Below are 62,009 nucleotides of genomic sequence, written 5' to 3' on the forward strand. Positions count from 1 at the left end.
TTCCCCCCATATTTTAAAATCCCTCAGTTCTGAGTCTGGCCATCTCCTCCCACGCAGAGCTCAAGAATGGTGGCTACAGCACCCGCAGCTTCAGCTCGACCTTGTTCTGAAATACCCCTATGGAATGGACAGAAAGTGGTCATTGCTGTGACCCCATCTGAATCCCAGATTTTGCTGAGGGGCAATTTTCAGCTGCCTGTTGGGCACAATGAACTTCAAATCTTGTGAGGAAGCAGGGGCTCAGCCCTGTCATGGGCTGTGACAACGCCTCGAGACATCTGCAGATCCAGAAACCCCGTGGCTCTTCTAATACTCTCGCCCTTTCCCATAGTCTTGGGAGTTCTCAACCCCCATCCACCAAATGTTCCTGTACAGGCTCCAGCTGGGTTTGCCGTATCCATCCTCCTAGCAGGTGTCCCGATTGTGCCTCTTGGGCTTCAGTCCTCTCGTCCTTCACAAGAGTTGAGGAAATCAGAACTCACAGGATCCTCCCCAGGCCAGCTGGTTGTCATCAGCTCCCCGGAAAGGATGTCTGGATTGCAAACCCAGCACCGGGCAGGGCCGGTGGGGACAGATTCTCTCTCTTGCTGTTTGATGGCTTTTTATCCTCCTCGGAGTCTGTGGGAGAACAGAGGGTATTAAACCCCGTCTTGTCATCACCCTCGGCACTCTCCAGGAGAGGATGCCATTTTACAAATCACAAAGAAATCTTACCCGCCCTACAGACGAGGAGGAATGCACGAGCCTTCTCTCGAGTGCACGATCCTGGGGAGGGATCGCGGAAAGCAAGCGGCTTGCTACTGCGGGGGTCAAGCCCCATACTGACCGTGGACTGTGCTAACTGGTATTTGGCGTCTTTGTTGTGTTTCTGGCTTTGGGTACTGTGGATCATGTCGCTCCTCTGCTTGAAACTCTTCCCACTTCCGATATCATTCAGAAGAAAGCCCAGGCTCTCCCAGTGGCCTGCAAGGCTCTGTGTGGGCCTCCTCCCCCACTTGCTGTCGTTGGAACACACCCGCAGCCACCCCTCCCAGCGCCTCCTATGCTTGCTTGGCCCTCAGCTCTTCCCCAGGTAGCTGTTCGGCTCCCTCCCTCCCTCCAGGTCACCGCTCAGAGGTCACCTCATCCCAGAGGTCTTCCTGGACCAACTTATATAAAATAGTGCCCCCCACCCCACATGCCTCTTTGCCACTCTTTGTTCCTCTATCCCACTCTGCTTCTTCATAGCCTGTAAAACCAGCAGATATATATTTATTTGTTGATTATCTGGCTCCTCCCACTAGAATGTAGGTTCCATGAGAGCAGGGACTTATTTTATTCATTCTTTATTCCCACTTTCCAGAACAGTAACACTCCGTAAATATTTGTCAAATGAACGGGCTAATAATGAACGAATGGCTCTACTGTTCAGCATCGATACCTTTTTTTTTTTATTGAAGCAGAATTGATTGTACACATCTGTGGGATACAGCGTTGATGTTAGGCATCGATGTCAATGCGCATACTGTTACTTGCCCTGAGCAAATAAGCAGGTGATGTGTGGCCACGAAACACAGCCCCTGCCCTCCTGGTCGCTGTCCGGGGAAATAGAGGGCTAAGAGTGGAACCTGAGATTCATGTACAGCAGCTACTCCAGGACTCCAGCCTTTGAAATGACGGGCTCAACTCCTTCAAATCAGAGTTCAACTCCTTCTCTGTCCATCAGCCCTTTTCTATTCTTTAGCTTAAAAAATAGACCTTAGACCTTCTTCCTAGTGTCAAAGATCTTCCCAGCTATCCAGTAAGCCAAATGAACTCAATCTCTGGCAGCTCAGTACCCTAACATTTAATTTAATTTAGTACTTTGTAGTGTTGAGCAGACCAAGCTCTTTCTTATCTGGGCAAAACAGCCCTTTCAGAGAATAGACAAAATATCTAGCACCTAATTTTTTTTTCTTTTAATTTCTTTCTTATCTATTTATTTATTTTTTTGACAGCTGGCCAGTATAGGGATCGAACCGTGGACCTTGATATTATCAACTCCTCCCTCTAACCAGCTGAGCTAACCAGCCAGCCCTGGCACCTAGCTGTTGAGCCAACAGGTTGAATTTTCTCTGGAAACCATTCTGATTTGTAAGAACTGGTAAATAACTCAGAAATCAAAGCATGCTACTTGTCTCACCAAAGAGAGAATCTTCCCCCTTTTCCAACACCAGAGGGGGGCAAAGTCTTTTCACAAAACGCAATACTGCAATAACACTGCGGCAAGCTGTCCAGGTTTGCTTTCCGTTCTATTGTCTTATGCTGTCAGCTCCCACATCTCCTGAAATCCAAGCTTAATAATGTACAGCGGAAAAGCATTTAATAAATAAGCGGCAAGATTGGAGCTGTCAGCTCCGACAATGGGTTTGCTTGTGTCTTCCTGCTCGGCATCCGCATCAGCTCTCCTGGCTTGCTTCACTTTGAAACAATCCCATTTGCTATTTTCATAAAATTAGTTTCTCTGCAGTTTCTATTAATCAGAACATTCTTTGGAGAGAATTATACTGGGATTTCATCACCAACTGAGTTCAACCGTTCTGACAATCTGATGAATTTTTATGAATTTTTACCTTGATGAGTGGCAGAGAAGGTAAACTTGGGTGGGCTGATGTAAGTGGGCAGAGGCTCTGCCCTCAAATCACTGAGCTCTGACAGTCCTGGAAACCCAGACCAGTCTCCACCACCACATATCTGAGCAGCTCTCTCCCCAAAACACACCTCCTGGTACACCTATAATTCAAATCTTCTTGGGGTTGTGGACTCTTTTACAAATCTTATGAAAGCTATGGATATTCTCCTCAGAAAAGCCCACATATGCTCATACACACTAAACCTTACAGTCTCAATGGCTTTGTGGACACTGCCTCTCCTCTCCACACATACACCCCTCCATGGACTCCAGAGTAAGAATTGTGTGTCCTTCACTTTTCTAATCATCTTCATCTTCTTTAAGAAACTTAGGCTGGAAAAGAAAATCAGTCACCTCTGGATTCCTTTGTGGAAGGAGAAAGAGAGGAGAAATTTTTTAAAAGAAAGTATAAAAGTGAGAAAGTTTTTCATGATGACCAAATATCTTTTGAGAAGTGAGAAAAACGAAAAATGGAAGGCAACTCAAATTAACCGAAAAAGATAATGAAAGTCCAATATCCATACATAGATGCATGCTGCACTGTATTTGTGTGGATGAGACATGAGATCAAAATTAGAGAAATTTTTGATGCATTCTTGTTGCCTCCAGACTATATAACATCTGTCCCATTTGAAGTAAAATAACCTTTCCATGAGGAAAGACACAGAATGGATGATAGAAACTTGGACCAGTGGAACCAAGGTTCTAGTACGAGCTCCATCTATTGACTATGTGATTTTAGGCAAGAAGAAACTTATCTCCATCAAGTGAGATTTTAAAATTAACACTATGTGATTTCCGAAGTCTGTCTCAGTTCCAGCAGCCGATCAGAGGTGACTCATTAGAGAGCTCAAAGGTAGTAAGGATTAAATATTTTTCTTAAAGGGCCCAATAGTAAATATTTTGGGCTACAGGTCATAGGTATCTGGTAACCATTGTGAAGTGCAAGCAGCCATAGACAACACATAAACCAACGAGTAGGCCTGTGTTCCAGTAAAATTTTACTTACAGACACCGAATTTGAATTTCATATAATTTTCATATCACAAAATATTTTTCTTCTTCTGATTTTCCCTAACTACTTAAAAATGTAAAAATCATTCTTAGGGGCTGAGCCCGTGGCGCACTCGGTATAGCGTGCTGCGCTAGCAGCGCGGCGACGCTCCCACCGCGGGTTCAGATCCTATATAGGAATGACCGGTGCACTCCCTGGCTGAGCGCCGGTCACGGAAAAAAAAAAAAAAAAAAAAAATCATTCTTAGTTTGCAGGTTGTATAAAAAATAGATGGCAGGCTAGATTAGACCCACAGAGCATAGTTTGCTGACCCTTGGCCTACAGCATCAAGTAAACATTGAGATCTAGAAAATCATGGTGGTAATTCAGGGTGGTCTTGGAATGTCAGTAACTTGGCTTCAACTACTAACAATAGTACTGGGGAACATTTTCTGTTTATTTGGTTTTCCAATTAGCTAAGTTTAAAATTAACAGAATTAGTAGTTTTTGAGCCTCAGCTAATAACCCACAATTCTTTCTGCTTTTGGTACATTTTAAGACCAGCAGAAATGCTAAAATAATCACACATGAGAAAATGTGTACAAAAAATTCAGGACTCTTTGGTAGAAAAAGTTTTGATAACTAAAAAATGAGCAAGAAAACTTTGTTTTCTCTTGAAACCATTCCATGCACTTCATAACCCTAATGACCTCTTTTTGCTCCCCTACCTCTGTCAGGCAGCATAACAAATGATGTCACGCATTTGAGAAGGAGAAAATGAAACACTGGTTTTGTTGTTGTTGCTTTGATTTTTTTGTTTGTTTAGGAGAGAAGAAAATTATAATTTAACAAAATGATATGCATACATGGAATTTATGTGCATTCTACAAGTACAATATGAGTGATACATATCCACAGAGATGTGCTTTGTATAACACTTGGAATACAGATGACAATTTTTAAAAAGAGAAATATTGTATGGTCAAGCAATCAATCCTCTCTAAAGGGACACAGTTTTGATCAGAGACAGTAAAAGATGAAGTACCATGGTGACAGAACTTCTCTCAGTTTCATTAAATCAGAAAACTAACACCCCCTCCCAGTTAAGGGGTGAGATGGGAGTGGGAGCTTGAGAGGGCCCCTTCTTATGAGTAAAGCTAAAAATGTTACATTCATTCAGATAGAGTGCCTCCTCATACACGCTCACTCTTAATTCATAATTTCACTACAGCCAATTTGATCATTACACATGTAAGAAAGGTAACTTTACCAATCTCAAAGTTTAGATCACTTTGCTCCAAAACATGAAGGGCTCAGAAGTGGTTCTGATCAGTCGGTTTACAAACATTATTTTCCACTATTTATCTCTGTATTATTCTGATACCCAACACTCATTCTTGTTTCAGCCTTTTTGTTCCAACTATTTTCTCTCCCCGGATTCATTTCCATCTTTGTTACACCTTTCCCATTCCTACTCTGATGCTAACACCCAGCGTTAGTTCTAGCTGTACAGTGAAGACATCCACATTAATTCCAGCCAAAACAAAACATCTCCCAAATATGCAAGTGAAGAAGTGCTCTGAAAACTACAAAATGCTTTGCAAATATGAAGTATTATTTTCTTCTGAGCAATTAATTGTAAATTAGGTTTGGCCCATTGTTATATATTGCTTTAAAGTGTCTCCTAGTTGTTCCATGTGTTGTTAACCTAACATTACAAAACCACAGGTTATTAAGACAGGACTCACATTGTATTTCTTGTATATCCTCACAGTCCCTAACAGTGCATAGCTACAGTTTACACTCAATTCCACTGAAACGAATTAATCAAAATAATGCTTTCTTAAACCACAGAGCTCCTCACTGGGCCAAGTAAGATTAAGTTGTTAAACACATAAGAAATCTCTGGTTAGTTTATGTGACTGCAAATGAAGCCTTGACAGTAGAATAAATTCGAAACGTGCAATCAGCAAAGTTCAACCATCTTCTCCCATTTTATTCATAAAGGTTATGATTCAGGAACTGAGTTCCCAAAATCAGATATTCAGTTTTCCAAGATTGAATAGTTTACTTCATGATGTTTCTGAATTTTGTCTAAGGTCTAAGGTTCAAATACTGCAGCTCTCAAATGTGGTATTGTTTGCTTTGATTGCTGGCTGTTTTCCCCTCCTGATTCAGTAGCAGAGCATGCAGCCTCGGTCCTACTTCCTTTGGTTGGCCTGATTGATGGATCTTTTGGCCATAGCCTCGGAGCAAAATCACGGCAAGTTTTAGTTAGCAGTTAGGTAAGTGCAGTCTGCTCAAAGCCTGGACCAGCTCCAGTTCCTGCTGCCTGGAGGTGTGGCTGCAGAGGATCTGGCTGGGCCTCTTACTCAGTCTGCTCGTGGGTAGAACGATCCTTACCTCAGTCTACTTCGTAAGGCTAAAGGAAAAATACTGCCAAATAAGATAAGGCGAGGTAAAGATCAATGAAACGTGATGCTATTACAATTGGTGCTTCGGACTCGGTTCCCTTCTCGGAACCGAGGGTTGTGAAGGATACTTAATGACTGGGCCTGAGCTGACTTGTTCCCAAATTCTGCTCCCCACCCTAGCCAGCGGGTCGGGGACTGAGGTATTTGTCATATCCCGGAACGGGCACTAATGTCTAGCCTACTGTACAGATCTCCGGACTTCGAGATGGGGGTCGCCTGGCGGGGTTGCTTCACCGTCGGGCTGTGCAATCTCCACGGTGACAGCAAGGCGGGCCGGGAAAAGCCGCTTTCTTCCGCCCGATAACCCGCCCTCAGGCTAGACTGACCAATGGTCCAGAGGAAATGATGTGATTGACAGTAGGGCGGGACGGGGGGGGGGGGGTAGCCGGGATCGCCGCTATCCAATCGAACTTGAGGCCAGTCCCGGGACCGACCGGCACCGACCAATCGAAGAGCGTAAGGGAGGGCAACGTGCCCACCTACCGCGCTCGGCGTTGCCCCGAGCCGCGGCAGGCGCAAGCTAATGAGGGCGAAGCTGGGCGTTGAAAAAGCGGCGCTGATTAGCGAGTCCGAAGTCGCCTGAATGAAAACTCACTTGTGATTCGCCCTAAGTAGACCAAAGCCCGTGGGGGCTGGAACATGCCCTACTGTGAAGTATGACTAGGGACCCTCGGTTAGAGGGAGGCAGGTGAGGGGGCGGAAATGAGGAAAGCGGGGTGGCTGCGGAAATGGGAGAAGGACGGGGGCTCCTGCTGAGGTGGCTGGAAGAAGGCGTGGGTGGCTGGCGGTGCGCGGACCTCGCAGACGTCCCTCACCGCCCATCTGGACCCAAGGCCCGGCGGCTCATATATTGAGGGCGGAGGAGGAAGAACTGTTTGACGTCGCATGCTCTTAAGAAAGTAACATGTCAGGGCCTGTTTCAGGGACTTAGGACCGCAACCTTAATCCCTCTCCAGCTACTGGGAGGTAGTGGTTGAGCGTTCTGAAGATGAGACGCGGGGGCAGTGTTTTCCCGTCGCAGTTTGGGTCAGCAACAGGGCTGGGTACAGAAGCGAGAGGCCGAGGTACGCCGGCTGCAGTGCTGTCAGCCGCAGTGCTGTCAGCCGCTGGGTGATGGAGCCAGCAGACAGGCCGGCCCACTGCAGCTTTTTCGAATCCCAGCACCGCCCAGGAAAAGGGTGCAAGGACGGGATAAGGATCCATGGAGTCCCCCTTTTCTACCAGCGTGTTAAGAGCGGATGCCACATCGGTGCTTTTTAAGTAGCTTGGCAATTGATTTTTCCCAGATTTGCCTTTTACTTAATTACAAGGGTAGAAGCGTTATCCTAATACTTTAAAATTCAAAGGATAGTGAAGTATTTAAAGCAGAAAGATAAAAGTCCCCCCAATTATTTTTGAAGGTTTGGAACATCTGGAAAGGAAAGTGAAAGGATTCGTCCAGAAGAACAATTCACTCCTGTAACCCACTGTTTTCTGTTGCTTTCAAGGGCTTGAGTCATTGTGGAAATCGGAAATGGGTGAGATGTCTCCCACCACCAGCAGCACTTAGGCCACATTGCCGTCCCCCGGAGTCCACATTTGTCCTAGTCAAGGAGTCATCTTATAATGGCTATTAGTATTCTCACTCATGATCATCAGCCTGGTGGTGAGCACCGTATTTTTAATACAACAGGCTACATGGGCAAGGGTCTTAGTCACTTGGATGTGGGTAGTCCTCTGTATCCAGTGTATTTTCTCTGAGAGCTGGGTGAAAGGGTGTGTAGACAGTTAAATGAATGAAGAATGCACTACACATGCATGTAGAAGGTTTTGAACAAACTTTTTCCAAAGAAAGACCTCACAGCATTGAGCACAAAGGGAGAAAAATTGGCCCTGTAGTCGTTTTTGTTGTCAGCTACTAAACAGCACGTTCAAATTTAGACAGATTATTTTTCTCAGCTCCAATCTACGGGCTTTAAATACCACAGATATTAAGTACGTGGGTTTATTTTTGAAATTAGGTTGGTTAAACCATCAATTCTCAAAGAAAATTTGAAGAAGCCATGAACATTAAAATAAAAACATCGTTGTTTTTATCTTTTATTATATTTTACTCAATTTAGCTATTCCAATATGGGAAATAATCACAAGTATTATTCTCACATTGAATTAAGAAGATAAAACAATCAGATGTTCATCCCTCCTCTACAACAGCACTCTATACTGTACCCAGAGCTTCCTCTCCACCCTTAGTAAGTAAATGTACGGTTTGTTTATAAAGTGATGAACCCCATTCTTAGAAAAGCATGGGGATATTTATCTCATTACTAAAAACCATACCATATAGGAGGGTACTTGAAAAAGTTCATGGAAAAGTAGAATTAAAAGATAATATGAGTCTTTCCATGAACTTTTTGAAGTACTCTCATATGGAATCCAATGTCCCATGAACTTTTAAGCTTCTATGGGGGATTGAAGGGCGATGTTTCTGTTGACACCAGCTTTAACTACCATTTTCCCTGTATTCTAGGTGTTAAGAGTTGGTCCAAGTCTTACAGTTTGTGTAATAATCCAAAACAGCATATATTTAACTAAATAGTTATTTTCTTTAAAGGCAGTACCATCAGCTCAGTCAGTCAAGCTAGAAACTTGAATCATTTCTAACACCTTCTCCCTTGATTCCTTTCAATTTCCACAACTAAGACTATATTTCAGACCCTCATCATCTCTTAACTGGAGAGTTGCAATAGTCTCCTGACTGGTCACCCATCTCTGGTCTCTGATGCCAAATCATGTGTACCCTGCCACCAGTTGCCTTTTTAAAAATTAAGAATTATCTCAAAAATTTTTAAAAAAATAGAGAATATTACATTGGGTAGTATAACAGCTATGCCCCACCAACCAGATTAATAAATATTAACATTTTGGCACATCTGCTTAAGTTTATTTTAAAGAAATGAAACATCACAGATTTAGTTTGATCCCTTTTGTTCGATTCTGGGCCCCAGGCCCCTTCCTTCCTCGCTCCCCAGAGGCAAACACTCTCCTGAAATTGTGCATCATTCATGCCCATGTTTTTATTCTTTTGCTATGTATATGTACATCATAAGCAATATATATTAGTATAGTTAGATTTTTTTAATTTAAAAAATACGAGTAGTATCTTACTATAGGTTTCATTTTACAAGTTGCTTTTATCACTCAACATTGTTTTTGAGATGTATCAATACATTCAGATCAAGTTCATTCATTTTATGTGTTTATTATGAGTATATAATTTTGTATCCATTCTCTTATTGATGGACATTAAGGTTTTTTCTTATGTTTGCTATTATGAATGAAGCTGCAGTGGATCTGTTTCTTTATGCAGGAGTTTTTCTAGAACAGTGGTTCTTCCAAGGAGGTGGTGCTGTCCTTTGGGGGTATTTTGGGATTTGTGAGGGCATATTTGGCTACTGATGTCTTCAGGAGGCACTGCTAGGATTTGCAAAGCAGGGCTGGGGATGCTAGGTGTTCTGTAATGCATGGGGAAGTTCTCACAATGAAGAATTGTCCTGCGTCCTGTATACCTTTTGAGTGTCCCACAGGATACTCATTTATAATTGATCTGAGCCTACAAGCTAACTCCATTTTTAGTATAAACATAATGTATTTTTTGGCACAGTTTATTGTAGTATAATTTCCAGGAATGTAACTCTAATGTAAATCAAGGGAAAATTATACTTATTTGTGGTTTGGAACTGTAACAAGAGTTGTTCATCACTCTAGAAAATCACATAACTGAAGGCAGCACAGCTCGTGGTATTTGAGTTGCCAATACAACACACCTGCATAGTCTGCATTTGTAGCTTTTGCGTTCGTGGTGTTTCTAAGTTTAGGTGCAAGCATCTGACTGCTGTACTTCATTACATATTCTAGTGTAGTCAGCCTGAACATTTGTATATTTAAACATATGCTGTTTCATTATGAATAACTTTCCATTTAAAATTGGCTTCTGTATATGATATAAAGTAGAGATCTAGTTTTATTATTTTCCGATTGGATAATCATTTGTCCCAATACCATCCATGAAATCCTTTACCCACTGAGACGTAAAGCCAATCCTCTCTCATATAAAGTGCTCACAAATGCATGGATCTGTTTCTGGGCTCTCTATTTCATGCTACCGGTCCATGTGTTTTTGGGCCACTATCACACTGTTTTAATTACCTTGGTTTTATAATGTGTCTGGCGGCAGTTGGTAACAAGAAAGGCAAGTTGCCATCCTAGTTCTCAAAATTGTTTTGGCTATTGTTGGGTTTTTGCTCTTCCATATGAATTTAGGATCCATTTTCAAGTTCCACAAAAAATCATTTTAGATTTTGGTTAGAATTGCATTGAATTTATAGATTAAGGAAAATTGAGATCTTTAAGTTGAATCATCTCACTCAAGAACATGGATTATTTCTCTATTCAGGTCTTCTTTATTTCTCTATACAGGTATTTTTTAAAATGTCTTTGAATGACGTTTTATAATTTTAGCTATGAAAATCTCACATATTTTGTTATATTTATTCATACTTATACATATATACATGTACATTACACATCTTTTGATTATGAAAATTTCAAGTATATTCAGAAGTACAGAAAATACAATAGCAAACATCCACATATCCATCGCCCAGCCTTAACAACTGCTCGTAACCAGTCTTGTTTCATGTACACCCTTCACCTCCTCTCCCCTGGATAGTATGACATTCCTAGACACTATTTTCTGTTATTTGTAATGAATTACATGTGTGTATGTATATATGTATATCATAAAGAATCTTTTAACAATATAGCCACAATACCATCATTTTGGGGGGGGGAGAAACAAAACTATTTTTAACTTATAAAAATAAATAGTAATTCCCTATTATCAGATATCCATATACTCTTCAGATTTCCCCAATCATCTCCTAAAAGATTTTTGCACTTGCTTTGTTTGAATCAGGACCCAAACCGGATCCATAAAGAGCATTTGGCTGATATGTCTCTTAAGATTCTTTCTTTAAAGTAAACTTTCTAGCGAAGTGTACCATACATACAGAAAACTATACCAATCCTAATTAACTGAAATGAACAAAGCCAGGTAACTAACACACAGATCAAGAAACAGAATTTTATCAGTACCCCAGAATCTCCTTCCTCCCCCTCCAGTCACTACATTCCACAAGGTAACCATACTCCTGACTTCTAGCCCCCAAAATAAGTTTGACCTGTTTTTGAGCATTGTGGAATCATACAGTATGAATTCCTTTGCCTTTAGCTTTTTTCACTCAATATTTGTGAAATTCATCCACATCATTGGATATAGGTATGATTTGTTCATTCTCGTTGCTTTAAACTATTCCATCGTATGAATGGACTGTATGTATAATACCATACTTTGTCTGTTCTGTTGGTGGATATTTGGGTTGTTTCCATTTTTAGCTATTTCAAATAGGGTTGCCATAAACTTGTACAAGTCTTTTGGTGTACTTATGTGTGCATTTCTGTTGGAAATACACTGAAGAATAGAAGAGCTGGATCTAGGGCACATGTATATTCAACTTTATTAGATACTGCCAATAGTCTGCAAAGCAGTTGTAACAATTTACACTCTCACCATATCTCAGCATATGAGGGTTCCAGTTACTCCACATCTTTGACAACACTTGGTGTGGTCTGTCATTTTCATTTTAGCCATTTTGGTGGGTGTATAGAAGTACTGAATTTTGGTTTTCTTTTTCTTTTGATACATTTTTGTGGAATACGTTTTGTGGGGTATTTTGTGTTGTTTCAGTACATGTGTACATTGTACAGTGATTCACTTAGGGTAGATAGCATATCCATCACCTAAACATTTATCTTTTCTTTGTGGTGATTATGTTCAAGATCATCTTTTCTAGCCATTTAGGAATATACAATATAATATTATCAGCTATAGTCAGTCTAGAACATCAGAACGTAGTCTTCCTATCTACCTGTAACTTTGTACCCATTAATAAAACTCTTTCCCACTACCCACCCTTGCTTCCTTTCCCTTCCTAGCCACTGATAACTATTATGCTACTCTCTACGTCTATGAGAACCACTTTTCTTTTTTAACCTTTTTTTTTATTGTGGTAAAATATATGTAACATAAGAATTGCCACTTTGAGCATTTTAAAACATACAGTTGCATGAATTACATTCACATTGACGTGTAACCACTAACACTAACTATTTCCAAAATTTTTTCGTCATCATAAACATAAACTCTGTACCATTAAGCAGTAATTTCCCATTTTTCCTTCCCAGTTTCCAGTACCTTCTAATCTACTTCTGTCTCTGAAAATTTTTTCTTTGTAATTTATTTTTTCTTAATTGACTCATGATAATTTTATATATTTATGGAGTACAATGTGATATTTGGGTATATTTATACAACATGCAACGATCATTTCAGGGTATTTAGCATATCCATCATCTCAAACATTTGTCACCTCTTTGTGTTGGGAACATTCAACAACCTCTCACCTAGCTACCTGAAATTATATAAATTCCTGGTGACTAATGAAGTTGTGTTCCTTTTCACATGTTTATTGGCCATTCAGATATCTTCTTTGTCAAGTGTTTATTATTTTTTATCTGCTTGATCTATCAGTTTCTGAGATAGATATATTAAAATTTCCCACTGAATTTGTGGATTTGTGCATTTATTGTAGTGCTTCTGTCAATTTTGGCTTTATAAATTTTGAGGCTTTGTTGTTAGGTTTGTACTTGTTTCAAGTTGTATCTTCTTGTTAAATTATTCCTTCATGACTGTTCTTATTAGTATTTTTCAAAACTTTACACCTATTTTCCTTAATGCTAGTATTATTTTACCAGCTTATATTTTCTTTCACTTGTTTTTTTACATTGTGGTAAAAAACATGTAAGATAAAATTTACATCTTAACCATTTTTAAGGGTATAGTGCAATAGTGTTGAGTATATTCCCATTGTTGTAAAACAGATCTCCAGAACTTTTTCATCTTGCAAAAATAAAGCTCATACCCGCTGAACTTCTCCCCATTCCCTCATTCCCCTCGGTTTTTTTTGTTAGTATTTGCTTTGTATGTCTTTTTCATCTCTTTCTTTTCAGCTTTTCTTTCATTATGCTTTTTGCATAGCTTTTATAAAGAGCTGTTTTTTGTTTTTTTAATCTAATTTGAAAATCTCTTTTAATAGTCAGGTATAATCTGTTTGCATTTATAATGATCACTGTTGTATATTTTTACAGTCTTACTCTCTATTTTCTATTTTCTTTGCTTTTTCTTTGTTTTATTTCCCCGCTCCTGCCTTCTATTTTCTTCCTTTCTTTTTTTCACTCTGCCGGTATGGAAGTTATTCATTCTATTTCTGTCATTTAGTGTTTGCCTATCTGTTTTTTAACATGTACACTTAGCTTAACAAAACCTACAGATAATCATTACCTCTCACCTCCTCCAGAGAAAAATAATAGCTGTGGAATGATTTAACTTTGAACTGTCCTTTCCCATCTTCCGTATAAGCGTTGAGTAATATTTTAGTTCTTCCTTATTTTAAACCCTCAAAAAGTTAGCCATCATTATCATTACAGAAATCTTTACTGGCAATGGTGCCCGGTATTTTTTCTCACCATTCTTCCTCACACCTCCCACCTCCTTTCCTGGCTCGTTTTCCTTCTTGCTGAAGTACATCTCTGAGTAGCTCTTTCACAGAGGATCTGTGAGAGGTGAACTCCATCTTATTGTATGTCTGAAAACATCTTAATTTTATACTCACTCTTGAGGAAGTCTTGGATGCTGACCTGTGCTAGCATCCCTACAGAGAGGTTTTAGTTTTTTCTCTGCTGGGATCCTATGGGTTTCTCACTTTTAGTCTAGTTTTCACGTAATCTTTCAACTTGGGGTTTGTATACCACATTGGTAATGTGACTTGAATCCCACACTTGCGTGTGTTGTGGGGTTGAGATTCAGATTTCTATTGGGTTATTCTTTTTTTACCTATGGCCTGAGGTACTTAGCAGCTTTCTTTCAACTAAGTTAGTAGCAGAGTTTGTAGACCCTATTTCAAAAATTGGACAGCCCTTTGAGGGCCCACCTTTATGCATTGTTCTCAGTTCCAGTTCTCTCCATCATGGGCCTGAGACCTCATCTGTCCAGGAGAGGACCACTCTGAAGGTCTCTATCTGGTGCCAGTACTGCTGCAGGCCTTTGGGCTCAGCTCCTGCTTACCCTCAGGCTTTGAGTCACATTTTGTTTATAGCACTTAAGGATTTTCCTTTATTGCTTTTGAGTTCACTGTGTATTCAATTATTTTTGCTCTGTTTTATTGAGCATTTCTATGTGTTTGCTGTTGTGTGAGGCACTCCCTCGTTAACCCTGTCCAGCATATTGACCTGAAGTGACAGTCATCTTTTTGAAACTTGATATGTTTTTTCTACTCCCTCACTTGATTTCTGTGGACTTGTTAGCACTGCTTCATTTATTCATCCAACAAATATTTGTTGTGCATAATCTTGTGCTAAGGAGACTGGGGATACCATGGTGAGAAAGATGTAATGTCTCTTCCCTCATGGAGTTTACTATTCTAGTTGGAGAGACAGAAAACTTGTAAACAAATAAATAAAAATGTTAACTACAATTCATGAAAGTGCTGTGAAGAAAATAGAGATGGAGAGTAACTGTTTTGGGGTTTACTTCAGATAGAGCATTCAGGAAAGGCCTCTCTGAAGAGGTGACATTTAAGCTGAGATCAAAAGGATGAGGAGAGGCTAGCTCTGCAAATAGTGGGGGGCTTGTTTGGGGTTGGGGTTAATTCCAGGCAGTGGAAACAGCAAGTACAAAGAACCAGAGACGTAGGAACACTTTTCATGTTAGCATTACTGAGATGACGCCACATGGCTCTGATGAGAAGAATGCCCCCAGTAAGGCTAGGAAGGCAAGGGTCATCCTCTGCCTCTTCCCTTACTCTGTCACCTTGCCACACTGATTCTTTCCTACATGTGCCTATGTAGAGCCAAGCTCACCGTCTCAGTTCCCATGCACTTTGCCTTTGCTACTTATCAGCGTGTGATATGGATCATTGCTTACATGACAGCGTTCTCCAGTAGACCTTAAACTTCTATGAGAACACACATCTTATTTACCTTTGTCATCCCCAGCTTGCTGAGCACAGTGCTTTACATGGTAGGCACATCATAAATGTTGATTGAATAAATGTATTTTTTTGTGTGTGTGTGCAGTAAATGCTTAGAGTCTTCTTTCCAATAACTCTGTAGCAGAACTTCTCACAGATAATATTTTCATGGTATTTAAACCGTCGGGGTAAAGAAAACCAGCAACCTAAGGAGGAATTTGCTTAAGACTCATCTGTGATATTGTAGAGGAAAATTAGGGGAGGTACTAGAGTATGTTTTTACCCTATAGTGGGTTGAATGGTGGCCCCAAAAAGATATGTTCACATCCTAATCCCTGGAATCTGTGAAGGTGACCTTATTTGGCAAAAGGGTCTTTGCAGATGTAATTAAGTTAAGGATCTAGAGATAAGATTATACTCGATTATTTGAGTGGACCCTAAATCTAATGACAAGTACACTTATAAGAGACAGAAAAGACAGAGACACAGAGGAGAATGCCATGTGAACATGGAGGCAGAGATTGGAGTTGTGAGTGACAAGCCAAGGAATGCCTGTAGACACCAGGAGCTGAAAGAGGCAAGGGAGGGTTCTCCCCTAGAGCCTTTAGAGGGGTACAGCCCTGCCGACACCTTTATTTTGAACTTCTGGCCTCCAGAACCAAGACAGAACACATTCCTGTTGTTGTAAGCCACTACTTAGGAAACTAAGTAGTTAATCCTCACATCTTCTGTAACACAGATATAATAATAGCTTCCTTAGAGGCTTACTGCCATGATTAAATGAGACATGTATGTAAATACTTAGCACATAGTAAATGTTCGAAAATAGTAATGGCTGTTCTTGTTCTTCTTGAAGGACTGGGAGTTTTCTTTCTTTTCTGAATAACATTGACAATAGAGTGGGAAATTGCTGTCCTGCGATTGCCTGGTGAGTCAAAACTCATACCGCGGATTTAACCCTAGAGCATCTGCATCTCCTTTGGCCCTGGAGCTCCCAGGCCCTGGTGCTTTCAGCAGTGTTTAGTCAGGGTTTTATATTGAGGAAGAGTTCAGCTTTCTACCATGGGTGGGGGAAGAAATTAAACTGGAACTCAGAAACCAAATCTGAAATGATACACACAGAGCAGAAAGCAGGCTCTCAGTCTCTGCCAAAAAGAAAGGTTTTGGGTTCTAAATTTCTAGTTCCCATTAAGGGACTCTGGGACTGGACATTTCTGAAAATTAATGACCTGTATTGAGTAGTCCTCCTCACACACCAATCATCAAAATTTTTCCCATAATGAGTTGGGCTTTCTGTATATGTCTGAATGCCTTCACAGAACCTAGGCGTGTGGCAGGAGGGCAGCAACCGGAGCTCAGAGGACACCAGATCACAGGGCAGTGGCCAACTCAAGGCACGGGCCACTGCTGCTCCCCCCGCAGGATGGCTGGCACTGTGCTTGGAGTGGGTGCTGGCGTGTTCGTCTTTGCCCTGCTCTGGGTGTTGGTGCTGCTGCTGTGTGTGCTCCTGTCCAGAGCCTCCGGGATAGCCAGGTAAGGCATTCTGTCCAGCTGGGAGTCCTGGGTAGGAACAATTAGAGGCAAAATTGCTGACGCTCATTAAACATTTAGAATTCAGAAGATCGTTTCTATAATTACTGACAGTTTGAGTGAGTTGCATTTTAACCTCTTATCATAAGCACTAACTGTGTTATTTGTGCTCTGAAGCAGAGGAGGGAGGAGAAGGGAAGTGGTATCTCTCAGGTCTCACTGTGCGGGAGATGGGGACACAAGAGGTGACAAATTCTGCTTTCCCACCTATTGAATTTCTTGGGGTTGTGTGTGAATGTTTCTTAATTGTTCGATTTATGGCAGATGCTCAGTCCAATCCCTAAGGTTCTAGATCTGGGCCCAGGGAAACTAAAGAAGTATTCAGTGAGTTGGGCTGGCTCTATCAGGCATTGACTTCAATCCTGGATTAGGCCATCCCCTGACTCTGAAAACACTATAGCATGGCACTCTAGTGGCAGTGTCAGTAGGGGGTAGCTACAGAACTTAATACCATATTCTGGTCTGAAAACAACAGAAATGAGGCTGGGGAGTGGCTGCTTTGGGTTTTCTTGATTATGACTTTGTGCAGAAGCAAAAATAAAAGTTACAAATTCTCATTCTTTGGCATTTGGAATTACCAGGAATAAATGGCAGTGCACCCGGCTGCTACCTGTCTAGAAAGAAGGACTTTGGGGAGAAGCGGGTTAATCGTCTTTAAATTCACTGGGCAGTGTAGACAGCAGGTCTCTGGCATTGTTAAGGGACTGAAACATAAAATATTGGCTTGAGGGAAGAGCCAGTCCAGGCCTAACTGATTAGAGAAGAAACCATAAACAGTGCTTTTAATACTTTGTCTTTTTGACCCAGGTTCTCTGTTGTTTTTGTATTCCTCGCTGCTGTGATCATCACATCAGTTCTGTTGCTTTTCCCCCGAGCCAGTGAATCTCCAGCCCCAGAGGTTGAAATTAAGGTAAAGCTACTGATTTCATTTTGCCTCCTGAGTTGTAGTTCTTGTGCCTCTTGGTCTAGACCTCTGTCCTGCCCTGTGGGATGTCAGGTTAACTGAGCTGTGTTAGAATTATAAAGTTCAAACAGCGATGGGGAAAGCTCAGAGTGAGGTTTAAGTTCCCTTGCCCTTCTGTCCGGGAAAAGACTCTTACTCTGAAGCCCACCTGCAGCACCACCAGGCAGCTATTTGCCTGATTTGGTCTCATCTCCAGTTTGAGTCAAGTTAAATGACAATGTATCAAAAAGGCAACTCATACTATAGGCACAGAGAAAAAGAAAGAGTTAGGACTAGGAGTAGGCTTGCTCCTGAAATGGAAGTGTTTCCTGGGAGCCTTGGCTCAGAACCTCAGATCCTGGGCTGGAATTTATGCTGTGCCCTCAGGGTGCTGAGTGACGTACATTTCCATTTCCATGTGGTGGAATTTTTCCACTTTTGATGTGGAGGAAATAATCTCCATTGAGAAGAGCAATGAGGAAAGAGGAACATTTCTATGGAAAGCAGAAGTTGTAGATAGAAATGAATTCAGTAATAACAATCTCCTGGCAGTTCCTTTGGTCCTTCATTCCTAGGACCACATCTGCCAGAACCCATCTCTTTAATTGGACTTTTATCATCTCTCTTATGTCCATTTCTGGAGACCTCACCTGTTCTGATTCATTCCTGATTTGGGGCTCTGGCTTTACCACACCTGGCTGTAGGATCTTGGAAATGGTGTGGTGTCTTCTGTTCCATTACTTCCTCATAGCTTCTTTCCTTTCAACTCCATTTTAATTTTTTAAGTATTAGCGATGATAATAGCTATCGTTTTTTAGGGGAGTTTACTGTATGCTGGGTCCTACGCTGAGCACGTTGTTTGCATTATCTCGTTTAAAGCTCAGGACAAGCCTAGGTGGTATGAGGTAGGTGCTGTTCTTATCCGCATTGTGTAGGTAAGGACACTGAGGCTGTTAGAGGTTAAGGTAACTCGCTAAAGGTCATACATATACAGGAAGAGGCAGAGCAAGGATTCAAGCTGAGGTCTTCAAAATCTTTATCCCAGAGAGCTCATGGGTTACCATTTTGACACTAGACAATAGTACACAAAATTATATAACTTTTGAACTAAAATTGACACTTCCAATTCTGTATAGGACCAACCATGGCAAAAGGGAAGAAATTAGTTCTGAAAGCTCCAAGGAAAATATCACACAAATTTAGGGAACTATTTTCATAGATACCACATTTTTTTGTGAGCATTTAGAAACCACTCAGGTGTGAGTACCACACGTGTGAGCTAGGGGTAAATTCTTGTCTCAGTTTCCTTGTCTTAAGGGGGCAGAGTGATGTAGGCTGCTGTTTTTCTGGATTGCTGTAGATGTGAATATTAGAAGAAGGGCACAGAGCAAACATTGTTTTGAAATCAATCCCTCTGTTCTCTGTCATATGAGTTTCAGACCCAGGAGAGAAAAATGGGGTTTGAGCAAAGTGCATTGGTCAGCATGGCCAGTAGAATAGGAGTTCTCATTGTCAGATTTTGAGAGCTCGTCCCTGAAGCAGCCTGGATCAATGCCGTATCAATAATACATGGTCTGGGCCTTCTGTACCCAAAGCCTGCTAATTGCCTAATTAAAAAGTGAAACATGTTGAAGGAGCAAACATGTAGCCCACAAGAGACTTGTTCAGTACCAGAGCCAAGGTCAAAGTTATGTTAAAGCTGTTGTATCAAACTGACCTTTGTCGTGAGTTGACTGTTGGAGTAATCTCTGGAGCAGCTGGGGGTCCTGCAGCCTTTTTCTTCTTGGTGTCTTTGGATCTCAGTGATCAGACCAGTGCTTGGCTTAGATAAGTGCTTTATGTATCACCACTGTGTTTTCTATTTTTGCTGTAACAAACTATTGCAAACTTAGTGGCTCACAACACAAATTTATTTTCTTACAGTTCTGTAGGTTAGAAGTCCAAAATCAGTCTCACTAGGCTAAAATCAAGGGTTTGAAAGGGATGTCTTCCTGTCTGGATGTTCTAGAGGAGAATCTATTTTTTATTTTTTATTTTTTTACCTTTCTCAGCTACTAGAGGCCACCCTTATTCCTTGGCTCACAGCCCCCTTCTGCCAGCAACATGGCATCTCTCCAACTCTGCTTCCATCCTCATACCTCATACCTCTTCTGTCTCCCCCTTTAACTTTTAAGGATGCTTGTGATTACACTGGGCCCACCTGGATTGGATAATCCAGGCTAATCTCCCTATCTTAAGGTCAGCTGATTAGCAACCTCAATTTCATCTGTAACTATGATTCCCCTTTGCCATATAATGTAACATACCCACAATTTCTGGGTATGAAGATATGGACATGTTTGGGCCATTATTCTGTCTGTCATCGCCTTTCAGGTATTTTGGATTCTTTTCTAGATACTGGGTTTTCAAAACTTCTGTGAAGTCAGTCAGCCTCTTTGTGTTGCTGCTTCATTAGGTCTGTAGATTAAATTGCTTTTGCCTGCCCATATTTAAGCATCACCATTAGGATCTGGGGAGAGTGCAGCTCTGGCAGTGGACAGCAGACAAGTGGGCAGAGCCAACACCAATAATAGGTTTTTGTCAACAAAGACCAACAGCTCTGGGTCCTCAAGTATGCCTGGTTTCTGGGCAGCCAACGGTATGATCTGGGGCAAGTTACCTATCCTCTCACCATTTTAGTATCTCAGGTGAATGGCCATTTTTCCTATCCCTTGGAATGCTGGGTAACCAATGTTAGGGTTCAAAACTCTTCTGATGAAAGCTTTAAAGAATCACCTTTTCATTTTGAAAATGAACTCTTCTGAATTGGAAATGGGTTGATAATTTGGGGGTTTGGGTCTTATGTACCTGGGGCTTATTATACTATTGTGTTTTTATGTATGTTTAAAATTCTCCATGATAAAAAGTGTTTTAACAACAACAAAAATGAGCCTTTCCAGAACCAAGCAAGCAAGGAAGCAAGTGTCTCATTAACTCTTTTGGTAACTGATTTCAGAACATAAAAGAACTCATCCAAGGACTTCAAAATGTTTATGAACCTCCTAAATGGAGTTATTTTTTCCCCGTAGCTCATTAATCCTTCATTTTCCTTATATCTCCTGCTCAGCAAGTTGAGAAAAAGACTCTTCTTTATCCATTTATAGAGGAGACTTGGGGCCAGATGTTACTAGAAGTTACAAATAAGAACAAACTCTTGGCCCATTTATCACGAGGTAACACGGCCAGGGTGCTGAGGTGGTAGTGATTTCATTTTCGTGATTTCTTCCTCCAGATTGTGGATGCCTTTTTCATTGGCCGCTATGTCCTGCTGGCCTTCCTCAGCGCTGTCTTCCTTGGAGGCCTTTTCTTGGTCCTAATTCATCATGTTCTGGAACCTGTCTATGCCAAACCACTGCGGTCCTGCTGAGCACTATGTGGGAAAACCAAGACCCTGTCCTCTCCTTCATTTTGATGTCACTGATGAGCAGAAAGGCATTATTCAGAAACTTGTGTTGACAGTCTTCATGCCCTGAGATCCATTCATTGCAAAGACAAATCTCTTGAGTCCTGGCTTCCAGAAACAGGGTTGCAAATTGTCCCGGGGGTGGGGTGGGGGGGATAAGATTCCCACCAGTGAAAAGGGATATTGCTGTCTTCTTAGTAAATCTATCTCAGGATTTCCATCTGTTTTGAAAGGAAAATAGTAACAGTAATCGGCTTAGAGTAGATTTTTCAATCAAGTTGTTAGTAAGTGGATTTTGGGAAAAGGAGCACTTTGGCTTCTGTTGTTCAATAAAAGAACCTGGTCCGTTTTGATAATAGGTAAAATTCTTAGTTTTAAGGTTGGAATCATTTGTAAAGGAAAGGCACTCAGATTCCAAAGGTTGTTTTGTGTTTTAATTTGGAACATTTAGTCAGATGTTTGTTATTGACTGCTCTATGCATATAATTCCACAAAACTCTACACAGGCAATGGGTGTCACTCCCCTCTGCTCTACTAAAGCAGTAAACAACAACCAGAGGGCTGATTTTCACTTCAAATTCTTGGTCACAGCTGTCTGAATCTAGTATTTTTATATTTCAGGTTTGCTAAGGAAAGGTATGGAAATGTTGACTGCAGCCATGCATCTCTGGGTCCTTTTTCTTCCAGGATTCAGTGGCCTCTGTGTGCCTTATTTATTTACATAAGAGTCCATTTTGGGTTATTGTCCTCTCTTTTCGTCTTTGTAGCCCTTTCTCCAAGCTAGTGAGGAATGTATATCCTCAGCATTAGATATAACTTTATTCCTGCCTGACCTCCCAGACCAAGTGAAATTTGGCATTAAACAGAGGGGCTCTTGAGAGTGGGTATGGGGCACCCCTATAATCAGTGTCCAATATGGTATTCCTTATGCTCATGGCCTTCCTGGAGACAAGACTCAGAGGTCATCCCTTCAGTGCTAACAGAAATCTTCTTAGTGTTCCATTAACCATTCTTCCATCATGGCCTTTTGAACAGGTTGTGCTATACGGTTTCCTACCCAGAGGGGATCCTGTGGCAGAGACTGTGGTGATCTCCACTGTTTAAAAGGTGGGAAAGGAGAGTAAAGTCAGATTTCTGTATAAGAAAACAGGTTGTTTCATAGTCTCTTAAAATTGTATCCTGACAAAAGCTAAATTAGAAGGACACCACCCTGCCCCCACAATAGAGGTATTTGTCCCATCTGTTAAGTGGCCTGTGTGCTATGGTTTAGAAGTTTCTCAAGCCAGCAAAACACTACTGGGTAAGTTTTTGATAAGTGCCTTAAATTTCTCACTTATGAAAATGGAAGTAAAGCTAACATTCTTTGTTGGTGCACAGTATCAGATATTTAATGTAAAACTGCCTCAAAATTATTGTACCAGCATTCAGGCACTAGGAAATGCATAGCCATTCATTCATGCAGAGGACATATACTGCCATTCACTCCACGTTTATTATGTGCCTCTTGGGCATAAAGCCCTGGTCCCCGTGGAGTAAGCCAATGGAAGAACTAGGCCCTGCGGTGTCTAGCCATCTTCCTAACTCCATCCGGGGATGAAGGCATCCAAATTATTTTAAAGTGTTTTTATTCTAACATAAAGGAATCCATTTATTGTTCTGTTCTTTAAGACATAAACTTTTCTATCAAATTTCATTGCTGCTGCACCTGAAGCATTTCTGTTTTGTTTTTTGTTCAGTGTGTAAAGAAACCTGCTGCAATTATTTTACGGATGAGAAACAGGCAGAGAGAAGGGATTTAAAAAGTATCACAGCTAGTTAGTAGTGGGGCTCAAATTGAAATCCGCATTCCTGACTTTCCCAGATAGTTTAAGGATAGTTTCTCAGATAGTTTAAAGATCACTTGGTTTTCAAACAACTCCTTATTTTTACATTGATTAATACTATTTCTTAGCTATTTTTACCAACCATTTCCCTAACTCACGTCCCAAAAGGTAAAAGTTTCATTAAAGAATTCTAATTAACATTTATAGTATAAATAAGTATTTTATCATAACTCCTTGGCTTAAACATGTAAGTATTTGGCTGTTGTTACATAGAAACAAATTTCCAGGTGTGGGAATCAGAATTGTATGGAAACAAATCTGGAAAAGTGTTGATTATCCTCATAGAAGCATAAAAACTCAGTATTGGAAGGGATTTTGTAGTTCATAGAGTTCAATCTTTAATCTTTATTTCCATCTAAATACTTGGAAATAAGTCTAGTCTTCACATACTGAAATCACAATTTTTATTACATTTAGCAAGCATGTGCCAGGCATTTTTCTAAGTGTATCATAAGTCCTAACGTGTCATCCTCATGTCAACTCTGTGAAGCAGGTCCTCAGCATCCCCATTTCACAGATGGGGAACAGGCACAGACTGGTGAGGTAATTTGCTCGAGATCACTCAGCTAGGAGCAAGTAGGAGTGAGGATTTGAAGTCAGGCAGTTTGGCTTCAGGGTCCAAGCTCGTAATACTTCATATACTCTAGGTTGCTCCAGAAGATGGAAACAAAGGAAGGGGAGGGACCAAGGTCAGGCAATGCAGATCTACTAGATAGAAATACGAGGAGCAGCAGCTCAGTCCAGTGGAAAACCCAGAATCGATCTTAGGAATTGGGCAGGAAGCTGGGGCCCAGCGGTGAAAAGGCACGTGGGACCTCAGAGACAACTTCACCAAGTAACCCTGTGTTTTAGGCAGGTCTCTGCTTGGTTAAGACTTTGTCTTCCCGCTTGCTTACAGATACTAATCTGGAGCAGCTAGTAGAGTTTTCAAGAAGGACACGAACACCAATCTCTCTTAAGCACTGTCCACCTGGAATGCTGATACTTGGATTGGTTTATGGAGGTGCCAAGAATCAAAATCACAAGTGAAGAATTTCTTTTTTCCTTGATCTCTGTCTTTAGGAGATCATTGGTGGTTGCTGTTTACTCAAGGCAAAGAATGTTGCTGAGTCCCTGCACTCCACCTCCCACCCCAACACACACCTCTTTTCTTAGTTTCCTGGGACTTAAGAATGACAGCTGGTATCCAAAGCAGGGCTCAGTAGCACAAACAGAATAAGAAAGTTCATTTTGATGGTGATGGTTTTCATCACAGCCTGTTGGGGCTTATAAAGGATGTGCATTTATCCCAGGTCCTGCTCTCAGAGGACTCTCAGGGTAGTCACACACGTAACATTTACCTTGTACCTAAATGTTACATGGCCGTCACCTCCATTTGTTTTAAGCTTTGCAGATTTCTTCTGTTTTCCTGTGGTTTTTTTTTTTTCCCCGTCTTTCAATTGGTTGTGCCACAGTTTTACCCTGGGAATATGTATTAGTTTCCTATTGCTGCTATATCAAACTACCACAAACTTAGCGGTTTAGAGCAATACAAATTTATCTTACAGTTCTGGAGGTCAGAAATCAGAAATGGGTTTTATGGCCTAAGTTAAGGGTTTAGAGACTCTAGGGGAGAATCCATTTTCTTGCCTTTTCCAGCTTCTAGAGGTGGCCCACATTCCCTGGCTGGTGGACCCGTCCTCATCTTCAGAGCCAGCAGTGTATCATGTGCCAATCTCTGACACTCCTGCCTTCCTCTGTGATTTATAAAGAGCCTTGTTATTACATTGGGCCCAACATGATAAGCCAGAGTAGTCTTTCCATCTCAAGATCCTTAATCACATCTGCAAAGTCTCATTTGCCATGTAAGGTAACATTCACTGGTTCTGGGAATTAGGATGTGGACATCTGGCAGGGGTGGGGTGGGGGTGGCCATCCTGCCCACAACAAAATATATGGTCCCATCTTCCACTTCTAAGGATTGCCTCCTTCTACTCTCCATCTTCCATCCACCTGAACCCCACCCTCTGTGTACAAGGTCCCCCCTTTATCCACTTCTCAGGATTCCAGCAGTGACTCTCCCCACCCCCACCCCGACACCCATTGAGTCCCTTCCCCCCAACCTCAGTCTTACTGGAAGCCTCATAGTGCTAAGATCTACCCAGAGCTTCTTGCCCTTTCTTTTTATTGCTCTTTGCCTTCTCCTCCCCCAGCCCCTCTCTCTCTCTCTCTCTCTCTCTCTCTCTCTCTCTCTCTCTCTCTCTCACACACACACACACACACACACACACACACACACACACACACACACACACACACACACACACACACACACACACACACACACACACACACACACACACACACACACAGCCTCCCAATGGATCTCTAAAGGAGAAATGCGAAGTTACTGCTTTTTAATTACAAGTGCTATTGTAACATCTATAAGGAAGAACATTTTAAGCTTAATTGAGACCAAATGTGAAGTTAAATTAAATGAATAACTAATTAACGTAGTGCTCCTGCATCAGCCCCGTGTGAATGCTGAGGCCCGGAGAGAAGGCAGGTAGCAGGCCCCTGGTGAGCAGTCAGTGCCCACAGCTGAAGTGGGACCAGGAACCTGGGGCCTGAGAGGTGAGTGCAAAATGGCAAATCTCAGGGCTGGGTTCCCCCAACCTCTGATATTTTTCCCAGACCTCCACCCATAACCAAGTCCGCATTTCTAAGCCCAGGCTCTGAGCTCCCACACTGCTTATCTGCTTATCTCTAGTGTACGCTTATCTGCTGGTGGGAGCGATGTGTCCTATTCATTTTCCAGTCCCTACTGCATAACGTAGTACGGGCTCGAGGAGTATTCCCGTTAATGTCTTCCCTCTTCCACTTCCCCTCACTATTTTATCAAATAGTCATCCAAGCCCTGTTAATTCTTCCTTCATAAGCTGTTCACATGGCTTCCTCCCACTGCTGCCGGAATGACTCTCCCGCCAGCCCTCTCCCTTCGTGGCTGGACTAATGAATGGCCTAGCTCTCAACCTGGGGCACTGTCTCCATGTATTTTTCCTGTATTGTTCATAAACATTTTCATATTCCTGTCCTACCCTTAATGAGACAAATTCCTTGAGGGCAGGAGGAGTTTAATACACGGCTCCCTTCACACCAATCCCATGAAGTAGGTGATGTTATTGCCGTTCTCTAGGTGAGGAAACAGGCTTAAAGCTTAAGTGGTGAAGCTGGGGAAGAGAGGCCCTCAGAAGACCCATTCTTCCTATCCTGACCTCTGTCCTGTCTCCTTTCTGGGAAGCAGGATGAGAACACAGGCCCACACTGGGCTCGACCGTGGGATTGTGTCACCATCTAGTGGCTACTATAGGTAACACAGCATCTCCTCAAGCCAGTCCCTTTAAGTGATGACAGATAAATCTAGTCTTGAGAGAAACATTTGTGAATGCTGAACCTACTGCCATATACTATAGCTCCCTGAGGGCTCTGAAGACTCAGAGGTCCCTGAATGCCTCCTGCTTTCAGAGCCAAAGTGAGCACCAGGCAGTGTGAGCCTTACCTACCTGTTACCACTGGAGTGGGTGCAGCCTGCTTCAGTGCTGAGGTATGTGAGTCCAGCTAACCAGCTAATGCATGCGCTGGCCCACACAGTGTCCCAGTAAATGCCATGTTGTACCTTGTGTGGGGTGCTAAACTCCCAGTTTGCTCCCCACATCAATGTCATGAGCATCCCTTCTGGGAATGCCAGTTGTCACCAGCCCCAGCATGCCAATCTTGCGGTCCTGGGACAGCACTTCAACCCAACACACACAAGGTCAAGAGTGAGTACCCCTTAAATTCTGCACCCACCCACTGTGCCAAGCCCTAACAAGAATGAGCACAGGCACCGCTGGCAAAGAAAATCTGTATTGGTGCTGATGGGCAGCATGGAGGTCAGATGGAAATGCCTAGAGCCAGACTGGCATGGAGCAATCCAGGACCTGTGGTGGTAGGAGCAGATGCATCAGGAGCACTGAGTAGGAAGGGGGCTGCAGGTGGCTCCCAGCCACTGCACCTGAAGCAGCTGCTTGAATGAACCAGCAGTGCCCTAATTTCTTGCTGGTCTTTTCACCCTGGTACCTGTGCTCAGGGCATAGTCCTTTTCCTGTGTCCATTGTCTACTTTATTCCTACAGTAGAGCTAGCATACAGTGGGCACTCAGTAAGCACTGGCATTTCACTTAATACACACACTGGTATATTTAGTCATCCCCTTCTCCAGCACTGGCCCTGAAGTCATTTTCCATGGAGGTCATCAGGGCTGGGACCAGGGTAAGGCAAGGGAGGCATGTGACTCTCAGGGTTGGCAGGTGCATGGGGCCAAGAGTGGGGCCCCTTCCAGTGCTGCAGCAGGGAAGCTCTCCTGCCTCATCCTAGTCCTGGCCTGGAAGAACAGCAGTAATGCTTTATGCAAGGTGGGCAAGGGAGTTCTCAGCAGGATCAAACGTAGGGTGGAGGAAGCTCCAAGTTGGGGAGATACAAAGGGACAAAGAGAGTCTGGGCCCTTCTGAATCAGGGTGAGATCCCTGCCTGTAAGTCCAGGCTGCTTACAGAGATTCACATTTGACATGGGAAGGAAAGAAGCGCCTTTTCCAGGCCTTGGCCCTTTCAAGCCTCCTGTCTTCGAACAAGCAGGAGTCTGAGCATCTCCTAACCTTACTAATGTGGAGACCCCACTCAGCTCTGATGCCCATCACTTCTGCTAGCAGCTTCTGAGCTCAGGCCCTGGAATCTTCCATTTCCTCATGCTTGACAGTCCCTTCCCATGGAGAATCTCCAGTAACTCTAGCAGTCCTATGGGCTGGGCTGAGTTGGCTGGTGTTAGATCAAGAGGCTTTGCCTCACTCATCTATGGAAGTTTCGATTGTTCTGCCCACGGGAGCAATCTGGGGATTCAGCAGGGACCCTCCATGCTCCTCTCCCAGTCAGGACCTCATATTTCTTTGTACCTGCATGAAGAAGACAGAGGTGATGGAAGAGAAAGTGAGACCCGATAAGCTTCTGCCCAGACAGTGGGGAGAGGGAAGGAAGGTCCCTAGGGTCCTTTAATAATTGCCTGCCTTCTCTGCTCTCTGTAGTTAGGGCTCCCTTTCACCTCTTGGGCAGGGAGTAGCAAGGAAGAATAATATAAAAAAACCTTACAATGTTTATGCCATATTTGACAGTTTTACAAAGCTAATCACCTATGCCATCTCATCTCAGCCTCAGATCAACCCTTCCAGGTAGTTAGGGATAAGCTTCCTTGTGTATACATAAGGATTCAGAGGGACAGAGAACCTGAGTGGAATGCCCAAATTCTCATAGATGAGTGAGCAGAGAAGTTGGGGTTGTTCAAGGGCTTTGGATTCCAAGCCCAGCATTCTCTCTGCTCTAGCAAATCGCTGTACTCCCCACACACAGGCCTTCCACAAAGAAGGACCAGCCTGGGTGGCAGCAGTACGGAGAAAAGCAAACCAGCGCCACAGACCCAGGTTCAATGTGAGGCTCTGCCAGGACAGGCTGAAGGCCTTAGGCATATTCCATGAGTTTTGAGCCTCTGTCCCCTCATGTCTAGGTGAGAATATCTACCTCCAAAAATTGCTGAGAGGTAAGCCCGGGTATCTAAAGCTGGACTCAATTCCAGGCACAGAGTAGATGCTCACTAAGTATTCGTTCTTTCCCCTCCCAGTCTCCCCTCGGGCCTGGCGCACAGGAGCACAGGCAGGAGGCAGCTGAGCCCTGCTGTCCAGTCCCCTGCCCCTCCTCTGTGAAGTCCTCCTGCTGTCAGCGCTTCTTCCTGCTCTCAGTTTTCTCCCTGGATGATGCCTTCCTTAAGGGAAAGGGTGTTCTTCTTCACATTTACCATTCAGCCCAGGTCCGCAGCTCCAGCCAGCTCCTCATTAGCAAGAGGCTAACACTCAGAGGGAGAGCCAGAAAGGCCGTGGAAGAGGGTTGCCCGATGATCAGCACCAGCACCAGCCTCAGCCTTTGCCCAGTCACTAACCCATTTGTGCCACCACCACCCCCACCACCACTGGACAGCAGGCAGAGAGCACACCAGGCTAGCCACCCACACTTGATTCGAATTTTGTTTCAGAGGCTTTGATTGGTAGTTGCTTTCTTCCGCATACCCTAGGCAGAGAGGCCAGATGACCTTGGTTTCTGAACTTCTGGAGCATTTGCAGCTCAGTCTGAGTTCAGAGGGAAAACCATTTCCCCATCTCTGCCTCCGCTGTCCCAGGAGGGTATGTCCAAAGCTCTAACAGTCTCCCTCAGGGAAAAAGGCTGCCAACCTCTGGCACCTCAGACTCCTTGGGAAACATTCCCCAAACAGCATGCTCTGCTGATTTGAGAGGGTTTGGAACTGAACCCCAAGAAAAAAGAGAAAGTTGGAAAAAAAGTGACACTGGAGGAAGGAGGACTTGCATGCAGCACTGTTCTAATGGCACATTAGTCACACTGAAGAAAATACTCACAAAAGTCATGGAAGTTGAGGAAAAAACAATCACGGGTGGGTTAGGGCCAGATTAGAGCTATGGAGACACATGGGACAACAGAGGACAGGTTAGCAGGGGTAGGGGGGCTGGGGAGCAGGTTCATACAGCACATCCAAGGTCAGGCTCAGCAGTCCTGAGGTCCAGGTGGACCAGCCTCAGGCTGGGTTTAGAGAAACTGAGCATTGGGTTGATTCCCATCAGAAGTGAGGTTGGGAGAGGTGGGGCTTCAGCTCTGTGGAGGACTCACCCTGTGTCTCTGTTCAAGGACGCCTTCCAGGCCAGGATCTCTTTGTACACCAACCGGCAGAGGAGCTGTGGGGAGTCCAAGGCATGGAAGGAAGGGAGGGAACCATTAGCATGGAGCACATGGGACCCAGTGTCAGGTGCCCAGTGGACTGGCAGTGGAGAAAGGGGTAGGCACATGGTTTCATGTGGCAGAGGGTCCCCCATGAGAGGTGAAGTGGTTCTGAGAAAAGAGCAGCTATTCTCACTGTCGCAGACCCCCAATGGCCACACCTTGGACCTCCAGGGTTCCAGCCTGGCAGGACAGAGCATCCCACCAATACCCATCTGTGTACCCCAAGGACTCCTACCAAGCAGGCCAGGATATCAGCAGTGATGAGCATGTAGAAGACGTTGTTCCAGCCTGTGGGGGAAATGAGCCCAGCCAGCAGAGGCCCCAGAGCTGCACCTGCAGGAGCACAGCCTCATGGGAGGGGATCCAGCGCTTCCCTGCCCACCCGGGGGCAGCATCCCAAGGGGTCCACCCACAGCAAGGCTCAGGTCTCAGCTACCAGGAGTGAAAAGCTAGAGTCACCGACCTACGGAACCGGTGCCATCGATGATGGCTGAGACGGTGGACAGGGCCTTGGCATTGCCCTTCAGGCTTTTGTGAGTACCCTGGGGAGACAGCAGAGCGGGAGGCTCAGCAGAGCAGCAGCACTGTGCAGGACCTGGAGAGGGGCGGATTCGGGGGAAGGTGGTGGCTGGGGCTGGGGATTGAAAGGAAAGAGGGGCTTATGGTGGGTTCTGCAGGACAGGAGGTGAGGAAATGGACCTGGAGACAGAGGCCCTTATCAAGCCCCCAGAGCAGCCTCTCAGGAGGCAGCCCCACTTACCAGGTCAGCGGAGACAGCGGTGGTGATGAGTGCGTAAGGGCCATTGACCAGCGCCCCACAGATGATCAGCATCACTGAGATGGCAGCAGAGACAGTTGGGCAGATGTGAGGAGCCCCCGCAGCCCCAGCCCCACAGTAGGCGGCGGGTACCCCCAGGCCTCAGGCCCTCCTGGTCCCACCACCCATGCCCCCACACCAGCCTCATGGGGCCCCTGGAGCAGTGCCTTTCCTGTGGCCTCCTCACCTGTGGAGCTGATAATCCCGTTCTGGCCAATGTAGTCATACAGGAACATCTGAGAGAGGACAGGGAGAGGCAGAGTCACACCCAGGCTTCCCCACGCTAGACTGGAGCCCTAAAGTCTGGAACAGTCCTCTCCAGCCCTGGAACCCCAGAGGTCATCTTATTCCTTCTTCCCTCTTACACCAGACCTCTCAGGTCTTTAAATGTCCCAGGGATGGAAGATCTAAAACATGGCCAAAAAAAAAAAGTTCTCTCCTATCCATTGCAACCTCTTTCCTTGGTCAAGAAATTTAGCAACTGGTCTCCCCCTTCTCCACCACGGCCAAGTAGTCACTAATCCCTTTCCAAAATTCTCAGTCTGGATCTCTTTCCAAGGCCCCTGCTCCCCTGGTGACCCTCCCTTCTCCCCCTGCATGTGCACAGGGTGCACATACACGTGTCCAAAGAGGCAGACGTGTGTAAATGCACAGACGGGCGCGCAGCTCAGAGCCCTCACAGGCATGTGCTTTACCCTTGAGGTCATACATACCATGGGGGCAGCCAGGATCAGCATGATACAGCAAGTGGTGGCCCTGCCATTGGTGTAGTCAGAGATGAGCCCTGCCGTGATGCCGCCTGGAACACACACTCACTCACACATTGCCACCCCCATGGGCCCACGCCACCCCTCGCCTGGCACCCAGAGCTGCCCCGTCACCCTGTCCAGCGCTGGCCTGGGGCTGGCATCAAGAACCAGCAGAGCTTCTCCCTCTGCAGCCCTCCTCTGGCCCCATCGCTGCAAGAAGACCAAACACGAGGGCCATCTTCTTAGGCCCACCCAGGTGGGCAGGAGCAGAATTGGGAACAAACCAGAGGGAAAGGCACCCTACTGGCAGAGCAGGGCAGGGCCTCACCTATGATGCCACCAACATCAAAGAGCGTAGACAGGTCTCCAGCCTCCTTGGAAGTAAAGTGAGCTGTGGAAAACACAAATACGTGGTCAGACCTGGGGGCTCAGGACAAACATACTGGAGGGCCACTGCCAGAAGAACCCCTGCAGGGCACTGACCCAGTCCTGCTGCCGCCTCTCCAGAGGAAGGAGCTGAGGGCCACGGGCAGTGATTGGCCAGGGTCACATAGTGAATCCACTGTAGTTTGGGACAGACACCCCGTCTGGCCCCTGGCTCACCTCCTCTGCAGAATGACCTTGACCTTTCAGAACAGCCCCTCTCCTGCAGGCCCTGGGATCTGGTGCTGTGGGCCATCTTTCCCGGGAGCAAACATGCTCTCACTGAGCTCAGCCCTCAGCCCAGCCAGCCACCTTCTGCTCCATCCTGCCCCAGCAGCTGCCCCCACCAGGAGCTACTCCCACCCTCCTCAGGCCTCTGCTGATAAACAGAGAAGAATGGGGACCTCGGGTCACAGGCCTTGGCTCTGGATTTAGAAAAAGGAACATCCAGAAGCGTGAACTTTAGCCCCACCCTCCAGGCTGACTAACACTTGAAGTCAGCACCAATACCATAAAACAATCACAGTGTCCTGGAAACCACCCTAGCACTCTGCCACTATCACAGAGAGAGGCTCCTGGCTAGAGCTGCGGAGCAAGCACCAGCTGGAGATGCGGCCATGACTGATTCCATCTCCAGTTCAGAGCAGGCACCGTGTGTGGCCAGGGCTGGGGGGAGGGGAGCGGTGCTGGGTGAGAGACCCTTCACCCTGGTGGGTTTTGAGGCTCCCGGGGCAGAGGAGGGTAAAGCGGGCTGCTCCTTGGTTGAGAACCCCACCTATGGAAAAGTAGAAACCGAGACAAGGTGGACAGGAAACATACTTTTACCACCATGAACGTGACCTCCCCTCATCTGTACATCCTTGGGTGGGGCAGGGAGAGGGGCTGGAGAAAGTAGGTACATGAGATGGGGCAGGAGCCCCAGTGCAGCCCTGCAGACCCAGGCACAAAGGCATCGAGTCCGTGAAGTCCCCTTGGGAGAAGAGCACCAAGTTCACCTCCAGGCTACAAGGAGGGGGGGAGCCCGCAAGGCCGTCTTGCTCAGGCTGGGGGAGGTATTCAAAAGGCAGACCTTCTCTAGCACCTCCCAACCCCACCACCTCAGAGCCAAGCAGCCTGGAGGGGGTTCTCCCCTCTAAAGGCTGGAGAAGAAGGTGGGGAGGATTGCAGAGCAGAGATGAGTCCCTGATCCCTGACTCGGTTCCAAGGGAGAGAAGGTGGCTGGAGTCAGGGTCTGGGGTAGTGTACAGGGTTTAGCTTCCATTTCAATAAATAACTAAATAAATCTCCTTTTACCCTAGGAGAGGTTCAGCAGAAATCCTGCCTGTGTGCTGGAATCACATGCATCACCTCGATGGGCCTCCTGTCCCACCAGAGATGGCCTTGGCCTCCTCGGAGCCATTCCCTTTCGCCTCTTCACTCCTTGTACTCACCCACATTGGCGATGTAGAGGGGCAGCCAGTAGAGGAAGGTGTAACTGACCAGCTTGGCGAAGAGCAGACACAAGGAGAACTCGATCACACCCTGGGGAGCATAACAGAGGCACATGGAAAGGGGCCCAAGGGAGGCTTGGTCCAGTAGCGGCCCCAAGGGGTGGCTTAGCACCTCTCCAGTACTTTCCACCACCTCCACACAAAGCAACCGCAAGTACACATCCAGTTCCAATAAAAGCAACGTGCCTGCTGTTCACTGTTGTTTCAAGACGAAGCTCCCATACCACTTCCCCAAGCAGGCCACCCACCCTACATCTCCTGTAAAGAAATCCTGGAAACCATAGATCACCCCAAACACTGCATCTCCTCATATCCAACAGAAAAATCTAGAGAGCCCCTCTCCTCCCTCCATTCCATAAACTTCTCACTGGGATCTTGAGCGCCCCAAGGAAGCTGATGGCAGTGGGCTCGGCGCATGGCTCCTTGGAACATTTGGGTGCAGTCTCAAGGCTGTTTTCCCTGTTAGAGTAGGAACCAATCCCAGTGTCCTCAGAGTTGTCCTGGTCATCATCTGGCCCATTCTGAGCAGAAGAGAGGAGCCCTTGCTGTGGGCATATCCATGCACCACCTCCTTCCAGCTGGAGGGATGGCCCAGAGGAGAGACACGGGACTCCCAGGCAGGAAGAGGTACATGTCTCTCTCCTGGGTTGGACCAACCTCCTGCCAGGCTCATGGAACTGTGGGAGAGCCAACCCAAGGGCCCAATGTTTTTAGGTCTGTGAAGAAGTAGCTGTGGGCCACAGGCCTCCCCTCCAACTCCCCAGCCCCTCTGGGTGGAGTGGGAGGCAGGTGTGGGGCTGGGAGCGCTCACACTCACATTGTGCTGGGGAGGGCTGCAGTCCACATCTTCTGGGTCTGAAAAAAGAAACTTTCTAAGAAGCTTCCTGACAGACCAGGCCCTCACCTTGTCCTGGGTCTAAGCTGCTCCAGGGGTCCAGCCCCACCCCAACTCCCAGGGTGGCCAGTGTGTGTCCCAGCATGAGACAGCAGGAGCCGGATCAAAGTAGACCAGGTTTGGGGACTGGCTCTCCTGACAACCAGCTGTGTCACTACTGCCTCTTGGACTTTAGTTCTCTTACCCACAAAGTGGCTATAATGCCTGGCCTTGCTAACTCACAAGGCTGTCAGAGCATGGGGAAGGCCACAGCTGTCTGCGCCAGTGTAAGAGACTGTTCACTGTGAGAAGTCCCTTCTCTCCACCTCTGCCGTGCACGCCTCTCAGACTAACCGAGCACCTGCTGTGAGGCCAGGTATTTTAACTACACCATCTCATTTAAACCTGCAGAAATCCTATGAAGTGGATATTATTATTTTGCAAATGAGAAAACTGAGGCTCTGAGAGGTTATTTGTCCAAAGTCACACAGCTGGTCCTCCAAGTCCATGGCCAGTGATCTATCTAGTACATCCAGCTGCTTTTTCCCAGAAAGAAAGAACTGGGAGGCTCACATATGGAGTCTGTGGGGACGGAAGGGTCCACTCACATTCGATGAGGAAGAGGAAGGTGATGATGCCCATCGCAGCAGTGATGGCCCCGGGCACAATAAAGGACAGGCCCCAGTGCCCGTTCACCCAGACGCCTGCGATCAAGGAGCCCAGGATGTTGCCCACAGATGTGTGGGAATTCCAGACGCCCATGATGAGCCCCCGCCTGGAGGGGAAGGTGGGAGGTGGGGAAGGAAAGGGGAGAAGGGTAGAAAAAGTCAAAGGAGATGCGTACTCCGAGTGTCCCGGCCGGGCTCGGAAGGCTGGCTGCCTGTGGCCTCCATGAGGAGCTGACGACCGACCGAGGCTTTCAAAGCCCCAAAGACACAAGTCAGGGAGGAGGGGGAGGCCTTGGCTAGTGATAAGCAGGAGACAGCAAGGCCTGGGGTCCTATGCCCCATGCCCAGCTCCCGAGCAAGCACAGGCGGGAGCTGTCGCCACACTGAGGGCGTGGGTCCCTGCCCCCTCTCTCCCTGTCTGCCCCGCTCTCTTGCTCTAAAGCCATGGTCTGTGGATTGTAACAACCGGGGGTGTGCTACTAGCATCCAGTAACTAGACACTGGGATTGCTGCTAACATCCTACAATGTGGGGGGCAGTCCCCACCACAAGTATTTAACAGCCCAGGAGGTCAATAGCGCCAAGGGTGAGAGACCCTGCTCAAAAGCAACCTTCTTTGTGCTAGAGCCAGTTCGAGAAAACAAACAAACAACAGTTTTATAGGCTTCTTTTTGTCTTCACTCAGAATGGAAGCTCATCTGGTATGAGAGGATGAGGTCTGCATGAGAGCCTGGCAGTGAGAAAACCAGCTGGCTCCTTCGCCACACGTTTATCTCAGCATGTGGACGTCGGCAGCAGCAGCGTGGAGGCCGCTCTCTAATCCTGCCCCCTGAGACTGCATCGGAGCCCTCCCGTCCCTCCCGCCTGTCACACTCACTTGCCCTTCCCGAACCAGTTGCCGACGCAGGTCACCACGGACGGCCAGCCTGTGGTCTGGACGAGTCCGTTGCAGATCTGCGGGGAGAGAGCCCCGGGGGTGGGGACAGGCCCAGGCCGCGCTCCCTATTCTGACCCTCTCAGGTCGGGGAGGCTCACCGTCAAGGCCGAGGGTCACCATCACGGCCGAGGGCCCCGCACACCCCACGCTGCACCCGTGCCCCGCTCCCACGCACGCAAAGGCCCAAGTGCAGCACGGGGACTCGCACCTGGATGAGCACGAAGTACCAGAGCATGTGGATGTTCCAGAAATACGCCAGGCCAAAGAGGGAAGTGAAAAGGCCACTGAGCAGCATTCCAGCCGAAAGGTAATACCGGAGGGGCAGCCGCTCCCCAAAGATGCCGCTGGGGAGGAGAGAGTGGCACTTGTGGGGAATCTCCAGCGTGTCCATGCCTCAGCTGTCTCCCACCTCCTTCCCTTCCCCACCGCAGCGCCGAAGCCACTTGACCAGTGTGACCTCTGTCCGTGCCGCCGCGTGTCAGGGCCAGCTCAGGGCCAGCTCAGTCCCCGCTCACCCAACTCCGGGCGTTATCAGACGCTGCTGTCCATCCTTCTGCCCCTCAGCCAGCTGTCCCCCTGACTCTCTTCCTCTCGGAGCAGCCTCTCGCACCACTGTTATGATTTTAACTACCACCTACATGCTACACAGTCCCAACTGCGTACCTTCAGTCCTGATCTGTCCCCCAGAGCTTCTGGGTCATAACCAGGTGTCTTCTGGACATCTTCTCTTGGATGCTCCAAAGCATTTGAAACTTAGTACTCTAAAGCTGAATTCCTCTTCCCCCTCCTGCCACCCAGCTACCAGCCCCTCGTCCTGCCCCTCAGCTGAGTGAATGGCACCACCATGCACCTGGCCACTCAAGGCAGACCAGGGAACTACCTCAGTCTTCTGTCCCCCAGCCCCCACATTCCATCTCCGAGACCCACCCATTCCACCTCTTCCATACTTCGACCCTTTTCCACCTTTGTCACCACTGTAGTAACTCAAGCTCTTCTCCTCTTGGGCTGTTGTCACATCTGTCTCTTAGCAGGACCAGTCCTCACTCCCTCAAATCTACCTCAGCATCTCTCTCAGAGTGATCTATCTGAAATGTAAATCTGAACATGATACTGTAGGGAAAACCCTTGAGTGACTCGCCTATGCCCACAGCCTGGCCCTGGGGCCCTCTGCAAGTGACTTCATCCTCCAGCCCTGTCCCTTGCTCCTCCCTCTGAATGCACACACTGGCAAACCTGCTAACAGCTCCTGCCAGGGATCGCGCTGTTCCATATGCCTCACTCTGCTCGTGCTATTGCTTCTGCCTGGATCCCTTTCTCCACTGCCCGGCCCAAGACCTCTTTATCAGTCTAAGTACCGTCTCATCCCAGAAGCCTCCCCCGACCCTCTTCCTCTTCTCCAATCCCAGCATGGACTAAGTGACTGTGTCTGAACTCCCAGAGCACCTGGTGGCCACCCCTATCATAGAGCCACCTCACAGTTTTGTCATTAGCTGCTAAGATATTGGTCACCCCTGCTAGGCTGTGAGCTCTCTGAAGGCAGTACCTTGCCTTACCCAGCTTTGAGCACCACACTTGCTATGTAAAAACCAAACTGACTGTGCTGGTTTAGACGCAGCACAGGATCGGGTTTCCTGGCCATCTCTGTATCCAGGGTCATCCTGGAAAGATCCCAGTCCAGGACAAACCATATTCCATCTGCACCCACCAACACTGAGTTTTCCAGGAAAAAGAGCTACTAACACTGGGAATCTACCAGGCAAAGGGGCAGTCTGGGCAAGCGTGGTAAGGAAAGGAGGAAGGTCGTGGGCTTAGTGTGCATGCAGAAGTCTTGTTATAATTCCCACCTGGGGGGCCATCAGCTTTCCCCAGGTTAGCTAAGCAGAGGCAGCAGCTCAGAAGCGCCCTCCTCTGGATGGTCACAGGCTCTGCCTCTATCATTACCTGATAAACATGCCGATGGCATAGGCCACGAGGAAGGCATCGTCCACACCCCCCAGTAACTCACTGTAGTTGTCCTTGTCTGAAAGCAGATGGGAGAGACAGAGAGCTGGCTGCTGGGCTGCACCTGCAGGAAGCCCTTTCTGGCTCTGGACAACCCCTCTTGAGGACGAGGGAATGGGGAGTGGAGAAGAGCAATCTGCCCTGCTCTTACCAAATGGACTCCAGCTGCACCATGTGGTGTCATTGAGACTATGGGTGTCATTGGTGGGTCTGATGATCTCTGAGCAGTTCTGGTGCAGACGGTTCTGGAGAGGCAATAGGATGCACAGGTCAGAGGTCAGCTCACTCAGCCCAAAGGGGAGCAAGCAACCTCCCACTCCAACCTTCCCAGCACTGCTGCTCCCCACCGGATTCCACGTTCCTTCCTGCTGGCACCTCCTCCAGTCAGCAGGAGCTGACTGCCAGGAAAAGCGGCCACGTCAGACCCTGAGCAGAACCAGACAGCCAGGGTCCCTGCCCTCTTATTTCACCCACACTCCCGACACTGCTGTCTTGGTGAATAAACTCAAAAGGAGAGCCTAGGGAAACCCTCCTGGAAGAAAGAGCTACTAAAAGTGGCAGTCTGCCAGAGTGAAGGAGCAGTGTTGGTGACCATGGTAAGGGACTAGGGGTGGCTGTGGACTGAGGTCCAGACCATTCTTCTCAAATGTTTCTGCTGGGGCAGCATCTGCATTCTTCGTTATGGCCAGCCCAGCCTCACCTTGACGACACTGATGGGCTTCCTGGACATGTGATAGCAGGTATAAATGAAGAAGGTCATCAGCAGAACGGAGCCTCGGAACCTGCCGGAGAAGATGCGCATCTGGGTGAGCAGGATGTCCGGCTCCAGCTGGAAGTTCTCGCCACTTTCCCACCCATGCCCACTCTGGCAGCCCCAGGGCCTTGGCACCAACTCTTCACCTTCAGGCTCCCCTTCCAGACACAAGCTCCTCAGGGCAGAGGCCAAGGGGAGGCTAGGAGCAAATGCCCAGAGGCCAGGGGGCTCAAAGGGACCCATTGCCCTGGTCCCAATTCCTGAGGCTCAGCACCAGTAACTTTTGGGAAAGCACCTCTCCTGCTCTGGCCACCTTCATCCCCTTTGCTGTTCTCTGGCCTCACTAAGGCAAGGGTGCCTCTGCGCATGTTTGTGTGTGACAGAGATGGGCCAAGGAGTTAGAATCGCTTTTATTTATTTATTTATTTCCCCCCCCTTTTTTTTTTTTAAAGATGATCGGTAAGGGGATCTTAACCCTTGACTTGGTGTTGTCAGCACCATGCTCACCCAGTGAGCTAACCGGCCATCCCTATACGGGATCTGAACCCGTGGCCTTGGTATTATCAACACCGCACTCTCCCGAGTGAGCCACGGGCCAGCCCTAGAATCGCTTTTAAAGTGTCAGAAAGAACGGGGCGGGGTGAGAAGAGGCTGAAGAGGGAGAACGGTCTGTCTTTAAAGTGAGGTCAATACTCCTTTTAAGCTTAGGACACAGCAGACAGCGTCTGCTTCAGCCCAGACCATAGTTGGAAGGGAACCAACAGTGAGACGGCTGGTGACAGAACCAGGTTCTCTTTCTAGTCCCAGACTGGTCCATTCTGCAGGACAGAAAGCTCATTCTTTCCAGCTGTGGCTCACATATCACATGTGCTGCTCCCACCCCCCCAGGTCCCGTCTCATGCACTGCTCTGGGATGGAAAGAATAGTCGAGTCATGCACCACTCAAAGTTTCCACTGCATGCAGCCCCTTCCCCTCTTCTGAGGGCCTGGGGAAGGGCCTTCAGTGCCCTCCTGAGTCACTGTCGGCTTCCCCAGCAGGCGTCAGCTGAGCCGGGTCAGCTGCCGGCACAGGAAGTACACAGAAAACAGACTACAGAATGAACCCCCAGGCCAGGAGAAAGGGCCAGGCATGAGGGAAAAGGTAGGAGGGGCCCCAAAGCCCTTCCCATCCCCAGCTCCTGCCGCCCTCTGGAAATCTGCTTCCGAACCCCAAACTCTCTTCCCAAAGACGTGTCATGATGCAATGCAGGGTACTACTTGTGAAATAAAGGGGGTATTTCAGCAAAGCCTGAATTTGGATTGGGCTACCAGGCCCCCTCTCACTCCACCCCTGGACTTGAGCTTCTTGCCTGGGTCTCTGTCTCCACGCTCTCCATTGCTCCACAGTTAATCTTCTTAAGAGAACAGAGTTACACATGCCTCCCTATTACTTTCCTTAAAAAATGTCAGTGCCTTTCCGTTCCGTCAAGAATGAAGTCCTAACTATGTACTCTGCATTCTGCACTGCTCTGTGACCCAGCCTCTTTGGCACCACTTCCTGAAGGCTCATGGGTGGATCACAGAAGTCCTCTAGGGACTGAGTCCTATATGGTGACTGACATGGGCAAGGTTGGTAGCAGCTGTGTTTTCCGGGTTCCACCAATTGCCGTATAGCTCAGGACTCTAGTGCGGGTACTTCTGGAATCTGAGGAAAATTCTCTGAATTTGGAGAGCATGCTCAGCTGGCCTTCTGCAAAGAGCAATAGACAAAAAACTACAGCCCTACAGATAACACCAACCCAGTGCCCTGCAGGGCTGGTGTTATCTGTAGGGTTGTAGTTCAGGGAAAAAGTGCTGGGTTGGTGTTATCTGTAGGGCTGTAGTTCAGGGCAAAAGCGCTGGGCTGGTGTTATCTGTAGGGCTGTAGTTCAGGGCAAAAGCAGAAAGCTTTGAGTAACGCCTCTCACTAATTTCTGGGTCACCTCACACAAGTTCCTAAGCCTTTTTGCCTCTGGTCTCTTCATCAGCTGCAACGTAGCTGAGAGCATCAACTCCTTCTATCTCACAAGGTAAGTGAGCACAGGATTTCTCTCACCCTAGTCCCTAGGTCCCTGGTGGTACCGTCTTTAACAACGTCAGGAGCTCAGCTGAGCCAGCCTTGGCTGACCACATGGATATGCCAGGGCCCTTGCCAGGATGTGTGGCCATCAGCTATGGTGACGAATCAGATCCTCTGTGAGTCTGAAAGATCCTCAGAGACCCGAAGCCCCACTAGGGCCCCTGACTATGACTGTTCTTCCATGACAGTGAGGCTGATGCCAGCTACGGAGCCTGATATTGACTGGGAAGCCAGGTTTCACCTCAGCAGAACTGCTGAGCCCTCTCAGGAGCTTACCAGAGCCAAGGAGGGGCTCACAGAGATACCCGGCTGCCAGCCACTCTTCCCTCCCACCCCACTCCCCACCCACACGTTGCTTCAAGCCCAAGTGCAGGACCTGCCCACCCTTCCCCGTCTTTCTCCTGCCTGCGGTCCCAGGTGTACTTCCTTATCTGCTCCATGCCTCTTTCATCTGGAGTCTTGTCCCTCCCAACCCTGGCTGGAAGGAGCTGTGCCAGAAGGGCAGAAACACTCATGCCCATTTCTAATGTCCTGACTCCCTTTGGCAGAAGCAAGACTGTTGTCCCCGCCCACCAGGTGCCCACTACGTGCCAGCCACCGTGCTGAGAAGCCAGCAATAGCGAGAGAAGTCCTCAGAAGGATCTCTGCCCTCCTGGAGCTCACAGGTCAGCGGGGAAGTGGACAGTTAGTATTGGTGCAACAGTACTATAAAAGAGGGTGTCCTTGTGGCAAGAAAGCACAAGTGAGGGATACCAAGCCCAGCGGGATGGAAGCAGTGTCTGGGAAGGATTGCTGGAGGTGAGGCTTTAGTTGCATCTTCAAAAACAAGCAGGAGGTGGCAGGGCCGACCTGGGTGGGGGTGAGGGGATGTGCCAGGGAGCAGGAACAGTGTGTGAAAAAGCACAGAGGTATGAAATAGCACTGCCTGTTTGGGGAACTCCGCCTCCTTTGAGATATCTGGAAAGTGGGACTGAGCCCAGCACAGAAGGAGGGGGACTGGGAAGGAGGCAGGGGCCAGGACACGCAGGGCCTCAGGTGCCCCACCGTGGAGTTCAGGCTGTCTTTTGAGGGTGATGGGAGCCGGCGAAGGGGGCCGAGATCTCCTAGGTCAGGCTGCTTTGGGCACCATCCAGGCTAAGTCAGGTTAAGGCCCAGGGCTCCAGCCTGTTCATTTTGGGGGGAAGCTTGAAGGGCAGGGCCAGTTCCCTGTGCCTTATCCATCCTGCCAGCCACTCCTGGCATGTGGTAGCATCATGGGGGACTCTAAGTGGTTGGTATATTTCAAGGAGTTAAGCTCTATAGGAGGAAACAGCAAAGACTTAGGAATCAGGCAAAAGCTGCTTTTATTTTTTAAATCTGTTTGCTCATCTGAAAAGCCGAGTTTATCACCTTTCTCATAGAACTACTGACAGTTTAGTGAGATGATGTATATAACGTCTTATGTCATTCCTGACACCCAGTGTGTACTTAAAAGTGACAACTAATATTGTTTCGGATTTTCAGATGAGAAGAAGAGCTGGAGGGGCTGAGGCAGCCCGTGCTGCTCTGTTGGGGGAGCCGAATGGGGTCGGGGGCTGACACCAAAGTCCTCCGGGTAGTGGAGGTTCCAGGCCCTGGATTCACCTGGGAGGTAAGAGATGTGGATACCAGCACGGCCTCTCCTCTCTGCCGTACCTGCCTGGGTCTAGATGGACACAAAGATCCTCTGAAGCTACTAGTGCCCTACCTTTCCTGGGGGTTTGGGAGCCTAAGGGGAGGCTGCAATGGTACAGAGCAGAGATTCCAGTGACCCCTATGAGCTCCTCAGGGCAGGCTGGAGAATCTGTAGAAGTCCACACTGGCATCCTGACCTGCCAGATTTCAGCCCTGCCCTCTTCTCCAGCTCTGACACCAACCCCCAACAGAGAACCTGACATCCAAGTCAGCAGCAGTGTCCTGGGGGTAATGTGTTGTGTGATGCCAGGCCTGGCACTGGCCCCCTCTGGGACCTCCTGCCTGGACTCCAGGGGATGGAGGAACGAGCTCAAAGTCACTTGCCAGCTGGGCGCAGCACACTCGGAGCTGGTCCGCCTCTTAGTCCGGTGCTCTTTCCATTCCACTTTGTCAGGTATTCTGAGGAAAAGACCAAGGTGCCATAGTTCAAAGGGGACTGGTGACATTGGTCAGGTTAAGGGCTAAGCTAGGCTGAGGCCAAGGCTGCAAAACTTATAGGAACTCACAGGAAAGATCTGATGTGCTCCTGCAGCGTGGAGAACCCACCAGTTTCACTTCTCTTTTCACGAACCCTCCCTCATGAATCAAGCGGCCCCAGAAGGGGAGCAAGGGACACTTGTGCACAGTGGGCCCTGCCTGGGCAGCCCCAGGATGGCTGTGGGGGGAGGAATGGAGGCCCAGGCTGGGCGAGCAGGCCAAGGAGCAAAGGACATGTGGGGCAAGGCCCCAGACTGCTCCAGGTGGGGCTGGCTGCCCCATGACCCTCTAAGTCTTTGTTAGCAAGAGGTGGCACTTCCTAGAGTCCCAACTCCCCCAACCTGATACTGGTTACTGAATAACCAAGTCAGATAGAAAGGTGGACGAGCTATGTCTTAACTATTAGCTGACAGTCTAATTTATTCTTTTGAAGGAGCACCGTAATATCTTTATCGGTCCTGTTAAGCCTTCGCAGTAGGAATGCTTCTGGGGCAGGAACAAGAACAGTATGTCCCAAAGCGGCATCAGACAAAAACCAGCCAAGAAGAAACCCCAAAGGACCTACTACCACCACCACTACAACAACAAAAAGGCAGCAAGAGATGGCACAGCAGAGGGATGCTGACCTCAGGAGATGGTAGAAACAGGCCCCTTTCCCTGGTGGCTACCTAGTCATCCCTCAGTCCCAGGCTGGGCTGGCTGTGGCTGCAGGTGACCCTGGCACTTGCCCTGAGAAAGCAGACCTGGTAGCCTGTTCTTCGATGTGCCTGTTCTGGGACTTGGCAGATCTGAAAAGGATTGAGGGCACGATAAGAGCCAGGCCAGGGCTAAGTCCCATACTGACACTGGGTGGTGTCCTAGTAGGAAAAGGCCAGCCAGGAACAGATAACTGCAGGGGCAGAGTCCCGAGCCAAGCCTTCAGCATATAAGACAGGACAGGGACAGGCCATGTCTGGGAGGACCTCTGAGGACTGAGGGCACAAAGCTGTCTTGGGGCAGGGAGCCAGCCCAAGGACTCTCCTCTACTTGACACCTTCCTCTAGCTGAGATTCGGGAGCTTGCTTAGAGAGATCGAGTTGATCAGGGCTTGGTCCCAAGATCTGTCCCAAGGAAGGGAGCCATTGGCTAGCAGCCATAAGGAACTCAAGACTTTACAGAAGAGATTAGTGGCTAAGATGATGATCTTTTTTAGGAAAGGAGAAAATATAGAATAGGTTGTTTTGCTTTGAGTAGAAAGCTGAGTGGGGGAACCCAGAATGCTCAGACAGAATGAAAAGATGTGGCTTTAAGCTACAGTTTGAGATTCCATTCGGGTAGCTGGAATAACTCTGGAAGACTGAGTTGGTGATGCTTAGAAGAGGTGGCCAGCAGGTATTCAGTCGGTCTCTCTTCTGGAGAAAGGTTGTATAGAATGCACAGATGGAAACATGCTGACAGTGGCAGAGCTGCGGTCCTGCCCGGGAGCGAGACGCTGGCCTTCCTTTCAGGATTCTCTGGAGGCCTAGCCCCATGCCTCACCCACTCCCCCTGAGCACAGGACCCAGGGGACAAGGCATGAGCCAGAGGCCACGTCTGCTCTCCCACACACCAACTTAGTAACAATCAGACAGGGGAAGTCCTGGGCTTCGGGGACTCTACCCGTGGTGTCTGTCTTCAATTCTGTTGTTACTTTGGGACTGCTCAACTCCGACCTCAGCGCTCAATTGGTACAGCTTCATTGGAAGAAATAAGTCCTCGGCCAACCATATAGACTATTCCAAAACGCTTGCTGCCTTTAGACCAGTCCACGGGGCCTGAGTCAGAGGGCCCTCCCAAAGCCAGTGAGGTGCACCCCAGTTCACTCTTTGTAAGGAGGAAAGAGGAAAGAAACTGCAGAGTGGAAGAGGAAGTGAAGAAAGCAGCTGGGGGAAAGTCAGCAATCACGAGGGGGCAGGGTCACATGCTCTGCCAGGGGCAGAAGTAGGGATAATGGCTTAGCCTCCAGGATCTCCTCCAGGATCCTCATTCTTTTTCAGAGCAGCCTCTTCCTATCATAGCTCATTTTACACAGCTCTTTCTGCTGCCCCTATCAAGCACCTTTTGGCAGCAATCAGGGAAATAAGAGAAAGCTATGTAGACAGCATCCAGGGCCTCTGCTCTGAACGGGGCCCCTGAGGAAAAAGGACATCAGACTTAGACTGAATGAGGCTGAGTCTTAATTTCTGGTTCTGCCATTTACTGTGACCTCGGGCAAGTTGTTTAACCTCTCTAAGCCTCAGTTTGATCTTCTTTTAAATAAGATAAACTCCTGCACAGATGGTTAACAAGGATTAGATGAGAGACAATGGATGTGAAAGTACTTGGCGCACAGCAGGTTCTCGGTTGTATTTGAGTGTCTTTCTCCTGTGACTTCCTAAGGGTGGGTGCCAGGATCTGGCAGTGTAAGCCCTTAGCTACCTCCACAGGGCAGAACCATTCATTGTAGCCACAGCCACCAGTTCAGCCTTGGCCTTTCCAGCTCACATGGGAAGATCAGGGTGTGGAGAAAACAGTTGCGTGGGAGTCTACAGCTCCGGCTTCACCTGCCTGTCCAATCCACCCCCCACCCCCACCCATTCCTGCTCATCCAGCTGCTGTCACCCTGGTGCCTCCTCCCACAAGCTTCTCTTCTCCACGTCCTGAGCTGTTCCCCCTCACAGGGCCCCAGGAAATGGGCCCAGCCCCATAGTACCAGCCACAGTCATCTCTCTGGAAAGATGCCCATGTTGCCTGCTGCCCCCAGACTTTCCCACACAGACGCTGGCACAGAAGGCAGCAAACCAGCCAGGCCCAGACCTAGGCAGCCTCCGGGCGCTCTGTGGTTCTGAAATGTCTTGAACACGCTATCCACACCCATCTTGACAGAGAGGGTCTGACAGAAGAAAGAGGAGCCATAACACATTCCTGGATAGGAACTCCTCAGAGTCCCCGACTTTTGGTTGGATGTAGCTGCCTCTGCACACCTGATGCCACCTGCCTCCCAGCCTTATCTCCAGGGGCTGCTCCCTTGGCAGTCTACACCCCTGCCAGCTGGAGCTACATGTTACCAGCCTGTAGACTGGCTCTGTGTTCACTTCCATGCCTTTGCTGGCTCCATGGCCTCTGTCCAGAATACCTCCAGATTCACCAAGTCGTAGGCTACCTTCTCCTTCTAATGGGGACGAATCCCTCTCTCCACAGACATTTATCAGCATCTAGCAAATAGCAAGTATGCTAGGCACTGCACTAAGTGCTTTAAATGCAGATGGTCCCTGACTTACGATGGTTTTACTTAAGAATTTTTGGGCTCATAACCCTATTGTAAATCAAGAAGCACTGCGACTTAAGATTCTCTGTGCCTCATTATACCCAGATGTTCGATGGGGAAACTAACATTTACCTTGCAGTTCTATAAAAATTACAAATTAACAATGACTGACACGAAGTAGCAGGAAAAGCAGGTAGAATAACAGTTAATAATTAATGTTTACTCAGTGCTTAGTGTGAGCCCAGCACTGATCTAAGTACTTTACACATAGTACTTTTAAGCCTCACAACAATCTTATGAAGTAGGTATTACTATTATCCCCATTTTATAGATAAGGAGTCCAAAGCCCAGGGCCAATCCACCTCCAGCTTCCTACTCCGTTTTCTTCACTTCTGCTTAAATGCTCCCCTTGGGGACATATGAAAGCAGTAAATTTGACAGAGTTCATTTCTAATTTATTTCAGACTACAGTCTTTATTGTGTTTGCCTCTACCCCAGCCTATATTTTGTTTAACGCAGGAAAGGTGAATTGGTTTAACATGTATCTATAATGATAAAATCATCACTAATAAAAATATTAAGAGCTACCATTTATTGCATACTTCCTATGCATGCAATTTGCACATATAATTGCTAACACTTGTACGTGTTAGACACACTCAAAGAGGTAATTTTGAAAAAAGCTGACCTCTATACTAGTCTTCTGAACAACATGGTCCATATGAAACGTACCCTTTGGCACCCAAGACAGAGGGCAGTGCCTTCTGAAATTGCTGACTTATGCGTACACACCCTCTCTCCAGCTTGATCCTTAGTTCCGAGAAGGTAGGACCATGTCTTAATTGTCTGTGCAGGCCTCTAAGTTCAGTGTAGTAATGTAGCTGTAGCAGAACTACATTATGTTTAGTGTTTGATAGGAATCCAAACCTATACTCATCAGGAAGGAAGGAAAAGAACTCCTACTGAGTACCCTCCATCAGCCAAGGGAGGTCAAGAATGTTGACATACATTACCATATTTATCATCAAGAACTCACCTGACTTCTACTGAAGAGGAAACCGAGGCTCAGCAAAATTAACTACTCAAAGTGTTACACAGTGGTGAAAGGATTTCAATCTAGGTCTGTCCTAAGTCTCAGAGATGCTGGAGAACATAGTAGTTGAATTCACACTTCAAAAAGTGTGCAGATTATGTGTGTGGCTGTAGAAAGTCGTGGTGTTATGTGCACTCCTGAGCTCTTCAAAATGCACGTGTGTGACAGATTGTTTACAATGTCCCACCCTCTCTGCCCCTCATTTTCTCTGAAAAAATTACTGTGGTTAAAGTATATAATTAACATACACTAATGAGACTCTACTAGGAACAATAGTGTCAGAGAGGTACAACCTTGTATACATAGTAATGAGATGTGTTTTTAATAAGGGGAAAAAAACAGAGCAGTTATATCCTAAAGTAAAATGACTGGTTGTTCTGGAATAAGAAGGAGGGCAGTACAGGACAAAACCTGAGTGGATAAATTTGTAGAAGTTTGTGGAAAGGGAATTTGATTTGCCTTGGATTATTACAGTATGTACAAATAATGAGTCTGAAAAGAAGCAAATGTGTGCTAAAATTTTGCAAAAGCTCTGTTTCGATTAGTTTACTCACATTATTTTCAAAAAGAGGGCCCCTAGCAAAATCACAAATATTTGTGAGGGGCTAGAAATAATTAGGTTTATTTGATATATTATTATTGATCAATTATATGGGAATAATGGTCAAATCAGAACGGATACTCAACCTTCTCTTGGTTAAATTTATATAAGTAAAATCTTATTATTTATATAGATATTTCATAACTTATATGATGTATGAGAAGTTCCACACATTTCTCAATGCCTTTTCAGTCCATGATCTGATTCTGTTTATTAGCATCTGGCGGTAATTTGCCTAATGACAAAGTATAGTGTTACTAGTCATGATTTCAGTTATGATTTAAACCATTACCTGGGCTGCAACTTTACTTTTTTAATTTGAATCTAGCATCTTCCAGACTATTGGTTTTCAACTGGGAATGTACATTAGACTTTCCTATGGAGTTTTGTTAAAATACAGTTGTTTAGGACTTGCTGTAGATTTATTGGATCTCTTTAGCTCATATTCTTGGTATATTCTTGGAATATTATATAAATTATATGTCAGGATTTTTATACGTTATATCTTAAGATTTTTCCCTCTGTGAAAATTACGTTCATCCATTTTTATAAATTGATGTAATGTCCACCGTCTTCTTTGAAATTAGCCTTATTATGTTTTTAGACATGGTCTAGATTGTTTTTCGTTTGGATTGGCTTCTTCTTGTTTTGCAAATTTCCTTTGGTTGCATTATTCTTGTCATGAATTCTCATCAGATTGTTCACTTTTGAAAATTGTAAGTTAACCAGCACTTTTTAAGTCTCTGCCACCTACATATAGTTTTTGTTTTTCTCTGATGCTTTCTAAAGGTTCAGCAATCAGCTGTAGGCCCAGGTTTTTATCTTTTAAACAAGAACTGTCTCAGGACAGCACTGTACTTACTCTTGAATACAGGCTTCCAGTGGTACTACTTAGACAACTTTAAGAACATGCCAGTGGACTGAGTCAGGAGTTCCAGAACTCTGTAGTCAAGAAGCAGACTAAAGCAGGGGTTTTAAGATTACTAGCCCCAGATCCAGTGGAACAGAATTAATCATATAGGACTGAATGAGCTATTGAGAGATGACTGTCATTTATATTTGGAATACTGTTGATGTTGTTATAGTGTTCTCTTTCCTGGATATATAAGTAAGACCTTTCTCTTTCTTCTTAGTCTATCTGTAGCCAATAATAATTTAATAGACTCTGCTTTTATAAACTGAAATGAAACATTTACACATATCTTATTCTCCCTACCTGACTCCTCAGAATTCAGAGACTGTTATTGAGCCTTCTTGCTTTTCATGGCAATACAAATGTGTGCGTAGGTTTGATAAGAATCTGTCCTCTTTTTTACTAGTACATAATTAGAAAAATTGATTATGCAACCAAGGCCTTACCTGGAATGTTGTACTTGACAAGGATGCCCATTTAATTAGATATAACCAGTCCCTTTTAAGGAACTAAGTTTCCCTGTATGGAGCCAATACTAACAAAACCCTCCCAAGAAAACTGGCTTACTGTGTTCCCTGCCCTCCCTGGTTAGCCCAGAAACCTAAGGATATTTGGGGGAACTTGAAAAGAGAGGAATTTGCCCAAATTTATAGGCATAGCAGGTAAAACCTGGTGGAGACAGTTTCTTGTCTCGGATTCCTAATCTCAGCACAATAAATAATTAAAGGCTTTTAAAAGTCTAATCTAGGATTTCTTATGAAAACTTCCTGCAAACTTAACAAGGCCTATTCGGTGAATTAACACTCTTGCTGTATCTACGTAATCAGATCAGATCTATGATACCAGCTTTATTTTGTGATCAAGAATAATCTTTCTTGGAGACTTTTTTTTTTTTTTCTTAATCAAAACAGGGGAGACTGTAGGAAAAAAAAATCAGTGTTTCAGTGGAAACCCTATGTATTATCTAGAGGATACCTCTCCAGCTTATCTGATTGTTGCCTTTCACTTATCTGATTGTAGCCTTTCATTGACCTTGAGTTATTTTACGATTCTTCTTTGAAATGGTAGGTAACTGATAAGTCATGCAAAACACGTCTATAAATGATAGTTTCGGTAGTCTTCCTTCCCAACCTGTGGGAAAACCATTGTGACCTCAATATTTCTTATCTATAAATGGGTATGTTCTTTGGATTCTCTCTCTCTTTCTTTTTCTAATTGTGGTAAAATATACATAACATAAAATTTACCATTTTAATCATTTTTAAGTTACAGTTCAATGGTATTAAGTCCATTCACACTGTTGTGCAACCATCACCTCCGTCCATCTCCAGAACTTTTTTTATCTTCCCAAACTGAAACTCTGTCCCCATTAGATACTATTTCTCTCTTCCCTTTTCTGGATTCTCTTTTGAACCAATTACAACAGCTTCTGACTCCTTCATTATGAGTAAATTAAATCTTTAACACATGTTCATTTTTATATCCTTACGAGAGTCATGATTTTAATCTTTTTCTGAAAAATACCTTTTAACAGTTCGAGACTCAGAAAGGACCAGGTAAGTAATCTAAATGAGTGAAGAAGGTAGGAAGTAATGAGGACTGTCACCAATTGGAAAGTGCCTAGGGTGACCAACTGTCCTGATTTGCCCAGGACTGAGAGGGTTGGTGATGAAAAACTTTCTGTTTTAAAACCAGGACACATTGGTCATCTTTAAAGCATCCATCCTATCTAAAGGGGACTCCTCAACTCCTATTAATTTAATTTGGAAATTTAGGTCTGGTATCACCACATCTTCTGTTTTTGGCTATTTTTGTTAAATTTTATAATTTGTAAATGATGGCAACTAATATAATATTAAAAAACACTTTGCAGACCAAGCACACTGCTCCGAACTCCAGCCTCTGACGAGGAGTGCCTGAAACCTCTCCAGCCTCCGCACACAGCCCCGCGTGCGGCCTGCTGGGGCCACGCGTGGTCGGGAGGACACACTGCTGAGGTGGCCGCCCCGCTGTGGAGCAGCTCCAGCTCTGCTCTGAGGGGATGCCCTTTCCACGTATGTCTCTCAGGGCTTGGAACCCCTCTCTCCAGGCACGCTGGCAGGACCACTGAGTTCTGGCCTCTCTGTTGCCCAAGGGCTGAAGAACAGAAGGGACGTTGCACGACTCTAGTTGCTATCTTTTCTTCCCATCCCTCCCTGGCCCAGGTCCCCAGGTGCTCAGCGATGTGAAAGCGAAGCGCTCTCGAGGTACCCCGGCTGTGGGCGTGTTTGGAGGGAGGATGGCGAACGAGCCTCTCGCAGGCAGCCTAACTTCACCAGCGGCACAGAGCCGGGGATGCGGATTTGGGAGGGCGTGTGCGTTACCAACCTCCCAGGTTGTCGCTGCCGAGGACCCCCGGGCGGCCCGGAGCCGCTGCGGGCCGTCGCGCCTCCCTCCCCGAGCCCGGCTCACCAACTGTCCCTGGAGAAGGCGCGGAGGAACCAGACTCCCGGAGCCAGGCGAGACCGCATCTTGCCCGACCGGCGCCCGAAGCCGAGTCGACGCAGGAGGGCGCAGAGCCGGATGCGTGTCCCTGGCGGGCTGTCGGCGGGATTTAAATACCCCGCCGGCCGGCCCGCCCCGGCCCCGGGACTGAAGACGGGAGCCCCCGCCCCTTTGCACCTGACCGCCCTCGGGGTCCAGCCGAGCGCAAACCCACTAGCCATCCCCCGCGGCGGTCGCCAGTTGCTTGAGTATTCTCGTGCTTTGCCTCCTGGCCAAGGACTGACAGACCTGATTTTCTGGGGACTCCTGCCCTGTCCGCCGCACTACCCGCCGCCGGGAAAGCGAGGAACAGAGGAACCGAAAGCAGCAACCCCAGACATTGTCAGCTCTGTGTGAAGTCCCCGCCTGCCGGCAGCTGTCGCCGCAGCGCTCCCTATACTGAGAAGAGGCGCTGGCACAGACCGGGAAACTAGGGCACGCTGGAGGGCTAGAACTGACACCCAGTGGTACCCCCGTCACACGGGGCACCCCTGGGAGCTCAGAAGGTTTTTCAGGGAGGACAGGAAGCGGGGCAGGAAGCCCCAAACACACCTCCCAGGCTCCAGCTGGGGCTTCCTGCCCCACTCAGATTCCAGACTCATACCCTACCACTCCCCCTCCACAGACACTGGCTTTCCCACCCACTCCCCGCAGTGACAGTGTCGCTATCACTCCTGCTCTCCCTTCTGGGGGCAAGCAGCCAGGTGGCAGTGAAGGGCCAGTCTGAGGCTACCAGGCAGGGACTTCTGTGCTCTTGAAAGTGACTGCCTCTAGCCTGAAGATTTCTGGGTATGTTTCCACCTATAAAAAGATATTATGAGAGCATGTATATGAACCCAAGGGTGAACTACAGAGGGATGGAAAGTGCAGTATTCACTTGGAGGATAAAGTTTTTATTAGAGCATAAAATAGGAATGTGGCTGTGCAAATGCGTTTCAGCCCTAACCCCGCCCTACTCCTAACTCCTAGGAGTGCCCAGGCCCTAAGAGCAAGGTCAAGGAAGTGGAGCAACAGCTCCACCAAACAGGAGAGTACCCAGAATAATAGCTCTGACTGGTACCAGCCCTGGAATCAAGCAGAAAGAGGGTAGGCAGAGTTGTAAAACCCTCTGTTAATGCCAAGCAATCAGGGGCATGTGTCTAGTGGCAGAAATGAAGATAGCAACAAGTCAAGGACAGGAGGTAAAGGAATAGAGAAGAAAGAAGAAAGATGATAAAAAGGAGGAACGAAAGCCAGATGATGTAAAGTACGGAGAGCTGAAACACCAAAGGAGGAGTGTGGACAACAGCAGCTCACTTAGTCAAATCCTTAATTATATCACATACTGTGCCTAGGTGTACATTAATTTAATTTGGGGGGAGAGGGGAAGGAGCAGCTGGCCAGTACAGGGAATGTGCATTAATTTAATTCTTACAAGTCAGTTAGGTGGGTGTGATCCATGTGGGCAGGGTGACTTTATGTCCTGGTTTGCCTGGGACAATCCCAGGAGACATCTGCTGTCCCAGGATGTACGATGGACCAGTTTTGGGGTCAGTAACCACAGGTACCCCAGGTTAAGGGATAGAAAATAAACTAGAAGAATAACTAAAGGAATGAGCTGATATCCCCAGAAAGACAGCTACTTGTTTCTAGAGGACTAAAGGGCAGGATAAAATTGGAATATGAACGAGCCAAGGAAGCAGCTGGAGTTACTTGATGCTACACGGGAGGAGTAGGTGGACATCAACAAGCTTCAGAGGTGCTATCCAGACTTCAGTAGTGGGAAATATCTGTCTTTCCATTTCAAATAGAGAGAAGCCAAGGAATATGGCTCACTACTGGTCATTTTTCATGCCCCTCTGGAGAAGCTGCATTCGTGCCTCTCAGGAGACCATGCTTGCCTGGAGCTGGAACTCTCAAAGAGGCATTAAAAATATGCCCTCATGGTAGTATGGCTGTTATTCACGGTGTGCCAACAAGTAGCTGGGAGCAGAGCAAGTCCTGAAATAGTCTTTGCCTTGTCCCATTACTTCCTGTGAATTCCAGCCATGTGTCCCAGTTCAGAGGCCAGGATGCTACCAGTGTTGGAACCCTTCCTCACTTGCTCCTGCAGGTAAGCTGGATGATCTCTTTGCTTCCTGCTGCTTGGGAGAGTGAGAAAGAGGGATATTATGGCTCAGGTACTCCTTTCACTCACCCACACAACCTCTCCACTCTTGACTCACCTTCCTGTTGTTATTTGGCACTCCTCCACACACCACCTTCTTAAACACTGCAGCATGGGGGCAGTATCTGAAGGAGATAGGGAGGGAAGGGAGGAGCAACTGAATCAGACGCTAAGGAAAAGATCCTCAGTTCTTATAGCCCTATAATTTGTCAAAATTGCTTACGATGGTTTAGTATCAGACACTTGTGAGAAAGGAGCTAGAGGTTAATGACCTTTTTACCCATTAAATATCAGTGCCTACCGCTAGCAAGTTTCCCTGACCACCCACAGGACTTTTTCGGTAGCCATTTAGCTGTTTAGGCCCTTTTAGATATAGCAATAAATGTCTTCCCTGGTTTTTTCAAAGAAACAAAGAACTTGGATATTTGTCTCACAGACATGTGAGAACAAATGCCATGAGAATAAGCCACTAGGCAACAGAACCCCAAAATTTCATCACATACACAAACATTCTTTGAACACATTCCCCTCCTCCCACTTCTATCTTACTAAGTAGAAAATAGCATAATTTTTTGTAACAGAATCAAGACCCAGACCCTTGATTGAGGAGATAGGAGTTGGGATATTACGAGAAATTATGATTATAAAGATTCAATTTCATATTAGGCCTTTTAATTGAGAGACAGAACAGTGTAATGAAAACAACATGGGCTTGGAGTCAGAGCTAAGTCTGGCTCAGATATTGACTACTTCTCTGAACCTCAGCCCCCTTGCCTGTGAAATGTGGATAAATGGTGCCTGCCTTGCAGGGTGGCTGTAAGAATAAAAAATTATGCATATAAAAAGTGTAACAAGGCTTAGCCATATTAAGCCGGCTTGGGAAGTGGAGCAATTATGTGTGCATGAGCTTATTAGGTATAAGAATGAGATACTGACTACCACCGAGAGAAGTCAGTGCCATAATAAATGAAGACTGAATATAGAGGTAAAAGGATCAAAGTTCTTACAAAGAGTCAATGGGTATAACAGAACAGGTTTAACCTGAAAAATCCTAAATATCATGCATGTGCGTGTGTGTGTGTGTAAGTGTATACAACTTAACTCACTGAGTTATTGTAGGCACTGTGATAACACATGTTGAATAACTTGGGGTTGACAAGAATGTATGTATGGGTTGAGTAAAGTGTTATAAAAATGAAAGAAGCTATCATTGTCTTAAATATATCAGATGCTGAAATCTCACTAAGAGTCAGTATTAAATTCCTCTCAGCCAACACAGTCAAAAGATAGATAAGCAAAGTGACCATGCATCAAAAAATATTTTGTTTCAGACAATAAAAGCCAAAGTTCTGGAATGCTTGGCAAAGAAAAATCCCAGCCTTGATAAAACTGGTCAAAAGTAGGGGGTTCAATCTACTGAAGGCTGGGTTGATGGTTCATCACTGCATGAAGAATAAGCTTTGGAGAACACATCAGCCAACCAACAAGGCAGCCCTGCTCTCAAATGGTCAACCTCCTTAGGACACCAGTAGTGGCAGCAGGTATACATGAGGACAACCTGAAAGCAGGCAGTCCTTAGGAAGGGAGGAGCAGGATGGGAAAGTGACTAAATTATAATAATTTCCCAAAGTCACTTTATTTAGAGGAAAAACAAAGAGGAATATATGGTAATTGATAAAAGTGAAGTAGCCTCAAGTAGCCTAGTCCCATAAGCTGGGGACAATTTCTTGTTGCTCTAGAATATGAAAGTAACAATTATTTCATTACTCATTTAATAAACATTTGTTGAGTGCCAACTATGTGCCAGGCAGTGTCATGTGCTAAGGATACCTTGATGAATGAGACAGGCACGATCCCTAACCTCAATGTATAGAGACAATCCCACCTCAAATTCTCTGGGAGAAGAGATCAACTCAAGCAAGAAATAGGTTGTAGAGATATGTTCTCACTGCTATGGCAGCAATGAGAAGGGACCAAGCAACTAGGAGAGTTTTGAGGGCTTCATTGCAGGTAATATAAAATCTAGCTTTGAAGAATAGCTAGGTGCATGCCAAGTGGAGAAGAGGAGAAAGGTAGGGCCAGCAGAGTGCATGCAAACTTGCATGTGCAAGCAAACCGTGAAAAGCATAATACATTGAAGAAATGATGTGGAAGAAATTCTGTATAGCTGGTGAGTACATGTGCATGGTGGGAAGTTGCAGAAGATATGACTGTTGCTATGTGTGGTGAGATAGCAAAGAGCCTTAAATGTCAATTAAGGGGTTGGACAGTTGGGTGTTATGACAAGAGAGTTAAGAAGAGTGGTGACATGATATTTGTGGTTTTAGAGGAAAAATGGCCATGGGGGGGGAGGGGAGAGGAACGGGTAAAGGGACACGAAAATCAACTACCACATATGTTGAGAGGTTAAAATAAAATAAAGTAAATTTAAAAATGGCCATTTAAAAGCCCTTTGTCTGACTTTCAGTTCTGGATAAAGATGGAGTAGATACACTTTTCCCTATTCTTCTTGATAAGTACTACTAAAAACTCTGGGCATTATATATAGAACGAACATAAGAAAGCTCTGGAAAAAGTGGAGAAAAGGTAGATTAGTTAGGGACCTCAAGATCTGAGGACAAACACAGTAGTGAGTTATCTGAGTTTGCATTTTGCTTCATATATCCTGGACTGGGGGCTGGAAAAGCCAGCAATCCAGAAAGATCAATGGCACAGACAAAAAAAAGAAAAAAAAAAAAAAAAAAAAAAAAAAGCAGCAACCAAAGCTGGCTCTATCTAGCCAAAGGACTAAGGAAGGGGCAGCCTAGCAGTAATGACCCTACTCCAACGAAACACCACAGAAAACACTACAGCTCCATCCTCTTCCTATCAGTAAAGGGCAAGTGGGGAACCTAGAGTTCTACTTGCACCTGGATGTAATCAGGTGTCCCCCCCACTACTTCTGACACTGTTCTCTGGTGTCAGAGAACTCCAAGTGGGAAGCCAGAACTTCCACCACCTTCCAATGGTAATGAGCACTCCAACCCAACCACCAAGTTGTCATCGGAGGTCACATGGGGAAGCAGTAAGGAGGCACCTTCCCCCTCCCATACAGGTGTTAGTAGAGGCTTAGTGCGGACCTGGAACTCCCATCCATCCAAGCAGTAATGAAGTGCCCTTCCTCTCCTCCCAGGGGTGTCAAAGGAGGCCAAGTGGGAAATCTGGACTTTCACCCCTTCACACGTGGTAAATTGGATAAAAAAACATGGTCCAAATATGCTGTCACTTCCTAAAAAACTAAAACACACTCACCATATATTTAGTTGCCCTCCTGGGCACTTATGCCAGATAAGTGGAAATGTCCATTTATACAAAAACCTGTACACAAATGTCCATAGCAGTTATCTGTAACAGCAAAAAACTGGAAACAACCAAAATGACCCTCAGTGGGTAAATAGTTAAACAAATTATGGTACATTCATATTACGGAATACTACTCAAAAAAAAAAAGGAATGAACTATTGATACACAAAACAACTTAGATGGCTCTCGATGGCATTATGCCAAGTGAAAAAAATCAATTTTAAAAGGCCACCTACTGTATTATTTTATTTACATTACATTTTGAAAGTGACAATATTATAGAGATGGAAAAGAGATTAGTGATGGACAGGAGTTAGGGATAGTGGTGGTGGAGAGGGTGTAACTTTATAGGGGTAATATGAGGGAGATCTTTGTGGTGATGAAATAGTTCTGTATCTTATTTGTGGTAGTGTTTATGCAAATCAACACAGCATAAAATGGCACACACGGAACTATGCATACATATTGTACTGATGTCAGCTTTCTGGTTTTGATATTGTACTATAGCTATGTCAAATGTAACCATTGGGGGAAACTGGGTGAAGGGTTCCAAGGGTCTCTCTGAACTATTTTCCTAACGCCCTGTGAATCTATACTTATTTTATAAAGAGTTTTACCAAAATTTTTTAAAAAGCTTTGTTACCTTTTAATTTCCTTCTACTAGTTCTCAGTTTGCTAATTCTAGAAAAGGGATGGCAGACATTTACCTCTTAAATATAAATCTTTCCTTTTGAGAATATGCTACGGTCAGCTGCCTGAGTTAACTCAAGTTAACATCTAACTCACCCTCGTCAGTACAGATTTCAATACTCTGCCTTAGCTTCCAAGTTATTACAACTCTACTTTTGTCAAACACCTTCCTCTGCACCTCCAGATGACTACGGGTCATACTCCTCCCCACTCCTCAGACAAGGAAACTTAACTTGGAACAGGCATGCCTGAAATCACACAACGATGATGGTGGAAAAATGAGAGATCAGCTCTCCCCAAGGGCGGCTCCATTTGTAGAATCAGATTCCTTCTTACAACCTGGGAGCAACCTCTGTCACTGTGACCAATAAAGCCTCAGACATTGCTCAGAGAGATTGTGAGATTGTGGAGATGTCTGCCCGCCTTACACTGCCCCTGCCTTAGGTTGACAATTGAGAAGACATTCTTATGGTACCATCGTGAAGCAACAGGAATGGAACAGGGAGAACAGGTTGAACAAATCAAAATTGGAAAATGAATTTAGAAATCAAAAGCACGTGACTTATGCTCTTCACACGCAATGACTGGAAGGTAGGTCTTCAAGGGAAGAGTTTTACTAGTAAAAGTCTGAATAAACAAACCAGTGATAAATAATAAAGAATGAAGATATTCTGGCTGCCCCTAGATATCTATGGCAGTAAAAGCAGGCCCCAGATCTATAAACACTCTCGACTCTTTCATCTCCTGTGGCCCAGCAAAACCTTCATCCTAGAATTTCTCCACAAAACTCTTTAGCACTGGCATGAGATCCCTGGCTCCTAGTATACTGCTGGCATTCCTTGCTGTAAAGTACATGTAAAGAACAGGCTCCAAGACTCAGGAATCAAGTTCAAAATATAAATTCCCGGAGAATCCTAGACCTACCTTCTTAGAAATTTTTATTCTCAGACCCAAATGTTCCCTTCCTCAGAATTAAATATCGTCTAAATGTTCACTGTATGCCAAAGTGTGCCCTACTAATTTTTCTCTATTTTCTGAACACTATTACCAAAACTTTTTTTCCCCTTCCCAGTAATGTACTGGAATAGATTCTTCCCAGTTTATAAAGACTGAGTTTCAGCCACAGAGAGATGGAATATGCCCAGGCATTTCTAGAAAAAACAAAAAACACATCAGTTTCTTCCAAGTTCTTGTCTCATCAACTCCTTTTCTACTGCACAGAATGAGATTTAAGGCACACATTACACACCTCAAAATTCAAAAATCCAATCAGATTGAAAACAGATGAACTATGAATGAATACACAGTCCAGTTAATTAACAAGTACATTAACAGTCAAATTTGAGATTCCCTATGAAAACTTCCAGCACATAAAACTTGAGAAGGCCTATATGGTAAATTAACACTCTTACTGCACTTACAGAAACAATCAGATCCAATTTAATGAGACCAGCTTTATTTTATGATCAAGAATGTCTTTCTTGGGGCCGGCCCGTGGCTCACTCGGGAGAGTGCGGTGTTGAGAATACCAAGGCCCCGGGTTCGGCTCCCATATAGGGATGGCCGGTTAGCTCGCTGGCTGAGCGTGGTGCTGACAACACCAAGTCAAGGGTTAAGATCCCCTTACCGGTCATCTTTTATTTAAAAAAAAAAAAAAAAAAAAAAAAGAATGTCTTTCTTTAGACTGTTTTTGATCAAAACAGGGAGGCTGTAGAAAAAATTTTGTTTTGGTGGAAAGTTATGCATTATCTAGAGGACACTCCTGCAAAGTTATATGATTTTAGCCTATAGTTCTCTTCGAACTATTTTACAATTCCACAAATAGGAGATAACTGTGGAAAAGATGTTTTACCTCCATTCGCACATTCAACATTCCTTTATTCATGTAAATTTGTGCATTTTTTCCTTTTCCTTTTTCTTGGAACCAATTATAACATCTACTTATTTCCTTCATTAGTTAAATAAAATCTTTAACACATGTTCATTTTTATATATGTCTGAGTCATGATTTTACCTTTTTCTGAAAGTTATCTTTTAACATATAAACAATTATCATGTCAGACAGAAAACCTATGTGCTAAATAGAATTACAAGTAGTATACTATGGTTGGAGTAATCTTTTTTTTTTTTTTTTTTTTTTTTTTAAAAGATGACCGGTAAGGGGATCTTAACCCTTAACTTGGTGTTGTCAGCACCATGCTCTCCCAATTGAGCTAACTGGCCATCCCTATACGGGGATCCAAACCTGTGGCCAAACACTCTCCCAAGTGAGCCACAGGCTGGCCCTGGAGTAATTGTTTCTGATCAAGAGAAATGAGATAAATTTTCGAAGACATTTCAGGCAAACAAAAGGCCTGTTAGTTCTAAGGAACTCTTCTGCCAACTGACCTAAATGCTACCAGCCAATACTCAGCTCCGTAGAATCCCAAGGAGAGGCCAGACTCAACCCCATGACATTCATGTAGGGGCAATATTGCAACTTGGAACCAATCCCGGTGAATCTCCCTATATATCATTCTACCTAACAAGGCTTACAACCCCAACTACTCAGTTCAGGAAGGGCTCCTAGCAAACACAGAAGCATGAGGCATGATGGTAACTGAGATAAGTGGCTCATCAATTTAAAGCAATGTGTCTTGAAATGAACATCACAACCTACTTCCTCTATGTCATACAGCAGAACTATACCACATGTATACCACAGCCTAAACAAATTCCCTATCCTCTGCTGCGTTGGTGGGCCAGGTATGTAGCGATATGGATCCAATCGCATTTTTACTTCTGGAGTCAAACTAAGTTTCATTAACAGCTATTCCTCTATACATTTCCATTTTGCCAATGGTCAGGTGGAAGAGGTAGGTAAGGGGTTCAGAAAATGTAATACATAGAAAAATACAAATTTACAGAGAATTAACTAAGTCTCCAGCTTGACAGTTTACCTGGGTCAGATCACATTCCTTGATAAATGGATTTTCCAACCTGAGCCACTACATGTGAGTCTACTACACTAATATAATAACAAGTACCTTCACAGTTTTCAGAGACCCATATCTAGCTAAACTACTGATTGCTGTTGTGTTGGTTCAAGCTCCAGTCCTGCTCTACTTCAAACACTCTCTTCCCTTTATCTCCCATTGTTAATCTCAGTCTCAGTCCTACTCCTTGCCTTACGTCTGTGTAATCCCCCTCTCAGTTTCAGCTCTGGTTTTGGTCCTTCTTTATCTATTGTCCCTAACCCAAGTTACTTGTAAAGTATGAACAAGGGGTTATGGCCATGTGGAAAAAGACTATCCGACCACAAGTCCTAAAAGGTAGAGCTGAAACATAGTCGAGTTTTATGTGTAGGATGTAAAGCCCTAATGAGTGACATAAAATGTACTGGGCACCCGTATGGCAAATGCTTTGAACTTCTTAGAGAAAACAACTGTGCCCACCTAGGAAAACAGGGTAGGCATGTTATCCTGCTGAATCATAACTCAGTCTTGGCAATGAGATAAGGTGGGTGGATCTTTTCAGATGAGGGTACCTATGGCTTTGAACCAGGAAGGACTTCAATTTAGGCATCACGTAATCCTCAGGTTGAGCAATAAAGAAGACATGTTAATTTGCAATTTAAATGGCACACCCATTCATCTGGCAAACTCTCTCACCCCTTGATGCTCCACCTTCAAAAATTCTGGTTTTACTAGGTTTGGTATATGATGAAGCAATGAATAAAGTCAAATAACCAAATGCAAATCAAATGCTAATGTCATTGTAACCTAGGGACATAGAAAACTTCTCTTTCACAGTAATACAAGAGGCCAAATTGGTTGCCCCTATGTTCATATTTCTCACTAGCTCATTCCCAGCTAAAATATCTGAAACATCAAAGATTCTATGTCTAGTCAATGTAAGGGAAAGCCTTGCCTCTTGAATTGTTAATCAACAACTACATCCAGTGAGGACATATAATGGGGGTGATGATGATAATGGAGAGAATAATTCTGATATTACTGTCCAACATTTATTGTACTTACCATGTGCAAAGCACTATGTTAACCACTGTATATGGACTACCTCATTGAACTCTCAAAACTCTGTGAGGAAAGTACTATTATTATTCCCATTTTGTAGATGACAAAACTGAGGTTCAGAAAGTTTAAGTAATTGGCTTAAAGCCACACAGTTGATGCATGGTAGAACCAGGATTTAAACTGTGACCACAATCTTAACCACTGCACAAAGTATTCTACAGCAATAGGGACTTTGAAGACAGAGCATGAAAAAGTTTTGACAATGTATTAGTCTGTTTCTGCTGCTTACAATAAAATACCTGGAATGGGGTAATTTAGAAAGAAAAAATTTATTGCTTACAGTTTCAGAGGCTAGGAAGTCCAAAGCCCAGGGAACACATGTGGTGAAGGCTTTCTTTGGGTGACTTCAGAGACGGCAGATTATCACACTATGAAAATGGTGGAGCAGAGAGAGCAGAGAGACAG

General features: G+C 45.7%; 2 protein-coding genes across 9 annotated transcripts; one reads left to right on the forward strand and one right to left on the reverse strand.

Moving 5' to 3' along the window:
• Window positions 1–6,725: 6,725 nt before the first annotated feature.
• On the forward strand, window positions 6,726–24,153 carry TMEM218 (transmembrane protein 218). Of its 8 annotated transcripts, XM_063093617.1 has the most exons (7): window positions 6,726–6,806; window positions 7,606–7,763; window positions 8,221–8,349; window positions 16,103–16,174; window positions 16,566–16,779; window positions 17,644–17,746; window positions 21,051–23,427. In XM_063093617.1, exons 5-7 carry the CDS (start codon window positions 16,670–16,672, stop codon window positions 21,183–21,185), a joined length of 348 nt encoding a protein of 115 aa, XP_062949687.1. In that variant the 5' UTR covers window positions 6,726–6,806; window positions 7,606–7,763; window positions 8,221–8,349; window positions 16,103–16,174; window positions 16,566–16,669; the 3' UTR covers window positions 21,186–23,427. The 8 variants fall into 8 exon arrangements, 7 of the variants coding, with proteins under 7 accessions (XP_062949687.1, XP_062949685.1, XP_062949683.1 ...); XR_010023389.1 differs by lacking the exons at window positions 8,221–8,349; window positions 16,103–16,174 and adding an exon at window positions 24,003–24,153 and having other exon boundaries at window positions 21,051–22,328; XM_063093615.1 differs by lacking the exon at window positions 8,221–8,349.
• Window positions 24,154–29,605: 5,452 nt separating this feature from the next.
• On the reverse strand, window positions 29,606–51,337 carry SLC37A2 (solute carrier family 37 member 2). Its single transcript, XM_063094489.1, has 18 exons — window positions 51,279–51,337; window positions 38,614–38,695; window positions 38,065–38,158; window positions 37,854–37,932; window positions 36,121–36,256; window positions 35,853–35,929; window positions 34,917–35,083; window positions 34,252–34,289; window positions 33,803–33,955; window positions 33,375–33,465; window positions 31,850–31,912; window positions 31,486–31,571; window positions 30,960–31,008; window positions 30,716–30,789; window positions 30,419–30,497; window positions 30,191–30,288; window positions 29,845–29,909; window positions 29,606–29,633 (listed from the first exon to the last, which is right to left on the reverse strand). The coding sequence occupies exons 1-18, from the start codon at window positions 51,335–51,337 to the stop codon at window positions 29,606–29,608; spliced, it is 1,518 nt and encodes a 505-aa protein (XP_062950559.1).
• Between the last annotated feature and the right edge of the window lie 10,672 nt (window positions 51,338–62,009).

Source organism: Cynocephalus volans, chromosome 4 (assembly GCF_027409185.1).
Source record: "Cynocephalus volans isolate mCynVol1 chromosome 4, mCynVol1.pri, whole genome shotgun sequence".
In the NCBI taxonomy this organism is placed as follows: domain Eukaryota; kingdom Metazoa; phylum Chordata; class Mammalia; order Dermoptera; family Cynocephalidae; genus Cynocephalus; species Cynocephalus volans.

Coding starts and splice junctions, on each gene's coding strand:
- SLC37A2 (XM_063094489.1), bottom strand. CDS start 51,337: ATGCGGTCTCGCCTGGCTCCGGGAGTCTGGTTCCTCCGCGCCTTCTCC. Junction 33,466..33,802: donor TTGGGGCGCTCAAGATCCCA/GTGAGAAGTTTA, acceptor TATGCTCCCCAG/GGTGTGATCGAGTTCTCCTT. Junction 31,913..33,374: donor CCTCTACATCGCCAATGTGG/GTGAGTACAAGG, acceptor TGTTTTCCACAG/CTCACTTTACTTCCAAGGAG.
- TMEM218 (XM_063093613.1), top strand. CDS start 7,724: ATGGCTATTAGTATTCTCACTCATGATCATCAGCCTGGTG. Junction 16,780..17,643: donor AGAGCCTCCGGGATAGCCAG/GTAAGGCATTCT, acceptor TTTTTGACCCAG/GTTCTCTGTTGTTTTTGTAT. Junction 17,747..21,050: donor CCCCAGAGGTTGAAATTAAG/GTAAAGCTACTG, acceptor TTCTTCCTCCAG/ATTGTGGATGCCTTTTTCAT.